This window comes from Diplotaxodon limnothrissa, linkage group LG7 (genome assembly GCF_057381915.1).
Source record: "Diplotaxodon limnothrissa isolate DT_005_m linkage group LG7, D_limnothrissa_male_GT1.1, whole genome shotgun sequence".
Lineage (NCBI taxonomy): Eukaryota > Metazoa > Chordata > Actinopteri > Cichliformes > Cichlidae > Diplotaxodon > Diplotaxodon limnothrissa.
The window spans coordinates 49,272,277-49,333,430 of NC_140602.1; the positions used below are offsets into that span (position 1 = coordinate 49,272,277).

Sequence of the window (61,154 nt, forward strand, 5' to 3'; positions counted from 1 at the left end):
TTTGGAACATTTTTAAGATCATAATTAAAGGTGAACAAATTCTCATAGCAAACCAGAAGGAGAAGGAGGATAAGCATTTCTCATTTGAATTTAAATAATTCCTAGGTCTACACACACACACAGATATATATATATGGTATATATGGTATATATATATATATGGTATATATGGTATATATATATATATATATATATATATATATATATATATATATATATATATATATATATATATACACATATATATATATATATATATATATATATGGTATATATATATATATATATATATATATATATGGTATATATATATGGTATATATATATGGTATATATATATGGTATATATATATATATATATATATATATATATATATATATATATATATATATATATATATATATATATATATATGGTATATATATATATATATAGTATATATATGTACATAATGCTTTAAGTGAAGTTGAAGTTGGGCTGTTGTTCTATATATATATAGATATATATATAGATATATATATATATAGATATATATATATATATACTGTGTATCCTCTGAAAAACTAGGCACACTTCATGTTTCAAAGCTTGAAGAACAACCCTTAGCACTATAACATGTAGTAATCTTCTCTTTTCAGCTGCACTGCTGTAGATTTGCTAATGAGCTTGTACTGCTGCATAACATAACCCAACTTCTAAACTAAATAAAATCCTTTGGTAAAAAGAGGAGATCATGCTTGATCTAATGACTGCAAGGTGCACAGGTCCTGTGATTAAAAAACAAGCCCAAATCATAACCCCTCCACCACCATGCTTGACAGTTGTTAGGAGGTATTTCTGCTGATATAATCAGTTTAGTTTTTCCAAAGTCTTGTGGTTTGCTCAGATGTAAGAAAAGCAAACGTTATACCTCCCGCCCAGTTCTTTTTAGTAAAGAGGCTTTCTCGTGACATGCTATTTTAGTTCAGTCTTTTTCTAGTTGTATCTTCATGAATTGTAACATGCTAAGTGAGGCCTGAAGAGTTACAGATGTTTAGTTTTTGTGCGATCTCTCTCCCTTTGCTGTGAATTTACTGGAAAACAGTGGCATTTTAAAACAAAGCTGATTGCTGACCAAATCGCCAGAACTACTGCTTTTACAGAGGTGGTCACACTTACTGATGGTCAGTTAATCAAGTGCATTTGACTAGCAGCAATCTGGCTGCTACTTCCGCTCTTAATTCCTGAGTAAACAGTAAGGGTGTACTTTTTATATATACATCATATATATGTGTGTGTGAGAGAGTGTTTGTCATCATAAAGTTTGACATATCACAGTTTTACTACTTGTGTTGATGCAATGTACTGTAAATGCTAAATTACCGGTATTTATTTGCTTACCTACCCCAGAGTTGATGTGCGATGGCAATATTTTAGAGGTAAAAGAGTGGCAATAAAATACTAAACTCATTTACATTTGTACATTAAAATAAAAAAGTGGGTTCACGGATCAACCGTCACTTTACAGTTGTAGACACACCCCCCCCCCCCCCCCCCCCCCTTAACATCCTCATCATGCAAATATGCAGCATAAGTCTAACATTAGCCAGGCAGTGGCTGATGCAGCCTATTAAATGTGGAAAGCAGAAGTTAATATTGATAACCACAAACTAATTTCTTGCAAATGACAGCTTCCATATCTTCACACAGGTCATGTGACAAATGAAAAAAAAAATAAAGATTTGAATTTTTATAATAGTATGCATGGAGCTGAATTCAAATTTTGATACATAAACATACATTCAGAATATGGTCGTACAGTACAGTTGCAATTGCAACTGCAGAGTCACAATGGGCTGTGTTCAGAGCTGATTTAAGTAGGCCGTTAAAGTTAAAAAGTTAAAGGTCAAAGGATAAGTGGGGGGAGCTGTTTTCAGGGGCAAATTTACATACACGTAGGCACATTCGAGCACAGCCATCTCATTTAAAGCAAACATTTGCCTTAGACTGGATTCTTTCTTTTTTTCACATTAAAAAAACAAAACATTTAATGTATTACATTAGCACTTATATTTATTATTTTAAAAAATGATCACCTTTTCATTGAGCCTGTACTTCCCACCTAAAGCAAGGTCATGGCATGGGTAACAATAGCTGTTTTTTTTCTTTAATGCAAAATCTCTGATGCATTCGTGATCCACAGCATCAGTTTAATGACAAAAGCCCTTTCACACCCTGTGCACTCATCTCCAATCAAAAAATAGTGCAGAAAATTACTGCCTACATTTTGAATCAAATGACACTGAATATAAGAAGGTCAGCTGGTCTTCATGTCAAGTATTCAAATGTAAGTACAATATACTGTTAACACTATAAACAGTGCGCTTAATTCTACTGGGTGATGATTACACCACCCTGAAAACACCAAAATGTAATTTAAAAATGTTGTTGTGAAAAAAGTACAGCAAATTGTCAGGCCGTGGTGATAGACGTGGTGATTGATGACTCTCATTAGAACGGATATTGTAGTGTTTTAGAACTAACGCCTAATTACAGCCATACTATTCAGTTCTGAATACAGCCATACGTCTCTACATGTGACACTTTGGACAACTAAAGGTACTGACGTCTTAATGATTCAGTATTAATTGCAACCTGTGAGCCATAAATGATAACTTTGATTGTACTTCTTGAGCAATTAGTAAATATATCTTCCAAAACACATTAGTACAGCAGCTTTGATTCATCTATTAATAGCAGGAAAATGGCACCATAACTTTGTTTCATAGGCTACATATGACCGAAACAGTCATTTTAAGATTCACCTAAAGTGACACAGAATTTATAAAAAAAGAAAGAAAGAAAGAAAATGAAATTCACTACAGATATCTAAGTTTAAACTTAGGTCTAGACTAAATAATAAGAGGTAGCTGTTAATCATTAACCTTAAACTTTATTTAAGAAAAATAGCCACTGAAATAAGCATTTTGTTGACTTGTCTGAGATCCAAACACGTTGATCTTTTCAGTCTGCAAAATGCTGCTGACTAGACTGACCTAGCAAACAGCCCCTCATATTTTTGTAGCTTGATGTGAGCGCACAACAGCTTTTCATCTGTTTAAAGTATGTCTTTTGACTGGTTTTGTCTCCTGTCTGACTATTATTGTGCTGCCATCACACAAGCACATATTCGTTGGAAGGAATGCAGTGAATTTCCTGTTAGCTCTTGTGGGGATATGGTTTGTTTTTCCTGTTGCTGCAAGCCAATTTATTTTTTTTCTTTTGCCCTCTTTAACTTCCTGTCTTAGAGCTTGACTTTACAGAGAAGTAGCAGAGGTGAACGTCAGAAGCCATTGATTAAACTTTGGTTACCATCGCTTAGCCCTCCCCACCGCCAATTACAAGCTCCCAGATCACATCCGTTTCAGAGGTGTTATGCCAAAGATATGTGTTGTGCTTTTTAAAGGAGAATCTAAAGAAGTAGGAATGTAACAAATGCTTTTGAGGCACCGATTTAAAAAAAAAAGAAGAAGAAGAAGAAGCACAAAACCCGTATAGGTAAATTTGAAGGAGGATGGTGGCCCTGCTGGGTGAAAATACCACATTCTCAAGCCATGCTGCTGGTAGGTGTGCTCTGGGTGCTTCCAATGCTAGCATTGGCACTGCTGTTCTCAGAGGGGGATGGGTTAGTAGAAACAGGTTGTCGCTTTGCTCCTGAGCAAGGACATCCTGTGGAAAGGAAAAACAAGCCAATAAGAACCTGCTAAAAATAAAAAAGAATTATTAAAAAATAAGAGTCCTTACCAGGAATATTGACTACAGTTGAATTCATCTCCAGTCCAGTTGGGTACCCTGAATTAAGGAGAATTGGACAATTTCAAATTCAGACATACGTCAATTCAGATCTATTCTGGAGTCCAAACATTCTGTCCTCACTCATCAATTTACCTGTTTTGATTTTGATAAACCACAGCGCTCCAACAAGTAATACCCCAATCAGGAACCCTCCAAAGGCAATACCCAGAACTCCAGACAGGCCGTTAATGCATGGTCGGGCTGAAAAGCAGACATGCAAAAACAATGTATGCAAGCTTAAATTTAAAAAAAAAAAGAAAGAAAAAGATTTACTACAACTGCTACAACTACAATTACGTTCAATCGAACACGATTTAAAAAAATTTTGGAAACCCAAAATCCTCCTTTTATATTGTAATGCAGCTTGAATATAATATATAATATAATAATAAAATATAATAATTTCTCCAAAGAACCACTGAAAAGTCCTATTTGTTGTGCTCCAGCAGGATTACACTGGACAATCAATCAAAAGCATGTGATATACAACAATTTATATGGTGGCATAAAATACATGTTCTTCTTACAAGCTATGGTGTGTCCTTTTAATAACATTGCATCTTCACATTGTAAAGGTTTGGTAGTACACAGACAGAATTGTTTCCTCTATACCAAATAAAATCAGTCATGCAATAGGTTCATTATATAATGCACACAAGTAGAATATGTAGATTAGATTATCTCTATTACAACACAAACACAGATTCTATCTATTCACTCTAACCAAAACCAAAATCACATAGCCACATAGCAAGTGTTTTCTTTTCAGGAAGACCAATGTACTTGGTATTTTTTATGTAACTGAACTTAACTCTGCACACAGAGATTTTTTGACCACTTTAACTGATTTTCCATCTGAAAATATGTTCTTAATTTGGGTTTGTCCTAAATCTGCACTGTGAATCACGATGACTACAATGTAATCTTCTTAGTTCAATAAAGAATTCACCCCAACTAACCCATGTGTGTCCTTAGAGAGCATCTCTATTATATGTTCTAGTGAGCTGCTGTTCGTACATTTATGTGTGATGCTTAAAAGTTACTATTCCATATCCTCTGTAATAGAAAAAAACTAGTTAAAGTTTATGAACTCCCTGAAATGAGAGGCTAGTTCTGTAAAGTACACAGTTATAATTTACATCTCTATGAAACCATCAAATTTCAAACCCATAATCTGACAGACATTCAATACACTGGACATTTTTCCATGACTTGCCAATAGTTCATGCCTCAACATAAAGTACTATATTAACAATAATAATCGTGCCATCTATATCCAAAACAGCCTCTGTGTTTCAAAATTAAGTGCTACTTAACCTTAATGCACGCCAGAGTCGCTCCACATTGGACTTAATGATAATTGCCATAATTCTTTCCATCCACTCCTGAAGCTGGCAGACTATCTATGCATCTACTAAAACACCTTCTGGAAATCAATAGAGCTTACATACAGTGCTGTTTATCACCTCCCAAAACTACAGCCAATGTTTTGGGTGAGTCAGAATTTTTTTTAAAGAAAATTGAATTTGTCCTGTTCCAATGTAGCCATACGAACTTTGATTAATAACCAACTTTGCAATTTCTAAAGTTTTCTGAGCATGCCATGAGCTGGCTTCCACTGCACAAGAGACTTTTTGGCTAACAAAATATATTAAATAACCTATAACCTTGAACCAGTAGTTATAAAAATAAAATACTTTCCCTCAAAGCAGCTCTGAATGAATATGTACCGGGGCACATCAGACGTCCAGCATACTTGGAAAATGAAAATCTTTCTGTACACTACCACAATGGATTTTTAAACTTAAAAAAAAATCAATTAAATTTAAATGTGATTGAAGAGAAGATTTTCTGCTTTAATTCAAAGGGGTTTAACAAAAGTATTGCATTGACTGTGTGAATCCATCCATTCTCTTATGCTTATCAGGGTTGCACAAGCCTATCCCTGCAACCAGAAGGCGAAAGGCACACAGAAAGACCCCAGCCAGATGGTGAAGTCCAGCTCGGGACATTCTTGTGGTGAGGCAAAAAGTGCTAACCTCGTATTAAAGCCATTCTGTACATTTTTGCTCACTCTCTGGTCTCACCTGGCCTGCTTGTCAGTTAATTGTCCAATGAATTAAAAATGAATGAATTACAATACAGACGGTTTACAATAAGGTGCAAAGTACTGGTTGCACTCAAGGTTAGACTTTGCCAGAAAACATCAAAAAGACCCTGCAGAGTTCTGGGGGGGGGGGATTCGTTGGACAGATGAAGCTAAGATTAACTTGTACAAAACTGATGGGAAGAGAAATTTATGGAGAAGGCGAGAGAGAGAGCTCATGATCTGAACCGCATCATCTGTCAAAAACTGTGGAGGCCGTGCTATTGCATCTACAGCCGTCAGTGAAACTGGGTCTGCTGATAGCAGTTCTAAATTCTGAATTGTGTCGTGCTGTACTCAGATTCACTCAAGCCCCGCAAAACTGATCAGATGGCACTTCACAGTGCAAATGGATGATGACCTAAAACACAAAGTGAAAGCAAGAGTTTCTCCGAGCAAAGAAACGGAATATTCTTCAACCCAGCAGAGCGTGGTCTTTAGTTATTAAATACCAAACTGAAGGCAGACCGACAAACACGGAGCAACTGAAGGTGGCTGCAGTAAAGCCTAATGGATCATCTCAAGGGTGGAAATATCTTGAGTGTTTGATTTAAAATCCACTGTGGTAGTTTATAGAGGCAAAATGACAAAAAATATCATTACCCACAAATCAACCAGACTGTACATATTGTAACAGCCTAGCAATTTTTTTCTCTAGTTTTAGTGGGCTGGCAAAGCTAGAAATTAACAGCCTTGAGAAAGACATCTTTTCAAAAAGGCTGCACAGCAGATCACTGACAGTTCTTCCCTTCTCTCAAACATCACAGTAAACTCTAACTCTCATTTGAAGATGGGAAAATAAACAGATGTTCTTAAATGTATTAAAATTTCCAATGACAAACAATGTTAAAAACTTATTGCTTAGATCTAAACTTTGATTTGTTCAGTATCCATCTGACTGGCCTGAATTAACTGTCAAATTGTTTACAGAATTTGCACCAAAATCAATATCTGGGAATGTAGTGAAGCTTTTCAAGGCTGCAAATAAACAACCTTGTCCCAAACCATGTGAGCTGTTAGAAGTCCCCACAAGAGCAGAGGCAGTATGTTATGTGTTATCTATCAAGAAAACCACTGCGTAAATACCGGCTTTCCCTCCTTCCCCTCTACTGCTGCCTGTAGAGATTTTCCCACAAGTATCCAGAGCAGTAGGAGGAAACTAATCATCACCTTTCCATGAGTTTCTCACCTGCCTTCTGCTGCCTTCTGCGTCTGGGTTGAACATGCTAAGCACTAATGCACAAAACATAAAACCTCATCAGAACATAACCAGAAAGCAGGAGCTTGCTTTGCAAAAACGTAATCCTACTTAACACAGTATGGTCATTTGACTAATATCTGTGTGAAGCTGAATCGTGTCTGCATAAAGTCGTCATAAGGCCAAGACACATTTAACTCTAAATTAATGCAGAAATTCTCAGTGGGTGTGTGTGTGTTTATGTGTGTCATTTCACATATAATGTGAACCAGAGCACTGACACAGTGACATCTTGTGGGCATTTGGGCTGACTGCATTCCAGGCAGTCAACCCAGTTTGTTGATTTCACAGCGAAGGACATTCCTAAATGAGTGAAAAACATCACAGCAACCTAAGTAGGTTTTCCCTGGAGACGTTTTTTTCTATTATCAATTGGTGTGCTAGTTTGTATAAGTGAGACTTTGACAGCAAAGCTGAATAAACAAGAGGAGGAAGCAGAAGCTTCAGCGCAGGTGGAGAGGAGGAGAGAGGCAGCATGCCTGCGCTCAGACTCCCTGTAGCCCTCTGTATGAAAACTACCAAACAGGAAAGATTGCTGAATGGAGTTCATAGTCCTGCCCAGTGAAGGCTTGCAGCAGACTGCAGTCTGCTAGTGCAGCTAGTATACAATAACCCTTGTATGTCTGACACTGGCTAATGAAGTGAACAGACGTACCAAACAAGTGTGTTACTTTCAAGTTAGATCTCTCAATTTACCCTGGTCTCCAAAAAAAATAGACATTTCTTTAAACCATATAAGTCAAAGAAATGCAGAGAGAATCAAGGAAGAGGACAACCAGGACACAGGGAAGCATGGATGAGTAGTTTAGGCAGCTTCCCCTGCAATACTGACATAAAAACCTTTATCTTTCTTCTCTAAAAGGACAGGAAGCATAAAGGCAGCTTAAGGCATGAACAAACAAATTACAAGTTTTACAAAGACACTTCATGTGTCCTTCCATTTAATCAGCTTCTGCTTCCTTGTGTCTTCTTGTTTAGAAATTGATTCATCTGAAATTTCCTAGAAATTAATCATAACGTGTGGTGACGGTACTTTCTTTCAAGAAAGACATCTTTTCTTGTTTGAGTCAACTGTGTTGATCTGACAATAGCACAAAGCTCAGTGCCTATGTTAGGACAGCAGCGCAGTCAAACCCCTTGGAAACACAAAGGACTTCACCCCCCTCCCCCGAGGGTCATTATTTTTGATTGTGGCCACAAGGTCAGTCTGCAGACCTTCCTAAAGGACGAGGGCCTGCCCCACAACCCCTTACGTGCCTCACTGCATATCCACTGTTATGACAACAGCCTGTGCAGCATTTGTTTTGCACTGAAAGCAATAATAGGAATGAAAATTATTGCAGCAAGCAACAACACTCTGACCAAGCACCAGACTAGCAATTAAGTCCTGAAGGCATAAAAGGTAATTTAAAAGTTTTGGTATTTCTGCTTAGAGTTTGGAGAGTTTATTCTTAGAGAGTTAAATATAAAACATTCATCTGTCAAAAATTAATTTTAAACTCAAGGGGACATTGGGACTTTTTTTTGCAACTTTATTTTTTATTAATTTAATGAAATAAAAAAAAATAATTCATCCACATGTTGGAGTTTAAACTGAACTCACTTGGGGTTTCTGGGCATGGTTGGGTAAATTCCAAATTCCTGCTGGCTTTTCCTCCATATGCACATTGCTAGGGAAGAAGCAGAAACACAGCTCACCCAAAAGTGTCCATAGGTTTGTCATACAGGCAGATTTTCTGAATTCAGAGCGACTGAGTTAAACACATTAAAACTGTAAAGTGTTGTGTTGATGTGAAACATTAAAAGTGGTTGATAAATCCTTACCTCAGTATAACAAAAGCTGACATCACATTCCATGTCCCATGTGGTGGATGAAAGCTCCTGAAGCTGCTCTATGGAGAAGGCGAATCGAGCTCTGTTAGGACAAGAATTTGAGGGGCAGTCCACTGGAAAGAAGGGCAAGTTTTTCTCTGCAAGGCACGAGCCTTTGGATCGCAAAATACATTTGGTCACCTTCCAAGTCAAGACTAGACTCCCTAAAGTGTTTCCAGAAATCTGCAGAGAACAGAAAAGAATTCAAAACAAAGATGATAAGTTCAATGTGCATTAGAGGATGAAGGACAATCTGATATGTTAAACAGTAAGCCTTTTTGTTGCATCGTAAAATATTTATATTTAGATAGAAAAAAATCCTATTTAATTCAGTTTGCGGACTGCAGTTAACTAAAAGCAGTAACTGTGTGATGGGTGTCATCCCTGTAATAATTAAAAAAAGACCACAAAGACAAAAACATTGCCTATCACTTATTTAAGCAGTGAATAAATGCAGTTAAAAAGGTAAAGAGAGTTTTACCTCTGCAAAAATTCTCTTGTCGGTCTGGATTTTGGTGTTAAAGTCTATGGGCGTCTGATAGTCTGCAGAGGTGTACAGCATTATCACCATGGGGATTTGAGTGGGGGAATTTGTCGCAACAGGATTGCCTGGTGCCGGAACGCTTGGTGCAACTGAGCGAGAAATTAAATTAAAATAGGTCAACAAATTTTTTTTGCATGAAACAACTGTATCACTGTTGATGTTCTTGGATTCTTTCTGAAAAACAAGAGTAGCTCTGTTACTGAGAACTTAAATGACCATTCAAATTACAGCATAGTAAAATATATATATATATATATATATATATATATATATATATATATATATATATATATATATATATATATATATACACACATACATATATATATACATATATATATGTATGTGTGTATATATATATATATATATACACACCAAATGCAAGAATGTTAATATTTAATTTGTTATTGCTGTCATTATCCTACTGATACAGTACAGTCTCTGGGTTTGGTAACATGTATTTTTTGGGGAGGTTATTGTATTTTGCAATACTCAGTCTATTCTATTTTTGCTAAAGCTTCCAACATAAAACAAGAAGAATGCTTTCATTTTATTGTCTTACCTGTTGGGCTCTCGTTTTTCTTTAGAACCAGTGAAATCCTCGATTCTTTTAATTTCAATTCAGTATAGCTGGCAAAAGTAGGGACTTTAAAATGGTACAAAGCCATCCTTTGCACATCTGATGCAGTATCACTAGTCAGTGTCAACGCAGGGGGTATTTTGTGCGAGGCTGAGGCATGATTCAGCGTTATTTCATTGTTAGACTGAAGAAAATGAGGACAGGTTAAGATAAATCAGTAACAATGTAGAGGTAGACATGATAACTTAAATACCTGAAGTCTTTTTGATCTTAATAAATAATATCTCACACATGGTGCATGCCATAAATACTTCTTGAAGTTTGAGACTTTAATATGTATGCTTACAGCAAATGAAGTGTGTTGTGGATTGATGAAGGTCCACATGGTGCCCTGAGGACCCCTCATGAACACGCGGGTCTGCTTCTTTGCACGCACGTGCAGGGATACATTGCTGCAATAAAAAATGAAATGTCACAAGAAAGATTTTGCCAGTAAATATAGCTAAAAAAAAGCATTTTATATTAAGGTTTACCGAATGCTGGAATTCTCTGCGATGTTTATAATATGAAGCTCAGTTTCAGGACTTGAGGCCTGCTGCTGTGGGAAGCAAAATGTGATTGGATTTGATTGAATCTTCATGAAATGCTTCTCCAGGAGATCTTCAATTTCAAGTGTACAGATTGGAGAGCCTGGCTTGGTTCCTGTAAAACCATAAAACAATTACTTTCTATCATTGGTCGTCCAATGGTTCAAGAAAGACACTGATGAGCTAATCTCTAACCAAGGACTAACCTGCTTTGGGAGGAACATTAACACCTATCATTTACTGCTGTTAAACATACTCCAGCAGCAGTTTTGAAGATACACACAGGTGGTTCAAAGGTGTAACTTGCTACAGTGCTCCAAAAGTTTTAGAACACTATGGCTGAATTGTGGGTTGAAATACGTTTCACGTTTCCCACAGCTCCTGACACCGCATCATCACACTAATGGGCAAGCGGTGTGTGCCAAGAATACTTAATGTGTGTTTGGAACCAAAACACATGGGGAAAAATGGCTCATTCTATAGGACAGGGTTGCTTTTCCCCACACTTTTATTAAATGCTACAAATTATTGCAATCTGTGACCAAGTCAAATTCAAGCTGGCTGCCATTGCTCCATTTGCACAGAGGATTGGAGCAGTCTTCTTCTAATTACTTAAAATCTTGTCTGTAGCTCTTCTAACTATAATTCAAAAGTAGCTTCATTATCATTGCTTAACACTTGTCTTCTGCAAAAGCAATAGCATGACATGAATTTGAAATCACATTTCAAATTTGACATTGACGAATCCCGAAGGACATGCACACATTTTCTACTCTTGCTACTCGGCGAGCCCGCGTCTCAGCAACATATTGTTGTGTGTCATTGCACAGACTTTTCAAACACCTACAACAAGGCCTACGCAAATGCACCTAACACCCCAATGCAGGCAAGGCCAAATGATACAACAAAATAGAAATGTAAAATGTTCCACTGCTTGAGTAATTATCATGCCCTTGTGAAGCATGACTCAGTTACAACATTAGCTAAAACTAAGCAGGCTGAAAACATCCTTTTGCTTACAATTTAAATACGGCATTTTCAATGAGAGAAAGCACTGCTTGAAAGGGAAGCTGAGCTCCCTCGTACTGTAACACATTACATGTTGGAAATCACAGAGAAGGACATTGAATCATGAAGACAGATTCAAACATAAATCCTTAAAAATACTCAAAATTATAATAGGAATGGAGCACAAGCAGCTGTCGCTATTTCAGCCCCACCACTGTTCACTTCTTTTTAAATCCATCTAAGAGCTCTGTGTTGGCTCAGACTGCCTTAAGGAGGCTTTGCTAGGAAATAATTGTGCTTGCACTGAGCATCCTGCTGCTACTGCTGATGGCAGTAACATCCCATAATATTCCTAATGTCCAGCTTTTAGTCATCCGTGAATGTTCACTTTGAATCTGTGTTGTTTTGTGCTTCCATCTTCAGCATCAATGGTCACTTCTCAATTGCTTCTCTTTCCAAATGTTCTGCCATATGTAATGACATCTTGTCAGCACTAAAAAAATATGTTGATTAGTCCTCAACACTTTAGCCAAGCTCAAGATTTTCTCAGACTACTTAAGATTTTAACATGTTGTGCTTGTTGCATACAGCTTTATAGAAAAAAAACAAAATAAAATGTTTTTAAAAAATCTGTCGCAGCTGTTTGTTTTGCTTTTAATTCCTCTGGCTTGTCCACCTACAAATGTGTATGAAAAGCATTGGAAATCAGTGCACAGATGACATTCAGTAATAGAAAACTTGCCTATGAAAATGTTCGACTCAAAACAGCTTTTTGGTGCACACATTACTTTTTGCAGTTATTTCATCAGAAAGTGTTTTTATGCATACTTCAGATAAAAGAAGGTTAGTGATGAATGCTCTCTATAGAGCACCAGAAACAGCACCGCATCCAGCCTTGATTACTATAATGCAGACTCTCTCCTGAGTTATGTAAGCTGGAGCTGCATGATGTGCTGACTGTAATTACTTTGTTCTCTTCAGCATCCAAACATGCTGTTTTAGACCAAACACAGATGCAGATAGCATATCCTAAATACAAAAAACCCACACAGTTTCAAAGTTCATTCAAAACACAATTTTAGAGACAGATAAGAAACCTTTTTGCTGTTCTTCTGTGATCTGATGTATCTATATATATATATATATATATATATATATATATATATATATATATATATATATATATATATATATATATATATATATATATATATATATATATATATGGGAGAGAGAGCGAGATCTTCATCTTTATTTCATAATGTGTGTATGGCACATTTCCATGCCTTACAAGTAAATGGATGGTTTAGAAGATGATTGTAATAAAAATTAACCCAAAATCACCTTTACACAAATGTCTCTCACCTTGTGTTCCTGTTGATGTGATATGATCCACATTACTAAGAGTAGTGAATGAAGTCACACCCCCAAACGTCTCTGTTGCCCATTTGATCAGCTCCTCCTCTTCGGAGGGTAAACCTTGTATCAAATGGAAATTTCTCTGAAAACTTGGTTCCTTGGCATTGTGTAGTGTAATTGTGGAGTTTTGGTTTGTCTGGAGAGAAAAGGCAAAAAACAAATTCATTACCTTCATTTAATGCAATTTTCAGAAAGCACAGAGCAAAATCAGGTCCTAAAAGGCATGTCCACTACCCGTTGCTATGATTACACAGAACTGTATGAGTCAGCTTTGCCTGTATTTTTATTTACCTCTTGTCTGCTTAGAATTAGTTAGATCAAACATATTTGGCCATCAATCTCATTATACTTTTTCTTACCCTCCACACCCAACTTTCCCCCTATTCTCCTAGCAGGGCCCTGTTAAAAAGAAATGTTTATTATGGTTAAGTGTCCACGAGGCCAGTTGCACAACCCTGTTGGAGCCAAGGTCTTTCCTTTGCTTCCTGTGTGGGGCCAGGAAATGGGACCTTTTTTAGCTTTGTGCGTCACCACGGTCGGCTGGAATCTGGCTCCATACAAGGTATAAATATATACATCCATCCCAACGACTAGACACTGCTGTTTCCTCGTCTGGGCCAATGGGAAATAATGGAGTTTATATTATGTTTTGCATGAATAAGAAAGTAGGGGAAGGCTTTAGGAATAGGGATTGCTAAGATTGTTAAGAGTAGGCTTTCATAACCTTGATATGTAAAAATGTGCTCAATAAATAACAATTAAAAAAAGAAACCATGGGCTCCAGGTTTATTTTGGGCTCAATCTTTAATGAATTTCTATCTAGGCTGAATTGTTCTTCTCTACTTGAGAGCTCCAAGAGCTGAAGAAGAAAAAAAGCACTGCACCTCTTCAGTGCATTCAGTGCCACACAATGAATGGAGAACAGCTAATTTTGAAGAAATAGGTTATAATCAGATTTTTTTGCATCCAAGTCTGTGATTGGCTGGCTTTGTGGCACAAATATAACGGTGCACAGAAAGAGTTGAACGCGCACGGGCAGAAATTTCGAGAGCGCAAGCAGCACATTGCAAGCAAGCGCTAATGCAAAAACTGAGCGACAGGGGCTGCTATTGTGTGTGTGTGTGGATAATAGCAAACACTGAAATACATTTTTGCACGCAGCAATGAATTTTGTTCACTCAAATTTAGCTTTTCTTTGCTCGAAATAAATTTCTCCTCAAAATGCAACACTTGCACCTGCAAACTTTTTTTTACGTGCGCTCAAATTGTTTTTACTTGCGCTCAGAATAACGCCATACACATGATTCACATTATACCGTGATATGGATTTTAGGCCATATCGCCCAGCCCTAATTGAAATAACATTTTCTTTTATTTGGCCAGTGATGTCATTGGATTGGTATAACCTATTTCTTCAAAATTAGCTGTTCTCCATTCATTGTGTGGCACTGAATGCACTGAAGAGGTGCAGTGCTTTTTTTCTTCTTTAGCTCTTGGAGCACTCAAGTAGAGAAGAACAACTCAGCCTAGATAGAAATTCATTAAAGATTGAGCCCAAAATAAACCTGGAGCCCATGGTTTCTTTTTTTAATTGTTATTTATTGAGCACATTTTTACATATCAAGGTTATAAAACTTTTTTTACATGCGCTCAGAATAGTGGCACAAAAATAACGCCATACATGTGCAGTAACGATATATACCACGATATATTATTTTCTTCTGTATAACGTATTTTACACAATATAAGGCACACTTAAAATCCTTTAATTTTCTCAAAAATCGACAGTGTCCCTTATCTATGAATTCTGGTTGTGCTTATTGACCTCGAACCAATTTTACGTAGCACACAGCGCGCAGTAATCTGTCAAAAAATGTTTTAGTACGACTTTGGTAAGCTATGAAGGCGCACTGCTTGATGGATTGTTGGAGCATTACGGCTAATGTAGTCAGGAGCCTCGCGGAGTAATCTGGGTCTAAAACGTCAGCTTCAGGTCCCAAAGTCAAACGAACACTATGGCATCACTGAGAGTTAAAAACTGTCTAAATTCTTTCATCTTTAATAAAATGATCAGCGTTGCTGCTTTACCAGGTGTAACAATTAAGTTTAACATCCAGGGATCCATGAAAACAGAATTTATTAAATTCAACAGAGTTAAAAGTTAGCAGGAAGTTAGCTCACTAGTTTCTACCTAAACATGGTATAGCATGTTCTGACTGAGAGATTTCTGACAAAATTTTAATGTACAGCTCTGCTATCGCTTCCAACATAAATGAAGACAGCAGTGACTTTTGTAGGGTTACTGAAGTTGAACTAGGTGGTATATAATGATGTCCTACGTGATCGCTAGTGACACAGCTATATTAGCATAACATTAGCACAGTGAAGCTGAACGACGAACTTTTTTCCACTCGATAAAAGTTAAGGTGAGGGTTTCTGGTGGTTAGGGACAAATGCAATTGCATGGAAGGGTGTTGTAAACGGACCAAACTTCAGTCAGGAGAACAACTGAGATAATCCATCCACAATACGAGGTTAGTCATTAATATACTGCAACAACATGGTAATAGAGCATCTGTGAGAGAATTCGGCATTAATGAATTAATGGTACAGATGTGGAGGAAGCGCAGTTTTTGGCTTTCCCCATATTCCAAAAGTGCTTAATCTCTTTGCTATGACTGTGGCACGGCATAATTTGCAGATGATGTTGTTTGCAGCCGCTGCAATGTTTTCGACCAAAACAGGCACAGCTTGATGACACCATCAATATGCGCTATCGCGGTAGAGCGGTGTAGTCAAAATCTCTACCTTTGGCCAAATTTATATCATTTCTACCGTATACCGTTTATACCGCCCACCCCTAATTTCAATTTCAGATTAACTTTTTGCCTTGCTCTGAATATTTCAGTTAGCTGTATCTGAAGTTTTACATTGAAGTTTTAAATGAACACTCTAAAATTAACAGCTCTTATGCGTTTTGGGCGGTCATCAGTGTTTCTTTAACTGTTCAGCACATTACTACAACTACCATGCCAATTGGTCCTTCAACTAGAGGTGAACACATTCAACAGATGTTTGGCATAACATAGCATCTGACCAAAATAAGCTTTTGCGTCACAAGGAAAGGGGGGGGGTGGTTGGTGAAAGCCGAGGAAGCCTGAGGGAGTCATCAGTCTTTCTACATAAATATTTGATTGACGTGCGATCAAAAATAGCGTGAAGGGAAACGACAGAAATAAAAGGAGGCAAGTTAGTCACGACAGACAGGGAAGGCCTCAAAGGCAGGATGGAAAGAAAAAAGGAAATAACAATGGCAATAATTTTAATGACCACAGCGGAATTTAACTCACATTAGTATCAGTAATATCAGTTTGTTATTGCGAATTCTTCCAGTGATGATCAAGGAACCTTCCTTTTGAAATAAATGAGCCTTTCTGTTTGCTGAGGATTACAGGAATTTCTTCTTCTACTACCCATCAGTTACTCCATGCAATAATTGTATAGTGTCATGTCAGAAGCTGGGCATTCCTCCATAAAATGTTATCAGTTTGTATAAGTATTTTAATTATGTTAAGTTTGTTACAAATTGTTTGAAATCTGGTGGAGAGAGAAAAAAAGAAGCTTTTTCAACTAACAAGCTGTCACGTAAGATCGTTAAAAAATGCTGCAAGACGTTACAGATAAAACGCTGCTGTCGCCACATGTTTTCGGGTCAGCTATGGGAGGTCAACAAGAGCTGTGACACTGAGCCAAGCTGTCAAGCTGGTGACGTACTTTCTCAGATGCTGACCAGATGCTGATTCTCTTACAATGCAATCTGCAGTAAAGCGCTATTATCCCCCAGTGATATGGCTCATCCCACAAAAACATCCTGCAGTCACAGGCAATGTTGTCTAGGCTCTCGACAGGACATGATACAGGATGTGCTATCACACTGCTGTCAGCATATCAGTAATTGGTGACATTCCTCCAAACATTTCATTGTTTTTCAAGCGTATCATGGCTTCTTAAATCCGACAAATACAAAACACTAACTTCACGAAAAGGACAGTGAGATTTAGCTTTTTTCTTTCTTCCTTTTTTTTGTTTGTTTTTAAAATCCAATGTTAATTGTTCTCAAGACAAAAACAGTGACACAATCCAGGCGAAAAAATGTTTTAAACTAGATTGGCAAAGTTTGTGGAAAGAAATAAAGACGATTAAATGTTCAGTGTAATTCTATCTCCCGAGGATGTTTCAAATCTAAATTCAGTTTACTCTAAGGTAGGAAAAACACCTCCATCCTTCCTTTGGGAGCACAAAGTGTTACAATCATTGTGTAGTTGTACAGTGCTGCACTGTGACTTTAAAAACCAAATACTTTCTATAGCCCTCAACAGCATCAGATGCCTAATGGTTTTAATATTGATTTAATCACAGTTATTACAATTTCTCATGAGGATAAGGGTCCTTATGTACAGATACTGCAACATTTTTCATTTAGCAATGAGGAGCTTCATCAATAACATATTTAGAAATAATAGCCTAGTTAGAGGCAATCTCATTTATTTGCCCATCTCAGTGCTATTTAAATCCTGGTTTATGTTTTTAATTACCACTGTAGCATTTTGCCCTGACATTATCACTTAAGCACACAATGGAATAAAAGTTTCAAGTTCTTCCTGGGTTCAGTCCACAAACATAATCTAAGAACAGTGTATAAAAGTCAGAATCTCCGGTTTCATTGGAACATTAATTTTATGGCCAGTGCCATCAGCATCAGCCTTCCTCGATACTCTCTAAAACTTCTCTTACGATTTTATAGTGTGGAGGGTAAAAGACACAAAATACAAAACTGCTTGCTCTTTTGTAACATTTCACTACAGAGGGGCCACTGGGGAATCAACACTGCAAAATCAACATAGTTTACTGTCTCTTCAAACAGACTCACAGAGCTGCACAGCTGTGTCAGCTTGACTGTGTGTGAAAACAGCTGGCGATAGACAAGCACATCTGGAGACATGTGAAAATCATGCATTACGGATAAAACTAACTACTTGTAGTGGCATCCCCACAACCTGATCTTTTTTTATGATTAGTTAGTGACTCTTTAACAACCTTATGTTACAGCTGAGGCAGTATGTGTAATCAGGGTTAAATAAAAGTGGGCCAAAGGTGGCATTTTATTTCCAGGTTCAGTCCCAAATGTGCATTCAAAAGAAAAGCAAAAAACTGCATGTGCGCACGGTAGTACAGAAAAACAAAGATGCATTACTTACATACAAGTGAACCTCGCTGTTGAGATAGCATAAACCATAAGCTGTTTCTGCAGATGTGAGGATAAGGTGCATTGGCTTTGCATCAGTCAAGTTAATTTGAAATATGACATTTTCCTGAAAGGAAAAAAAAACACAAATTATTACAAGAATAAAAATAGAAAATCACACAATGCAGCTGTTATATCTACTCATATAAGTTCAGACTGAAGTTTTAAACGCAGCGTCTATTTTTACAGTGGAAAGTCTGCTTTACATATGAAAGCTAACAACTTTCCAAATAGTTTGCAGGTTCAGAAAGTGTTGCAGGCAAATGATGTCTGAAGGTGGTATACATCTCCAGGTGGAAGATTGGGACTGATACGAAAGACAAAGCAATCAAGTGTTATAAATATTCAGTCCCAATGTTTAGCCATATGGGAACTACTGCACTGTCTATTAGAAGTTTTCTGGAAAGCCTTCCACGTTGTGTATGTGCCACGTAATACAGAAATAAAATCAAAACATTAAAATGTTTGAGAAGCACTTCAAGCAATGCTTCTGGCTCGCATTGTATAATTTTTGATTGTGTTATCATAAAGCAGAATGAAAAAAGAAAGGAAAACAGAATACATAGCAGCTATGCTACATCATTTTTGGGGGGATGAATTAATGTAGACAATGAAAAATATCCTGTAATGAAATGACAAGAATTAACCTTTAGCACAGGCAAAATTGAAACGTAGCATTTTCCTGAAATTCAAACATTATTACACTGGCTTAAGATGAAAAACATCACAAATGCGATTTAAGCATTTTCTAACCTGTGACATGAAGAATGAAAAGTTCTGAAACTTCAGAGAGCAAATAAAAAGACCAACATTATTATGGTCATTTTGCACTGAATCACAATTCAACACTGCTCAAACTTTGAAGGTCTTGGGTAGAGCTGCTCACCAATTTGCAACCTTCCCTATCTGTCATTAAATTAATAGGCCTCAAGTTGACAGAGGAGGGAGATATTTTACTTGCAGCACACAAAAATAGTTCCAACCCCAATTTAATACCGCACAACTTTGATTTAATTTCCATGCTGGAGGAAATCTCAGCAGGGGGGACGTGACTATTCCTTATTTTCGCAACCATGAGATGTCAACACGTGGATCGCTCCAGACACACGTGCAACCACTCATTTGAAGAGAGTCAAAAACAGGCAAGAAGAAAACAGTCTTCAAATGCCTGCTTTTGAGCTGACGCTGATATTTATGAGGTAATGTAGCTTGGTTCTATTATTACATTTCTATGCAATGCAAGGGAGGAGACATAAAAAACATGTAAAGCTATAAAATTAATTATTTACCAGATGTGCAATTAGATGCATTTGTGTAATTTATACTCTGTGTCTTGGTTGCATTAAAACTATCCCTAAAGGTGTAGTCAGAATTACTTATGTACAGTCTTATTATTAATTTATCTACTTCGTTTCATTCACAACCTGCTGCCTTAACAATGGCTAACCTTGGTGGTTGTTATGAGGCATATTACATATAAAACACCATTAACATAATTCAACACATAATGTAATATCCAATTAACTATATTTTAACCACAGTAACATAATGGTGATGTGATTTGCTAATCACCACCCCAGTCACACTATGAATCAGCCTTAATTACTATGCTTCGCATATGCGTTTGGCAAAGCTGGTGCTGCAGAGATTTATGGATGTAAGTGGTGGTGAGTAAACCTTTTGAATGTGGAATAATAAGTCTGGGTTTAAAGACTTTTTATTTTTTCGACAGACTTAATTCCAATGAATCCCAGGTCTTTTTACTTCCGCAAGAGACCCAAGATAATTAGGTTTAGAAAAGTGAAAGAGTCATGGATTTGTAATCAGCTCAATTTTATGACTCAGTGCATTAGAAATGAACAACAGCTTTAAAAAAGAAGAAGAAGAAGGGGGGAAAAACTTGGAAGTATTGCTCCAATGTGAGGCTTTTATGGGAGGTTAACATTCACAACTTTTTCTTGACACCAAATGCTTTATTCTGTTATATTGTGTGTATTTGAAGGCAGATTGTTTTCAGACAGAACCTGTTAGTGAGACAATGAGCTTGCTGGGGAAACAGTAAGACGCCCTCATATCAAATTCATTTACTTGATACCTGATGTTGCCAGAGTGTGATCCAAGAGAATTGTGATGAGCTCAGGTTGAAGCTATGGAAATTTTCAGGCGTATACAGAGCAGAGCAAATTAAGTCTAAGGAGACCATGGACAAATTGCCTATAAACCAAACACAGATGAATTTCAAAGACAGCCTTGCACGCTGAGTGCTATGGACAGAAGGATCACTGATATACACACACAGTGAGACACAAGCTTTAACCGGTGTCTAGTACATGCAGGCTTGTGCTTAATGACTTCTGCATCTTATAAATGGTTTCAGTCCCCAGTTTGAAAGGAAAAATGTCTAAAAGGGGTGACTGCAGTCCCAGGTGAAGATACAGTGGAATTTATCTGAATAGATCAGTGGTTAGTAGAGATGGACCGATCCGATATTACGTATCGGTATCGGTCCGATACTGACCTAAATTACTGGATCGGATATCGGAGAAAAATAAAAAATGTAATCCGATCCATTAAATATCACGAAAGCACCTCACAAAACTTGCAACATGCCGTAACTCACCTCAGAACGTTAGCACGTCGGAGCAGTATGCATCACGTGATAGAGCGGCTGTGGCATGCAGGACCTGTCAGTGGTCTGGATAGCATTTGGAGCTTCGCTAGCAACCCGGCATTTCATCTCCGACAAAGTTATCCCGAGAGAAGTAAAGCAAGTGTGTAAGTCCATCTCTGAATGTTTGTAAAGCATTCCTGCGTTAAGCTTAACAAGCGACTGCCTCTCCTGCTGCTACTTCAATGGTGAAACTGCTTAACGATCAGCTGATCGGCTTTTCTGTCAGTCCGTGTCTCTAGTTTGCTTTTGGCCCACTTTGCACCAGAAAGAGGAAACCAGCGGCTGAACAACAGCAGCACGTTTAAGCTTGATAAGCTGTTGTTAGAATGTATTTAATATTAGTTTCTACACCAGGATCTTTTTCTACGTAGCTGATGCTGGTAACTGTGCAGGGGCGGATCTAGCAAAGTTTAGCCAGGGGGGCCGATAGGGCATGAACAGGGAAAAGGGGGCACAAAGACATACTTTTCTTTCTTACTCTCATTTAAAATGTCTAGCTTTTAATAAATAATTATCTGACACCCAAACTTTTAATTTGATGTAAAATGAATAGAAGTCAATTACTGTATATAGTAACTATTAAGTCTAATATATATACCCTAGTAAGCTATAGTACTTTTTCCTTTGGGAAGGTACCATCTGTGCAGTCTGCAATTTTGTTGAAGAAAGATGTTGAATCTATTTAATATTTCTTGAAAAATAATTGATTTCTGTGCATTTTTTTTCACACTGCATCAAATTAAGGTTGATTACGTCGATTAAGCATCATGAGGTGGAGCGTGAGGGGTGGTTCCCTATTTTTTATTTATTTATTTTTGTTGTTGCTGGGAGTTGGAACCCTATTAGTTAGGTTGCTTAATATTTATGCTAAGTACTCTTTAAAATACCAGAATAGGGAGGATGGTGTAGGTTTAAGTTTATTAGATTGATCAGTATTGCTGAACTATGAAATTTTTTTTTTGCATACAGGTATAACAGAATAGCTTTAGTGTAGTTGTTGTTTTAAACTTGAGTATGAACTTATACAAAATGCAGCAAGATATTTAAAAAACAGTTTTGTTGATTAAAAAACACTATATCGGATTCATATCGGTATCGGCAGATATCCAAATTTATGATATCGGTATCGGTATCGGACATAAAAAAGTGGTATCGTGCCATCTCTAGTGGTTAGGACTACTTATAAAAGAAACATGTTCGCTACAGGCAGAGGGTTTGGCATGAAAATAATAACTTACCACAAGAACCTGGAACACAGTGTCTAAAGCTGTTAGATATCCAAGTACTCAAATGCTGCTCTGCCCATCATAATAGCATCACACTCACTTTGAATGTAAAGATAGACCCAGTTCTACAAGTTGGGGAATTTAAAATTCCTGTGATAGCCCACAGGAAACTCAGATATCAGTGAATAAGACAGGGGCTATAAGATCAAATCACAGGCCGAAAAAAAATCCTGCAAAGGGTGTTGAAAAATAATTGGCTAACATATTAGCATACCGTATAATGCTAGTTGTCTGCAACAGTGCAGAAGGTGGCCATAAAATATGAGCTACTGCTGTATATGATTTCCATGTGTCAGTCTCTATAAATGCATAACATGTGCAATACTGTGTGAATGTGGCAAGGTGAGCCACAGGAAATCACATTTTTGATTCCATCTTCTGTGCACGGTATATATTATTAAATTTAAAAAAAAAGAAAAAGAATACAGCTAGATTGCCCTGAAGACAGACTAACCTTGGAGAGGTCTGAGGTTCTTTTGTAACATTTAGTTTGTGCCTCACTTGTTGTGTTGCATGTGCGTAGAGCAAATGAATGAACGGCATTTCCTCCTGACTTCATTGTGCTTCATACAGAGATAACTCTCGGCGGTGTTTTCCTTAAATACCCCTTTCTAATGAGCTTTCTGTCTAACTTCCCTTCATCCTTTTGTGACTTTCTTTCTTTCCTTTTGAACTCTGACCCTGATCACTCACCTTTGCTGCTTTTGTTCCTGTGCTTTCAAGATACAATTGTTTTCCTTTTCAGGTTTTTTTTCTTTTCTTCAGAGCATTTTTTGAAGGGCCTTTGCTGATGCAGTTTCCAGTTATTCTTTTGACTCTCTCCCTTGGCTTGAATTGGCTCTCTTGGTCTCGTCTCGGCCTTGTGCCAAGAGCCTGACTATCCAAGCCTCTGTGTGACATCAATGAGTCCTGTACAAGCGGCTCCTCCCAGTGAATTCTCTCTGACTGTGTACCCCCTTGATGCTCCCTCTATAATTCTCTGTGGGGTCAAACTGTGACAGTCAACTGTTCCTGGCAGGTTGTAAATCAGTATGAAAATAAAGGAATGGGGAAGAAGGTGATAAGACAATTTGGAGGACAAAAAAAAGAGGATCCAAGAGCAAACCTCCCTTTTGACTGGACAGTCTGGCATAAGATGAATATGTTCCCCTTTCTTTTTGTTTACAAGAACAGTTTTTTTTATATAAACAGACAGCCAAAAGCAGATAAGGGGTATGTGTTAAGAGGTCACATGTCCACTTTTTTCTGGCTTTTTGATATGATAAAACGTCCACTCGTGGTCCCATCAAGAGACCAGGATATGCCAATTATGCACAGTGTTGAGTGGATCACACAGATCGCAGACCAAATTCCTTTTGTGAACTCTCACCAGTCTCAAACAGAGTTCACCTTTTTTTAAAATCAGAGTCCATTAAATGAGACTAAAGACCTGACGACATTTGCAGCAGTAACTGTGTCTTTGAGACAAAGACAATGATGTGCTTGCACAATGTTAGCAGCATTACTCGAAGCAAAGAAAGGCACAAAACCATATGTGAGGTAACCAAGCTTCATTCTTAAGGACGCTTGTGTTAATGATTCTTTGTATATCATAACATTTTCCAGTGGAAATCAAATTGAATCAGTTTAGCTTGCTGGTAAACGTTTCTGCTAAAGGATGACAGGATTCTCAATGGCTTTCCTGGGAGAGGTTAAAGGAAAGGACCTTGAGGCTTTTATTAATTCTGGAGCTGATGGATGGGCAGGCAGGGATTGTATTTCACCATCCTGTGACAATGTCTTAGCGAGGCTGCACACATCTGCTTTTCCATTCTCATACTCTCTGCCAGATGACGGCGAAAAACCAATACAGTGAAAAATAAAACGGGATGATCAATAAATAGCATTTGCTTAACAGAAGTTGTGCAAAAATACTACATAGTCTAAGTGAAAACAAACAGCAGAAGCAAGCAAACAAACAAAGGACACTGATAAAGAAATGACTAATGCGAGCTGACCGACAATGTTGGACAGTGAAAAATGGAGTCTGGCCGAACAATAACAACATATAGATTAGAACTTTTCTAGAATTACTTTTCACTGACATTCCCTGAAGCAAAAAGTTTGAAAATCAAAACATCCCAATACCCTATCAGCAATTACTGCATATGTTTGTTTAGCTGGAAAATGAATTCTTTAAACACAGACCAAAATTGAACAATGTGGCTGTGTTGCCCTTAAGGCGTTTCTCTGAATAAATAGGTTCATAAATTTGAAATAAATAATTCTAAAAAGATTTGCCATTAAAAAATTAATGTGTTGTTAAAATGAATAATTCATGCTTTACATACGTTTTAGTTAAAAGGAAAATATCGCTAAAATGTATTTCCCGTTCTGGCGGGGCACTTCCGGTTCCGGTCGAGCACTTCCGGTTTGGGTCAAGCGCTCGGTTTTGCTGAGAAACAGGCTCATGCTAAAGGCAGTATGGAGATGTAATCTAATGCCATCTACTCCGAATTATCAGGCCGGAACGCCGTAAGTTACTTTATATGACAGTTTGTACAGATAACTTTGGATATTAATGTGTATTTGCTAACATGAATGTTTTAGTGAGAGTAATGCACTTTATTGATGTAAACATGCTTCTGCCTGTTGAGATGGAGTTTATTTTCTGTCATTTCAGTTTTCACCACATGTTCATGGAGACAATTAAACAAGCTGCAACTAAACTCCAGGGTCTTCATTTGTGGTTTAACTCGGTGTCACCAACATCCTCGTTGAAAACACTACAGTGAAAAGGCGGCTACTGGTGATTCATCACGGTCAAAATGGCATCCAGTAACAAGTCTGCACGCAGTTTAAGGACCAGCCGCTCATCTGGATCAGCAGTAAGCGCTGCCCATGCTCGAGCTAAAGCAGAAGCTGCCAAGGTGAGAGCATGCTATGCAACAAAAGAAGCACAGTTGAAGGTTGAAAAAGCTCAAAGCGAACTGGAAAAGGCAAAAATAGATGCAGAATTAGAAGTGTTAACATTACAGAGGGAAGCTGATGCTGCTGTAGCTGAAGCAGAAGTGCTAGAGGAAGCTGAAGCTATACAAGAAGAACCTGAGAGTAGAAAATCTCCATCAGAAAGCGTAAAATTAGAACGTACAAATGAATATGTACGATCTCAAATGGAGACCAAGCTATCTCCCAGTCCACAAAAATTACCAACCACTTCTTGCCCCCAAGCAAGTTCACCCAACACATTTGTAACGTGGCATCCCTCTGAAGAAGGCAATTTAGAGCCACAACCCATCAACTTTGAAACAAGACTTACCAAAGATAATATTGCTGCTCTAAATAAGCCCAGCCAGCTGAAAGGTGAAACAAAACCTAAAGTGGAGAAACAAAATACCTCTCTCAACCCATGCGGCTCACCATTCGTACCTCAGCATAACTATAACACCACGGCCAGCATTTTAAATCCAGCAGAGCCCTTTGCCCAATACATGGCACGTCGAGATTTAATAATCTCAGGCCTTTACCAGTTCGACGATAGGCCAGAGAACTACAGAGCATGGTGCTCTTCATTTACCAGTGCAACAGCTGAAGTCCAACTCACCCCCATTCAAGAGCTAGATCTCATGACAAAGTGGTTAGGGAGAGAGTCAAGTGATCAGGTGAAACGCATACGTTCAGTATATGTCAACAACCCCACATTAGCTCTATGCAAAGCATGGGAAAGACTGAATGAATGTTATGCAGCATCAGAAATAATCGAAAGGTCACTTTTCCAACGGTTGGACAGTTTCCCCAAAATAACAGTCAAAGATCATGTCAAGCTTCGTGAACTAGGAGATTTACTGCAAGAGATTCAAGGCGCTAAGGAAGACGGCCATCTGCCCGGTCTACTCTATCTGGACACTTCTCGTGGAATCAGCCCAATCGTAGACAAACTCCCATATGGACTTCAGCAGAGGTGGATGTCACACGGCTCTCAATATAAAGAGAACAACCAAGGCTGTTTCCCACCTTTTGAGTACTTCTGTGAATTCATATGTAAAGAGGCAAAGAAACGCAATGATCCAAGTTTCCAACAGCAAAACTTAAAACCAGAAAAACCTTTTGCAAAAAACTTAAATTCCAGCAAGCCAATTACTGTACACAAAACCTATATTTCTCCCCCTAACAAGGACTTTAACCGGAACTGCCCACTACATAACAAGCCACACCCACTCAAAAGATGCAGAACATTTAGGAATAAAGCACTGGACGAAAGGAAGGCCTTCCTCAAAGAGAAAGGATTGTGCTTCAGATGCTGTTCTTCAGATACTCATCTTGCGAAGGAATGCAAATCTTCGGTAAAGTGTTCTGAATGTGACAGCACAAGTCACGATGCAGCCATGCATCCCGGTCCTCCACCACAGACCAACAAGGCTCCACCTCCGGCACAAGAGAATGGCGGGGAGAGAGAAAACAGTCAAGACATGGTTGATGTCACAACAAGCTGCACAGACGTGTGCGGTCCAGGTCAGTGGGGACGTTCATGTTCCAAGATATGTCTCACATGGGTGTACCCTAAAGGTGACAAAGACAGAGCTGTTAAGGCATATGTAATACTAGACGATCAGAGCAATCGTTCTTTAGCCAAGCCTGAGTTCTTCGAACTTTTTGACATTAAAAGTGAACCTTTCTCCTACAATCTTAGAACATGCTCTGGTGTTGTAGAAACATGGGGTAAAATAGCTGAAGGCTTCCATATCGAGTCACTGGATAGGTCAGTGGTGATCCCTCTACCATCGCTCATAGAGTGTCAGGACATCCCTAACAATAGGAATGAAATCCCAACTCCCAGCGCAGTGCTACACCAGCCGCACCTCCGTACCATAGCAAAGTACATCCCAGAGCTAGACCCTAAAGCCGAAATACTCCTGCTACTAGGGAGAGACATTTTACAGGCACACAAGGTCAGGCAGAGAATTAACGGCCCCCATAATGCCCCCTTCGCCCAGCGCCTAGACCTAGGGTGGGTTGTAGTTGGGGAGGTCTGTCTGGGTAATGTCCATAGGCCTACAGTCAGCACCCTGAAGACAGTCGTTCTGGAAAATGGCCGCCCTACAGTTTTCAAACCATGCAGTAGCCTCCTGCAACTCAAAGAAATGCCACACACAAACAGGCCAGGTAAAGCGCCCGAACAAACTCTGGGTCAAACAGTTTTTAACCGGACAGATAACGACAACAAACCAGCTCACTCAATACAGGACACTCTCTTTCTAAAAATGATGGACAATACTATGTACAGAGACGTGGACAACAGTTGGGTCGCCCCACTTCCATTTAAGGAACCCCGCCAGCAATTACCAAACAACAGACAGCAGGCAGCCACGAGGTTCTCCTCCTTAAAACGCACCCTTAATAGGGAACCTGAAATGCGGGAGCATTATGTGGCCTTCATGGAAAAAATCCTCTCCAATGGTCACGCTGAGGTGGCCCCCCCACTGGAAAAGGGAGAAGAGTGTTGGTATCTTCCAACATTTGGAGTCTACCACCCCCAAAAACCCAATCAGATCAGGGTTGTCTTCGATTCTAGCGCCCAGTACTTGGGTGTCTCTCTTAACAGTGTCCTCCTTACTGGCCCTGATTTAAACAACACACTTGTCGGAGTTCTTCTCCGCTTCCGGACAGAAAGTGTTGCAATCATGGCAGATATACAGCAAATGTTTCACTGTTTTATGGTACGCGAAGACCACCGCAACTTCCTCCGTTTTCTGTGGCATAGGGACAACAACCCAAACAACGAAGTTGTCGAGTACCGGATGAAAGTCCACGTGTTTGGCAACTCAACATCCCCCGCTGTTGCCATTTATGGACTACGCAAGGCCATCAGAGCAGGTTCGAAAGACTATGGTGCAGATACAGTAAAGTTCGTGGAGAGGCACTTTTACGTAGATGACGGCTTGATCTCTGTCCCCTCTCCTGCTGAGGCTATAGACTTGCTTCAAAGAACACAAGCCTCACTCGCTGAATCCAACCTACACCTGCATAAGTTCGTTTCCAACTCTCAGGCAGTTATGCAGGCCTTCTGCCCAGAAGATTGTGCTCCTGTCATTAAAAACTTAGATTTAAGTGGTGAAGAGACACAATCCCAGCGAAGCCTTGGACTCATTTGGGAAATAACAAGAGACACATTCACTTACTCAGTGGCTACCTCAAGCAAGCCATTCACTCGCCGTGGCGTATTGTCCTCTGTCAATAGCGTCTTCGATCCCCTGGGCCTATTGGCACCCATTACAATCCAAGGAAGGGCCCTACTCAGAGAGCTTACTTCAGAATGTTCAGATTGGGACGTACCCCTTCCAGAGGACAAACGAAGCAGATGGGAAACATGGAGAAATTCCCTTCAGGATCTAAGGCTACGTTCACACTGCAGGTCTTAATGCTCAATTCCGATTTTTTGATCAAATCCGATTTTTTTGTCTGCTCGTTCACACTACAAATAAAATGCGACAGCAAACGCGCTCTAGTGTGAACGCTCAAAGCGGCCCGCATGCGCAAAAGAAGCTGTCACACACAACGAGCTCTGTTTAGACCCAGAGCAACAGTATTGTTTGACTGATGGCCCTTAATATGCAGACTTCGGACTTCGTTTCCCAATTTTTGCTTTAAGTTATTTTGTTATTTACATAATAATGTAAATAACCTAATAATGATCCTTATTGCTGTTTTAGAGAGGAGCGGTGCTTCAAATGATAGCTGCAGATTTCTGTCAGAATCTGCAGATTACAGTACAAATAAAATGTTCACATTGTCTTCCCAACAGTTTCACTAACATCTACACTGGATGGCCAGGAAGCGTTCGCGATGTCTTCTCGGGCGCTTCTCTGGCGCTGATAATTGGCTTCAGTCTTGTGTCGGTGACGTAAAAGGCGGATTTAATGCGACTTGACCGTTCAAACAGCAGTCGCTTTCTAAAACATCGGATATGTATCGGATTCAGTACCACATACGAAAGTGACCCAGATCGGATTTGAAAATATCGGATTTGCGCCGTTCACACTGTCATAGCATGATCGGATATGGGTCGCATAGGGTCAAAAAAATCGGATTTGATGCGCTTTCGCCTGCAGTGTGAACGTAGCCTAAGAGAACTACATGTTCCCAGAACCTACACATCCACCTCACTAAGTCGAGCAAAGCGAAAGGAACTGTGTTTGTTCTCAGATGCATCTACTAAGGCCATAGGAGCTGTGGCCTACTTAAAGGCAGTTCAAACAGATGGGAAGGTCGAGGTTGGGTTCATAATGGGCAAAGCAAAACTAGCCCCCCTGTCAGAACCTACAATACCAAGACTTGAACTATGTGCAGCCGTCTTGGCAGCAGAAATGGCTGACCTCATCCAAGATGAGTTAGACTTAGACTTTGATGCAGTGCATTTCTATACGGACAGTAAAGTAGTGCTTGGCTACATCTGTAATGAGTCAAAAAGGTTTTACACATACGTTCACAACAGAGTACAGCGCATTCGCCAGTCATCAAAGCCAGAACAGTGGCATTATGTGCGCACAGAGGAAAATCCAGCAGACCATGCGTCTAGGTCACTGTCGGCATTCCAACTAAAAAAGTCCACCTGGTTCACCGGACCACCCTTCATCCACCGTCCTGCCGCAGAGACAACACAACTGAGTGGAAGGTTTGACCTGATTGAACCAGATAAAGACTCAGAAATTAGACCAGAAGTAAAAACTTACGTCACTCACCTCCAAGTACTCATCTGTAAGCGTTTTGAGCACTTTTCTACTTTTCAGTCTTTAGTCAGAGCCATAGCAAATCTTATCCACATTGCAAAGTCCTTCAATGGGACTAATCCAAACAAAAAATGCAAAGGCTGGCACAAATGTCATCTGCCTCAAACTCCAGAGGAGATTGCTCAAGCAAAAACTGTCATCTTCAAAGAGACACAGAAGGCATACTTTGAGAAGGAACTTTCTGCCCTTGATGCTGGCAAGCCAATCTCAAAACAGAGCCCCCTCAAGAAGCTCAGCCCAATGTTACAGGACAGTCTCATTTCTGTTGGAGGCCGACTCAAACACGCAGAAATTGAGAGTGTTGAAAAGAGCCCAGTAATTCTTCCAAAAAACAGTCACATCTCCCTTCTGCTCACTCGCCATTATCACGAGCTAACAAGGCACCAAGGTCGTCATCTGACGGAAGGAGCAATCAGAGCTGCTGGGCTGTGGGTTTTAGGCGGCAAAAAACTAGTCAATTCAGTAATCCACAAATGTTTAACCTGCCGCAAACTACGTGGAAAACAAGAACAACAACTCATGGCGGACCTACCACCTGAACGCCTAAAAACTTGTCCTCCTTTCACCTACGTCGGCCTTGATGTCTTTGGACCGTGGTCCATAACAACCAGGCGTACCAGGGGCGGAGTAGCTGAAAGTAAGCGGTGGGCCATCATGTTTACCTGCATGAGTTCGAGAGCTGTGCATATTGAGGTAATCGAATCTCTGGACACATCCAGCTGCATAAACGCCCTCCGCCGCTTCTTCGCCCTGAGAGGCCCCGCCAAACAGCTGCTATCTGACCGTGGCACCAATTTTATTAGCACTTCAAAGGAACTTGGAATGGATAAATCACTCCAACAGTGCCTAACTGTCCAAGGCTGCAGTTGGGAGTTTAATCCACCACACGCATCCCACATGGGAGGCTCTTGGGAGCGCATGATCGGAGTCGCCCGCAGAATCCTGGACTCCATGCTACTACAAAATAAGGTTCAACTGACTCACGACGTGTTATGCACACTCATGGCTGAGGTTACAGCCATAATAAATGCAAGGCCGCTCGTCCCAGTATCCTCTGATCCAGAGAACCCCTTCGTCCTATCCCCTTCAATGCTCCTTACGCAGAAATCTTGCCTCCTATCCCCACCTGGAGACTTTTCGGATAAAGACCTCTACAACAAACAATGGAGACGGGTCCAAGCCCTTTCCAACCAGTTCTGGACACGCTGGAGGCGAGAGTATCTACCCACATTGCAGCAAAGGCAGAAATGGACCGGGTCGCGCAGAAACCTCCAAGTTGGTGACCTGGTTCTGCTCAAGGACAAGCAGGTTGCACGAAACAGCTGGCCCATGGCCAGGGTCACTGCCACATTCCCAAGCAAGGACGATCGAGTAAGGAAAATTGAGGTAAAGATATGTACTGAAGGGTGCATAAAGACATTTATGCGACCAGTTACAGAAGTTATCCTCCTCATGCCAAAGGACTGAATGCATAATGTTCGTTTAGCATAGTGGCCTCGAGAGGCCAGGCGGGGAGTGTGTTGCCCTTAAGGCGTTTCTCTGAATAAATAGGTTCATAAATTTGAAATAAATAATTCTAAAAAGATTTGCCATTAAAAAATTAATGTGTTGTTAAAATGAATAATTCATGCTTTACATACGTTTTAGTTAAAAGGAAAATATCGCTAAAATGTATTTCCCGTTCTGGCGGGGCACTTCCGGTTCCGGTCGAGCACTTCCGGTTTGGGTCAAGCGCTCGGTTTTGCTGAGAAACAGGCTCATGCTAAAGGCAGTATGGAGATGTAATCTAATGCCATCTACTCCGAATTATCAGGCCGGAACGCCGTAAGTTACTTTATATGACAGTTTGTACAGATAACTTTGGATATTAATGTGTATTTGCTAACATGAATGTTTTAGTGAGAGTAATGCACTTTATTGATGTAAACATGCTTCTGCCTGTTGAGATGGAGTTTATTTTCTGTCATTTCAGTTTTCACCACATGTTCATGGAGACAATTAAACAAGCTGCAACTAAACTCCAGGGTCTTCATTTGTGGTTTAACTCGGTGTCACCAACATCTTCGTTGAAAACACTACAGTGGCTTTTAAAAGGGGTTGAAAAAAGCTGCGTTTCTGTCACATCTGGCATCTGTTAATGGTTAGCTAGTTATCAGGCTGATAAAGTTGGGAAAGGAGTGTGTTTATGTTTTGTAATCTGGGAAGATGTTTAAAAGCTTATTTATTCAGAGTCAGGGAAAGTCTGCGCACAATGATGACCAAATACGGTAAAATGTGCATTTTTTTAAAAACATACCAGATACACTATTATCTTTAGCCTTAAGTGTCTCTCATAAAATGCCAGGTTCCACACATTGATCCCCCATAGGACCTTTTTAGCCTACAGTTTTGTTTTCATGCCTGACACATCAGCAGTAAGATCCCAGATCACATGACAGATTTTCCAACCTACAAAAGCTGTTCCTTATCAAGACTTTACATAAGACAGGTAGCAGTGCATCTTTGCTAACTCAAGGTGTATAGGATAAAGGTCTAATCATCTCTTAGTTTACTCAGAAATGGATCACTGTATTTCAAACTGTGGAAATAAACGTTTGCCTGTTTGTTTTTCGACTACAAGCGGACTTTGTGGATTATGTTCAACTGCACTAAGACACGCGTACGGCCCGACTACCAGCTAGTGCTTCCGCGGTAATACAAGGTCTTTACATCTCTGCGTTACAACGACATTATGAGTTGTCACAGAAGGAAAGCCGCAGGTTTGACAACTAAACAATAACATCCATCCATTTTAAGGCAAGGCACTGTGAACACGTATGCACATTACCCAAGTTCTAAAGGAGCTCAGCCATCATTAATTCATACAATTACACCTGTTCTTTTTCTAATTTGAATACTAAAATATATCCTTTCCCATCCAGCTGAAAATGTGCCTTTAAAAGGAATAAAACTCTTTTGAAGCTGCACTTATTTACCTCACCACAGCATAATGTCTGATACAGTAAAGCACACAGACTGTTTTACATTTTTTTTAAAAAGGAATACTTTAACATATTTCCTTCATAATTAAGTCATTATGTATTTTCTTTTTATTCACAGGTCATTAATTTACATAAAGAAGAGGAGTGTTTAATGGTCTATGCAGTGCTTTTAACACTGTTATTCATTAATTTGAACACATTAAACTGAATAAAATCATATCTGTCAAACTATATCAAGTGTGTAAATTATATGCTCCATCCTATGCCAGTTTTATTTCTTGCGAAATTAATGACCTCACTCTGTGTGGGACGGTGTCAAACGATGTGTTCGAACACTGAGGTGTTTTTTTGGATGCTTCACTTGGTTAGAAGAACATGCTCAAATGTAGCATTGATATTTTTAGAAATGAATAAGGAACATTCATCGTTCGCGCTGGTCTCTGAAAGCCCCCGTCACAACATCGAAAAGCCCAAAAAGTTATAGACAAGAAGTAAAAACTGCATAATTACTGTGACATAATCAGTAAAGTGCTGAACTCTGAGAATTAATTTTTGTCAAGGTACTGAGAAATAACTGCACTGCCATCATTATAAGCTTTGTAAATCTTGCTGAAGCCTATTGATTAGAAACTAAAGGTCAACTGCTAACAATGAGGGCTTCGTCCCTAAAACAAGCTCTGCCGTTACACAATCTTCCATTTACTTCAAGGCCAAAAATTGCAACAAGCTGTCTGATATTTTGCCAGTTACACCAAGGTTTAGAGATGGCGCAAGAAAGGGAAAGGAGGGTGTTTGCTGGTGCTTTTGATGAGTGTAGTTCTGCATATTGTGGAGATTGGTTGAACTGGTGATTACTCACATACTGTATAAAAGGGGTTTTGATTTTGTGCAAGTTTTAGTTGAAGTATTTATTTTGAATTTTGGACTGTTGATTGCAAAAGTTCTTGTGGTGTTTTGTTTCTATCTACGATTGAATTTAGCTGTTAGCTCTAATACAGCTGAAATCATACGTCATAGAAAATATCATGCAAAAAAAAATGATATATTTAAAGTTAAATGTGCATAATCACAGTGCATGCTTCTTTTTACTGGGTATGGTCAGTTTTTAAAACTGACTCAGCTTTAATACTGTCCCACATTGCATAACATCTGATAACTCTATAAATAAGTAAATGAGCATCATTAAACTCAGTGTAATGATAGTTCAGTGGAATGAAACATTTCATTTTAGGAATGCTGTGAACTGTGAGGTGAACATAGGTGCAGAGCTTTCTCCTTTTCAGCATGACAGCACCTGACATACTGTTCCATCAGCTAAGAAGTATGATGAATGAGCAGACGATAACGTATCCCTGTCGCACAGGGGAATTTGGGATTAAATGACAACTAAACCGTGCTTGACAGATGGCAGCAGTTTAATTGTGAAACATTTGAACTTTCTACATTGTGATGTTTACCTAAAGTTTTATTTGAATTTTACCACTACTTTTCAGGTTATTACTTCTTTCCATAAAAATAATAAAGTTCAGACGAGCTCGGTGTACAACACTCTCAGTCAAACTGGATTTTTTTTAACTTGATGACAATTTTTACAGATTATTATATCTAACTTAGATAGACTCAAATAACTTTGACATGCTTACCGGGTTATTAAAGTTCAGTTTAAAGATGTGGACCTCTGCCTTGTCCTCTCCGACAAAACTGGTCCAACAGCCAATCTCATTCACGATCCACGGACTGCCTTTCTCACCTTTTGAAGTCACCGGGGTGCATGTCTGACTTGTGGCTGAAAGAAATGAAGTAAGAATAGTTAAATATGAACAGCAGCATGTTTTTAAGTTGCAGTAAATAATTTATTGCTTACAACCAGAGATGGGCAGCAACGCGTTACTTGTAACTATTGCAAAAACGGTAATTAGATTACCGTTACTTCCCGTAGGACCGCTGCGTTACTAAAACCGTGATTTTTTGCGAGAATGTCTCATGACAGTGACATAAGCAAGTGCGACGTTTGTGACAACAGCTGTGTGCAGATCAACAATGGATCATATATCGAGGGGAGAGAGTATGAGTGTGCAGCGTTTAAAGCGTGGAAGTACTGACCTTCCCATATGGAAAAGATATATATAAATCTTATAAAGTTTGTATCTGTCTTGTGTGAAACTTGTATGAAAAGCATATAAGAGTGAAAACAGATATAAGATCCCTTGAAAAATTATATAATGAAACTTGTATGTTTTGGATACTTACTAAAACAATGTATGAAAGTAATGAGAAAGTGGCCACTTTCATGAGTAAATCATGTAAGCCTTATATGATTTACTCATGAAAGTGGCCACTTTCATGAGTAAATCATGTAAGCCTTATATGATTTACTCATGAAAGTGGCCACTTTCATGAGTAATCACATATAAGTTTTTACTATTTCTTTTCCATATGGGTTACTTTAAGTTTGATTCCATAAAAAGTGACAAAAACATTAGCGTCCATTGTGCGTGGGAAGAAAACTTCTTGTTACAGCGGAAAAAAAACCCCTAAACTTCCAAGCAAGCACCGAGTGCGCTACGACATAACGGGAAATTCACAGAGAAACTCGCGGATTCTTCAACTGACCGCGGCACACCTGCACCAGGGTAAACCTCCGCCTACCCCACTCCTGCTTTACAGGTCAAAATAGAGCAAAAGGACCGCTAGTCTTTGATTTTATTTATTTTCTGCTGTGTTTTACTTGCATCTATTTGAAAGAGTGAGTGTAAACACAAAAAAAATTTTGCTTGATGCATGAAGTTAAAAGATTAAAACTAATAAAAACCAGTTTTAAAAAGAGATTTTTCCATTTGATTACATTTTGTATGATGGATTATGTAGAAAAAGTAGAATTGGGCTGAAAGATCTATCGCTTTATCACCTATTCAGGTTGTAAATCGTGTTTTTAAAAAGTAACTAAGTAATTAATTACTTTTGAAAATAAGTAATCAGTAAAGTAACGGGATTACTTTTTGGGGGAAGTAATCAGTAATTAGTTACTGATTACTTTTTTCAAGTAACTTGACCAACACTGCTCACAACCTTAATATGAAACTCCCTGTATTCTCTAGTCTCATATCTTATTGCAAGAATTTGAATCCATCTGTAACAATCCTGTCATATTTTGACATAACAGGAGAAAAACCAAAAGAAAACCTTCATGTGTGAAAGCCAAAACGCTATTATTTAAAAGAAAGATAAACCCAGCAATGTTACAGATTTCTTGTCAGAACAGGGCTAAATTTGTTATTAATCATTTTGAAAGCTTTCCCCTGGTCGCAGAGAATGGATGTTAAATGTGTGGGTAGGACTACATTGTTTAAAAACAGATCCGCTGGTTCACGTTTATCAGACGTGTCAGGACACGGGGCTGCAGTCATTCATCACCGTGCTCACTTTGCTCCCTGCTAGAAGACTGCTGTTTAACCTGAGGATCCAAGTCTTGGGAGGCTGAATTAATCCAGCCAAGGGTGTATGATCACTGGTGAGGGTGGGTATAAATGCCTGGTATTTGACCTGGACTGTGTATGCGTGTCTGTGTGCCAGAGATCTATTGTGCTAGACTAGAATGAATATGTGTGCACGCATGCTTATTCTAACCTGTATAAAGTTGCCAGGGACAAAATATTCTCCAACAAACTTCCTCTTTCCTCAAGAAAAAAGGTCAGAGGCTTTTTCCAGCTCAATTAGAGATCGCTTTCCTTGCCCATCGCTCACCGTTCGCTGACTATAGATGACAGAGTTTAAGTGGGTTATTCTAGAAGTTTTCTGGCACTAGTCACAGCCACATCATGGCTGACACAGTCACTAGTTTGGATTTACTCCTTACAGAGTCTTCCTTAGCCCACCTGCACATGGAATGAGCTTTCATTAAATCAGTCAGAACTGATCTACACTCAAAAATAAGATAAGCATATCCATTGTGTGATGAATATACGCAACATATGCCGAAACATCCACTATTCATGCCTCAATCACCCTCAAAGCAGCTGGCACCGAAGCACATAAGTAAGCGAGCGTGGTATCATGACAGAAGCGACGAATTTACTAAGCAAATGCTGCATAACACTGCGCTCCACTGGCTTTTATGATGCATTTGGTCTGTTTACCTAGCAGGCCACAATTCATCACAGAGGAGATCTGGAGTGAGGCAAGCGAGACAGAGACAGGAGAATAGGGTGGAAGGGGTTAATGGATACATTACGAGGATTGGAAAGCTAACCGGATGTGCCTTATTTAGAAGTGGCACTAATCAGCGGCCTTGTTTGAGGCAATGTCATCACTGCTGGTGGGCGAGAGTGGCCAGAGATAGTGATAAAAATGGGACAGAAATGGATGAATGCAACAAACAACGGCAAGATAGTGGGAGCAAGAGCATGTTACATAATCAGCTCTTTGTCTCCTTTAATGGGCTGGTTTTTTGTGTTTTTTCTTTTTTTTGGGGGGGGGGGGGGGGGGGGGGTATTCAATTGGTAAATTCACATGTTTTTTTTCTCCTCACATTACCTGTGACCTAAGATATCCCTGATGAAAATAGGCTGCTTTTAATTTAAACTCAGTTACATCATTGTTATCGCATCACTTTTGTGCACTGTGGAGGTGATGCATCTTTTTATGTTCCACGTGGTGTTTTTTTCCCTCTTAGATTGTGGAACAAGTCGTCTTATTATTCCATGAAGTTAGGAACATATTTGGCACAAATTGAGGGACTTGGAAGGCCTGTATCATTTGTAAATCGTCATCTTCGCTGTTCCTCAGTCTGCTCAGCATCAAACTAAAAGTTTTCCTGAAAATCCAGATGGGGAACCATCCATACTTTGCGTTCTCTTTTTTTCCCCTCTGCCTCTCACCCCAGAGGTCAAGGCTGGCTTCCTGTTATTCTGCTCTTCTGTGTTAATGTTTGTTGCTCAATAACCACAACCCTAAAGTTATTTCTCTCTTGTTCTGCTGTCATAGAGTCAACGGCCCATGACTGTTGCCCAAGAGCTCTGGGTATAAATCACACTGACCACACAAGAATGTGCGTGTATGTTTGCGTGCTTGTGCATGCTTGTGTCACCAGCCTCCTTTTTTTACGAGTCACCATCGGATATGAAGAACATTCATTTTGCCCTCTTGCCCCCGGAAATGCCAATGGCCTCGCTAAGCGGTCTGCTGGTAAATGAGGTATAGAAGAACTATTTCATTCGCTGTCCTCTTTATCTACTTATATCAGTCGCCTCCATTTTCCATTCCATGAGAAGACGTGTTTATGGATGCTGCTGATTTTCTATTTAGATGTTAGGTATCAGGGGTAGATATAAATAGAAAACATAATTGAAGACAGAAAATACCCCCGATTCATGAAATAAGATTTGATCTTAAAGCCTTCTTTAATCTTTATTCCTTTCCTTTTCAGTAGTTGTATATGTCATGTCTGTTATTTTATAGACCTAAACAGGCTACTTAGAAATCCATCTCTTATGAAAACAGACGTGAAGACAGTTTTATTCAACGGGAGACCGATGAAACCCAATCGTAGCAAACCGATCAAAAGCTTATAAAATAAAACCAAGTCTGTAGTCAAAATCAATAATTGTCAATTTGCTGTTTGTAAAAGAGACTTTGGACAAGGTTCATATTTGCGGATTAAGCCGATATCTGTGACTGATGAAAACCATACTGCATGACACACTTGTCTGAGGGGGGGGTCCATCTGGTCCCTTTGCGTGTCCAGGTTCTATCTGCTCTTGCTTTCTTAACCTTCAGGGCATTCTACCAGAGGATGGGAGACGGACTCAGAAAATGACAGACATCCGTTTTCCACATGTTCAATTGTGCATGGGACCATTAATCCAGCATCAACACTGTGCCCATTTTAGGAAATCTGAGGATCAGCTTGACATCAACTATGTTCTGCTTCATAGCTCTACTTTATTTATTTATTTGTTAGCAATTATGCATACAAATATTGAACTCAATGAGTAGAGTGCAGTCTATCAGATTTGAAGTACTGTGTGAAAGTCCTGACCCACCCCTCATTTACTTAACACCCATCTATGAATTGTTCAAACTTCAAAAAGGGACAATCTTGAGGGATGAACCAGCGTTGTGGTCACACATAACAGACAACTTATCAAAGAACCAACTTTAAATTGTATTTTTAGGCCCTTTGTTAGTATCAGCGTGTTGCAAAAACACTTCTTTAGTTACAAAAATTGACAGAGACAACACAACTTTACACAGGACCTGCATCTGGGCCCTTAGTTGATCCATTTACTGTTCACTGGAGCCTCATCAGAAATGGTGTCAGTGGAAGGCTGACTGTCAAGCAGCCATTCTTAAAGAAGTGAAATGGTCAGAAAAGGCTGATGAATGCCAAATTACACAAGAACTGGACTGAAAATCAGTGGCAACAGTTCTTATAGAGTGATGAATTGATATTTTAAAATTCTGGTTCAAATCATCATCCATATGTATGGAGGAGGTCAGGAAAGAGGTACAACAGTGAGTGTCTCTGAAACACAGTGAAGGTGCTGTCATTGTTTGGCGCTTCATTCTGCCAGTGGTGTTGGGCATCTTGTTAAAACTGACTGAATTACAAACACAGAAAAATGACGCTAGATTGACCATGCAATGCCAGCTGGAAACCACACGACTGACAATGTATGCATTTTTCATCATGGCCTGAAAAACACACTAGCAATGCAGCAAAATGATACCTGAATAGAACAGCACACAATGGAACAGTATCAGTCGTGCACTGATCTCCCCAGAGCCCTGACCTCAACATTATTTAAGCAGTGTGGGATCATCTTGACGGAGAACAGAATAAAAGGCAGCCAACATTCAAAGAAGACCTCTGAGTGTCCTTCAAGAAGCCTGCAGAAGTACCCCTGAAGACAGAAGAAATGGCAATAAAGCTTGACTTTATTCAGTTCAGATTTTCTTGAAAAATAAAAGCTGTCTTAGAAAATATAGATTTCCAAGCTTATTAGGATTGTACTAACTATGTTTTTGCCTTATATACTGTATTCCCATTTAAGTCTGCACAAGTTTCAATACATTGCTGCACCTATTTCCCATGTTCCTGTAAAAATATAAAGTAATGAAGTGTGGCTCAAGACCTTTGCACAGCGCTGTAGCTACTAGCTAATCCCTAAGCAGGTAACAATATCAAATGCACATGTTTTGACAAAACCCACCTTCTCATCTCACCACAAACACATACACACCATAAAACACATATACAAATAGTTCCCTATTCCATCCCCAGGCTACCCCTGCAGTGTAAAACACTGCATAGATATCAAGACGAGATAATACAGGGATAAAAATATCTGATTAATGTGAACAACACTGGTACTCAAGTGCTCATTCAATAAATGGCCATATTTTATTATGCTTAGCTCAGCAAGCTACATTTTATTTTGTCACGCTTGTTTTACACTTAGTTTCAGTTAGCAGTGAGGTCAGGTCGGGTTCTTTATGTAAAAATGTTATCATGCTAATGCTAGCATTTTACGAAAGTATCACCTGACTGAGTCAGAAAGTAAGCCTCGCAAAACAGAGCACAGATTTGTCTGGTCTAGACCTCAGGATGAGAAATGTGTGACATCTTATTTTTTTATGTATTAATTACATTATGCTAATTTTAATATTTTTAGACTGCAGCTTGACTGACCAGCAACACCCCACTAAACACATTATCCACGTGTGCACCAAAGTGTTCTTCCACATTGTTTCCAGATTTAAATTAAAACACTTTGGAAAAATGTAATTAATACGAGATGCCAACCTGAACCTCTCAAATGAAGTATCACTGTCCAGGAGGGAGCCACATAATTATGAAGAGTGCAGTGTAGCTGAACTGAGGCCAGAGGCTGTGCTTGGAGACTTGGAGGTGATTTATCATTATTAAGATCAAAGGTACCCTACACATTGCTGATATCCTAACTTGATCTGTGTTCAAACTCAAATCTGTTCCTTTTACATTTGTGTAAAATTTGTTGTAACACGTTCATGGGAAGCAAATCTTCTCTACAAAAATTTAAAACATATACTGTCTAGTCAACACACAATATGCTACCAGCGTCAAGTAAGTGTTTGTGAATCCACAAAAGAACAAGCTGAGTGTTCCCAAGGTTATCAAGTTATTACAAATGCTAGGAAATAGTATAATACGGGCACCTGTGCACTGGCGCTAGCATTTGATAGGCTGAATGGGGATATGTGGAATTCTGTGCTTTCGGTACTACCAGTACTATAACGTAACACCTCTCTATAATGTATTTGACCTTTTTTTTATAAGAATATGTTAGGTAATCATTACTTATGTGCACACAGTGCATTTCAGTATAACTCTCTTGCTCACATCACAAATCCTAGAAATTATTCACTATGGCTCCAGACTGTCTATAACTGCCAGGAGAAGCACATATATGCAAAAAGTAAAGTTCACTTTTCAGTCAGCTTCTCATTTTGAATATATTCTAGGGTGTCAGCATGTCATTGGTCAGCAAAAATAAAAAGGACTAAAGCTGACTCCGGTAATGGGAGCAATAACATTAAAGAAGACTAGAAGCCTGTGAACAGCAAATACAACATCTCTTTTATGGGAAAGCACCCTTGATGTAATGAACCCCAGAGAAATCGTGCTTGGTATATTCAAACAGTTTTGGTTTTGCAGAGACTGATGTTGCACATAGTCAGCACACACAAATAATTATTTAGTTGCATTATTCGCCACAAACATGCGCGATTTGGGTAGTTTTACGTGATGTTTTAAGGCGTTCTTAAAGATCTCAAAAGCCCAGGACTGTTTGTGCGTTTCGTTAACTTGAAGCAACCCCACCGTGCAGAATGCTGACAGCCACCAGCGAGTCCTTGAATTTAAAAAGTTCCATCACACCCTAACTAAATGCTGATTTTGATTCAAAGCACTGAGTACTTGCTGTTCAATAACTTGCTGCCTTTTCATTCACCTCAGGAAAGCAAGCAGGCAGGCTTGATTTCATGCCCGATCTTTCACGCACACCCTCATTGTGAGTCTCTGTGGAAAAATGGAGCTACTTGCCTGGAGTGTATGCAAAACGAAGGCTTGCAAAACTTGCAGTAGGATGGTTTAAAAGCGAGAAAGAAAGAGAAAGAGAGGAAGGAGAGAGGAAAGGGAGAAAAAAAACAGGAGGGGGAAACCCTGACAGCAAACAACATCAAGACCAGCTGTCTCCCATGGTCCCTTGGGGTCAAGTAAACTGTTTGTGTCCAGGGTCGGGCGACAGAGTCGTGACGGGGAATGTGGAGGGAGGGTCAGCAGTCCTACCCTAGTTAGTCAGAGAGGGAAAGGGGAGCTTCAAGGCTAGCTCAAGTTTCTCTCTTGATTCCACACACACACACACACACACACCTATTGTCCTGGCGCTTCCGCGACTGCAGATTGAGGCCTGACCATCCACAGGAAGGTAAACAAGCTCTTATCAGTGCTCTGCAGGGGCCTGCACTGTCCCCTGGCCTCTCACCCCTGCATACTACACAGTACACACTCCGTGCAACACACAAGCTTCCTGACCATCTCACCTCCCTCTTCTAAGTCTGATATTTTATCCAAAAAAGAAAAAAAAATGCTGATTAGTCTTGTTAGCTGGATAGCAAGTCCTCGAAGTCCTGCTTCCACTATTTGCTGGGGCAGGAATTACGGATGTGATAGCGGGTCTGGAGACAGCCTGTCTTCACACTAGCTCTGTTTACACCTCTGGGAGCCATTCGTCCATCGTCTCATCATTGTCGTAAACCAGTGGCGATGTTCACCACACACACACACGCAACCTTATACCCTGTCTGTTGCTAATATTTAGCCACTACTGCTGATTAGCTCAGTGACACACGTAAAAAGCATAATTTTTATGTCGATGCTCGCATTTTCTCTCGGTAATGTATTATACTGCAGATGGTTAACGGGTAAAGTGTTTCTTTTCTATCCACTTGTTTCGTTAGATTTCTCTCCTCTACACCAAAAGAGCACTGGCAAAACACAATTAATCATCTAAGTGTTAATTGGTGGATAGACAGACTAATTTAGCAAGTTTCATGCTAACTGCGTGCAACCAAAACAGGCTGAAGCGTTGAGAGATTCATTGCACAGTAGCTGCTCCTAATCATTCAAGATTGATGTAGCTTTGCACAACATATGCTTCGTGTAGAACCAATAGAGATTAGCCTGTTTTTCTTGACTGAGTTTTGCCAGTAAATATTAATACTTTCCAACATGAAGACTGCATATTAATGAAGGCTCTGATATTTTCTTAAGATATTCTAAGTGAGGGAGGGTCAAGGGTACGATTCATGATCTATGGATTGAGAGCCACCATAGTGCACTATACGGGACCGGAGAGGCTCTCAAACTGGAAGTGATATTCTGCAAACACAAAATGAATAGTGTCTTTTTATTTCCATGAAGAGATATTTAAATATATGTGGTCACACAAACGACTTCAGTGGGCCTCAAAGGGTTTTGAATCATCTCAAAAAGAGATCTATGAGACAGCTTCAAGTTTTGTGATTTCATTTCACTGTTTAACTAATGGAAGTGTCTGGACTCCGGCACTTGTTATTTGACAAGTGTAACTTTATTCCCTGCAGCAGGAAAAAGATTATTAAGTACCCCAAGTTTGACTGTTGGATTTGTTGTAGTAACACTGTATGAGCAGATTAAAATAATCTGTCAGATGTCTCAAAGCTTTCTCTTCGAGTCACATATTCTGCTTTCTGACATATCACAGAAATACAAGCAAATGAAATATCGAGCGTCCAAATCCAGCGAGGGCTCTCTCATCACATCAAACACACACACGCTAGGAAAAAACACACACACAGCCAGACATCACAGAGAAATTTCAGCTCTTTAAATACAGATTGACTGGTTTGGCACCTGAATCAACAGGAAAACTACCCACCCAGTGCTTGAATCAAGAGGCCCTGCCATTTTAAAGCACTCGACTGCACATTGTGCACCATTAGAAATCAGTATATCGTGTACTGAGAAAGCCCATATTTCCTGTTTAGGAAAGCACCGTGTACAAGTAAATTGTACGCTAACATCTAAAATACATGTGAGCTAAAGATTCCACAGTTTATGTTTGCTGAAAGTTAATTCAAACCAAAAGGTTTCCGAGCAACAGCTCTATACTCGCGCTGTAACGTGACACAAAATATTTGAAAGCTTTTCAACTGAGCATATTTTTGTCAAGCTGTTCTGTCAAGAAATTTTGAACTCTGACCTGCAAAAGCATTAATTAAAGATACCCGTCTAAGATTTTGCTAAGCAAGGACAGACCACATAACCCTACTGTGAGTTGGCACCTCTGACTTGAAGTCATAGGGTGAGTCAGATGACCCGCCAGTAGTTCATCCACTAAATCAGGGGTGCCCAATCCCGGTCCTCGAGAGCTACCGTCCTGCAGCTTTTAGATGCATCCTTGTTCCCACACACCTGAATCAAATGAATGGCTTGTTATCAGGCCTTTGCCAAACATGATGGCATGCTGAAGAGATCAAACCATTTGATTCAGCTGTGTTGGAGTAGGGATGCATCTAAAAGCTGCAGGATAGTAGCTCTCGAGGACCGGGATTGGGCACCCCTGCACTAAATCAAGTAATACTATGCAGGTGCATTTCCTGCATTTGTGCAGACCAAGGGTGACTGTGGCAGACAGACCACAAGATAAGAATACATAACACCATGCCTTATCTTCACAGACAGCAGGCATGTTGACATGGGTACAAGTGGTCGCCATGCTGACTGGGCATTTATCTCGCCCAGCACTAATGAGGCATTCAGTGCTCATACAGCTCCATAATGAAAAACATTGGACCAGAGGGCATGAGACCTTGCAGTCACATAATAATGATGTTCAGGACACGGCTAAGTGCCGGTATCTTAAATTTATATGATGATGCTGCACTCAGGTTTCAGTAGTGAAGGAAACTTGCAGAGCCATTAAGAAGAAGATGGTTTCATTTATATAATATAAGGGCGAGATACAGCACAGCTGCAGCATGAACCGTGTTTCACATTTTTGGTTTGTTTGTGTTTTGAAACAGTGTGCAGTTTTTTCTTGTCCAGTGATACATTTAGGCTCCAGGCCCCGCCCCTGCTGCAACCATAAATTGGATCAACAGAAAAAGGCGGATGGATTTTCATTAGGTTTTTGTATAATTTCTGTCAATAAAAATTGAAGACCTTATTGATTTCTTTTTTATCTAATTTCTCAATTTTTCATTTTTATATCACCTAAGGATCTTTGTGTAAGGTTACCATGGCTACAAGAGTCATTCTCATCTGTGGCGAGGTTAATGCAGGAGGCTGAGATTCCATGTCCATCTCCTCTGCAGTGTTCCAAAAATACTTTTCTCAGTAAACATTATCATTTACAAATTCTGTTTAAGCAGAGCCGCTCTTCTCTGTCCATCCTGCTCATCCTGCTGTAGCATTATTGCCGCAGCTACTTGTTCTCTTTAATGATGAGCTGCTGCTATTCAGAAGATCATTGATTCACTTCTTTACTTTAAAAAAAAGCTCTTTCTGGCTTTGCCTGGTAAAGAGAGCCAAATCTTTTGAAAGCACAGACAAAACCTCTCTGAAATTAACATTAACACTGCATCACCTGTGTTTCATAAACTGTGTCAGATTAAACCTGGGACAGGAAACATGTTTTGGGCATCATTTGATGAAAAAAAAAATCCATAATAACCTTGGGGGCAACATATTGTAATTCAGGTGGTCTGAGATGGAAGTAAAAAAGCTTTAGCCAATCACAGCTGTGTTCAGTCCATATTAGAGGTCTCATCTATAAAAGAGCGCTAAAGATCAATACTACAAGTACATCAGCACGAAAGCCAATAATGGCCGCACACAAAAAAAGTGAGATTTATAAAACACGTGAACACACACCTGGATCGCATGTTCCTTTTATAAATCCGATCCCACCTGGAAATGTGTCCGTGTTTGTATCCTGCCTTCTAAATACCCATATTCAACCATACACTGGGAAACACTGAGCAGAATTTAAACCGAGACCTCATATAGCTTTTATCTTTTATCGACAGAAACACTAATAAAAGAGATTTTTTTTTGGGGGGGGGTCAGTGGATATGTCTGCTAATGAAAAGTTGCACTATTTAATTCCAAAGACTCCAAACCGTAAAGTGTTCTTCGGTTCATCGTGAATACTTTAATTACGTTTTTATTTGTTAAATCGTTTTTTTTTTTAAGACGATGATCTTTGTGTATACAATCAGCGGTCGGCTTTTTTAAGAAAAAAAAAACTCTAAAACATATCTTTATAGTTTTAATCTCGACATACTGAGTTTATCCAGCTTCCTCACATGATCAAAGCCTTTTCGCTTTGATCATGAAAAAAATTACTTGTCAATATTTTTCATCCTGCTTTTTCTTTGATGAAATTAACACTAGTTTTCTCAAAGACAAAGTAAGAATGGGGAGATAACACAAAAAACTGTGGACTCCCTTGTTGAGATCGCACAGATACCATCGCGTGTACGCCACACTGCACGCCAAAGCCGTCCAGTCAAGTGCCGGGACATGGTGTTAGTGAGGCTTCCCCACAATGCTTTCTGTATTCAAACAGAGGAAAAGCGAGGCAGTCAGAAATGGATTGTTATTTGGGAGGGGCATAACACTGAAGGAGATTGAAATCAGTCTCAGGCAGCGACAAGCGGTCGCGTCTCCCTGCCACCCAGTCTGACTGCAGGCAGAGCTGGCTCACTGCAGTAAAACAGGGGAAGTTGACTGTTTTGACTCTCAAAGCCATTTTTAACATGACGTGTTTTTTTCTTTTTTCTTTTTTTCTACTTCAGCATGCTTTCTGAGAAGTCTCAGTCATCTCTTTCAATTTCTTATAATCTTTTTAAGTCCCTGACATCCCCTTTCTGTAAACGAACACATTCCTCTTTTGGTTTCAGAAGTTTTCTTCCCTCGTCTTTCTCTTTGATGTCATTATTTTGTGTAATTAATAGTTTTGCATTTTCACTTATCACTACTTGAAATTCCCCTCCTCTATATCTCTTAATGTTTATCCGTTTTGCATTTTTCTTATCTTTCTTTTTTTTAATCCACTATTTACTTCTCCCCCCAAAATCTTTCTTCTGAACCACTTATCTTCTCTTTGACAGTCACATAAATTTGATCCCCACTCCCTCACTGTCTCCATGAATCAGCCTTTATGAATTCTGTTATCTCTGTTTGTGTTTCTGTCTGTCCGCCTGTCTCTCTCTTTCCCTCTTTAAGATTAATTTTCAGACAGCTTGTCGTCCTTCTCCAGTGGTTCGCTAATCACTTTTGTACTTTTCCTTTAGCCCGTGGCGGGAGGCTCGGGGGTAAGCAAAAGTGCAGCAGGAGGTCTGGCAGTTAACATCACGATGTCTGTCTCCCACTGGGAAAGCTGTTGCAGCAGGGGGCATATTCAACACGATTTTCCTGCCAGGAAATGCCGGACTCACAGTGGATAAAAATCACTAAATACAAAGACTTCAGTCAGACGCAAAGATAACTGTTTATGCGTCCAACTGCCACGGTCGGCTTAAGTGGTAACGCTTATTGTAATAATAATAATAATCTGAAAATTGTCTTCAAAGGAGGTGGCATGCAGCTACCTCCCATATAATAAGCGGCTAGCCAGACGCAATCTGCAGCGACGCTTGGATAGCAAAACTACATACATGCTAAAATGTCTAGATCTAAAAGGCCAGCAGGGGCACTCCGCTGATTGTATACACAAAGATCCGTTCATTTGTAACAGCCTGAAAGCTAGTTGCATAATGTCCTCTGTATCCTGGAGGGGCTTTTTTCAAGTCAGGCAAATTAACCCCGATGACATCATGAGGGTTATCGCAGTTTGTGCTTAGAAAGTTAAGATTAATGAGAGAGTTATAAGAGAAAGTGGGGGCGTTTACGAAAGTAGACTTCTTAACAAGACAGGGAGGCACCAGTTGTGGTGCCAGGGAAACAAAGGCGTCTTCGGTCTTCAGTGTTTCAACTCTCCGTCACACTATTTTTGAACAGTGAGCCAGTGCAAATTTAACGTGACACAACATAAGCACTGGCTTACATCAGTAAAAGTCATCCTACTTACACATCCACACGGAGAAGGTGGCGCGTTACCTTCACATAATGCCTCAAAACAATGCAATTGCAAGAAAACCTGACACAGTAGCTGCACTTCACACTCGAAAGAGTCAAAAACTACACAAAAAAAGAGTCAAAAGGAAAACCTAAAGAGAGTTAGACAACTGAGGGGAAACTGCATGTTTATTAGACGTATCACAGTGTCTATATGAGCTTGACACAAGCAAATGCCACAGTTAAAACGGATTCAGACACATCGCGGCTTCAGAGGCGCTCAGAGATAAACCTGTAGCTTGGACCATGTAAGACCTTCAAAACAAACAGCAACATTTTGAACACAATTGACCTCACAGGGAGACAGTGTAGTGAAACTAAGACCAGCGTGATGTTGTCTGTTTCACTGGAGCCTGACAGAAGCTCGCCCAGAGAATATGGATGAGCTGCAAACAAGAAAGAGAGAGGCCTGACTGATCCCAACACAGAGAGAATTTTAATAATCATGCAGTAACATGAAAGAACGGATGATCGTTTCACTGGAAGACATAGGCAGAGGGTGACTTTACAGATAATCCAGAGCTAAAGAAAACACGGCCTCCGAACCAAATTTATCCGTGTTTGTCAAATTGCAGGGTAAGTACAAAAGTCATGTCTGGGTTTTTAAGAAAGGAAGCCAGCAAGTCAGCGTAAGAGCTAAGGAACTGGAGTCTGGTGGGCTTAACAAGATGACTGCAGTTTTACTGATTTACCCAGGGACTGCTGCGAGGCATCCACCTTATTATCATCTATAGAGTCTCTAAATTTGGCCGGATTAGTTAGATAGTGTCATTTTAATGAAAGACACTGTCTGTACTATTGTAATAGGAAGAATATTTCAGTCCTTTGGTCTCAGACAACCCAACAGTGAATTGATAAGCGTGCAGGAACATTAAGGAAAAAGCCCTAGCCTCCAAGTTTTTTTTACTGCTAATGCTTTAACGCTAATAATCTGTCCAAAGGTAAATGAACACATGACAGAAGACCAAGGGAAGCTCCAAGGAGCAATTAAGTTTCCAATTTCAGGAAATTAGGTGCACACGTTAAGTATATGACTCTTAGAATTAAGGGTACAAACATAATCCTCTGGGTTTTACTGGGTCATTTTGCAAGATTGTGCATCTGTAGTAGCTCAGAGTGCGTAATATACCAATAAGATCTATACATGAAGTATAAGGCTTGCTTTAACTTTGAGCTTAACAACTGTTTGAAATTCAAACCCTGCTTTAAACGTCACACGAGGATTTCATGAGTCTGATTTCAAGGAGCTGACAGGGGGTCAAACATATGGAAAGCTTAAATAAAGCTAAAGCAAGACTGACCTGAAGCAAAACACAATATGCCATTTCTTGCAGTTGGGTAAGGGCTTCATGGGATTTGTGGCAGGCTGCGGGCTATTTTTGATTTACTTTTTTCTGTTTACCTCTTCTTCTCAGTTGCCTTCACATCGTGTCTTCTCCAACAGTGACTTGAAGTTTACTTGGATTCGATTAAACACGCAGACATCGAATCACAGTGGATGTTTCCAAATGTGTACGGAATATATACTCATATATCTATTTATGTATCTATCACCTGTCTGGAAATATGATTTTACGGCGCTGGGTACAGCATGTCACACCTGAGGATTGTGCTTGATTTACTTAAGAACGCATTATTAATCCCAGAAGACTATATAAGAGAAAATGGTTAAATAATATGACAGTACTGGGCTACATAATAAAGAAATAAACTTAAAGCAGAAACGATGTACAGAGAATCAGAGTGCTTTGTCGCCTGAAAATAGTGGCACAGCTCCCTCTGGGTCTTCTTCTAAAGCTGCTGCAGCAGATGCAAAGAAAAGGAGGGAAAAAAAGGAAAATTTGCAGAGCCTCATTCAAGAAAGAAAAAAATAATAGCAAATACAGAACTATGTGTCACAGAGGCAATTAGGACTGAGCAAAACAGCTCCTCACAGACTACACCAGCAGACAGCGAGACTGATCCCCTGCGGTGGATGCTACATAAGGTCAGCTCTCCATAGGTCTGCCAGTTGGCCAAAAAATACCTCTGTATTTCTGCCACCAGCACCCCTGCTGAGAGGGTGTTTATCACTTGTGGCAATATTGTGATTTGTCATACAGCAGGTCAGCACTGAAGCCAAATTCAGTGAATAGGCTTGTTTTTCTGGCGCATAACTTTAACAGTGATGTATGCTTGCCTCGGCTACTTTGCTTTATTTAAAGAGCAAGCTGAAAATGTCACTTTATTTTTTCTACTGTATGTTTATGGGGCTGGAGTGTGGAAAAGGTTATTTGGCACTTAAGTGTTTTGTTAGGTTTTCGTTTTTGTTTTTTTGTTTTTTGCATATGTAAGTATATGGCACTGAAAAATGCAAGCACCATTTAACTGACAGTTAATTTTAAAGCTTTATTAAATAACACCAGGGCGTGTTATGCGTTCTTTTATGACATTTCGAGTGAGGAAATGTGTGTTTTACATTTACAGTCAGCTATTAAATTGAGGCTCGTAGCTTTTAACACTTGACAATTCAGAACAACCAGACTGGGATAAAAGGTTTCCCTAAAGCTAATAATAAAAGACTGATAATTTCTTGTTTTTAAAAGTGAAACATTTTCATATTCAGATTAGCATATCTCTTATTTGGAGGGGGGGGAAGATGACTGTAACAAAAAAATGTGCACTTTAATCCATTTTTACCTGCTAATGTTTTAACATGAAATATATAACATTTTTTTTACCTTATTAAAAAAACACCTAAACTGTGGCCACCTCAAATGCCATGCTGCTGTGGGGAAGTGTGACGCAAACACCCTGAAGCATCACTGGAGGTAAGAGAGCGAAGCTGGATTAAGGCCTATGGAGATAGGGGGGGTTTCTGATCCTTTTGCTACCTCGCAGGGTAGCAATTACAGGTTTGAATTCGATATGAGCAGCCACATGCAGCCAAGGCAGGGAATGGCAGAGCGGACAACAGAGGAAGATCACATAAAATCTATGTAGCATCCGCATGCCGTCTTGTTACCTGAATCTGGACAATCTTTAAAGAAAATATTTTTTAGCACTAAAAAAAAAAAATGAAAAACTAGACAAACAAATGCTTTGGCTGACTTGGAACAACACTTGCTCCCTTGTTACCAGTATAATTCTTCATTTGATTTGTAAAATTCAACCATAATTCAAGAGTTTTGTTCTTTTTTGCATGTAATTTTTTCATCTTCAGACTGATTTCCATCTAAAAAAAAATACATTATTGTCAGAGCACGAGACAGGAGACGATCTTGAACTTTAGGCCAGAAACAGTCCCTGGAGGTTTTTTCTAAAGCTAGTGTCTGCTGACTAGGATGATAATGTTTTCCTTTTTCCCAATTTAATAAAATCAAGCTGCAGAAAGAAAGAAAAAAAGAAAGAACGGAAACTAACTTCAGATCTGAACTGCTAAAATGCTCAATAACAGCAGGCAGACTTACCAAAGGCTGTAGTAGCGATGATGCACAGAAAAAGGGCAAACCGTGTCACGCAATCCTCCATCTCTGCTGCTGAAGTTTAAGGTGTTGGGAGAAAGCTGAATCTCAGTCTCTGGGGTGTGAAGACACTCGGGCGGAGGTTGAAGCGTGCTTGTCTGGTGGCAGAGCAGCAAAAGACTGTGACAGAGGAAGAGCAGAACAATTCCAGTCTTAAAAAGGTGGAAAGGTCAGAAAGTAAGAAGCTGGGGAAATGGTGAGGAGAGGAGGAGACGTGATGGCTGATAAGGCTCTGACTAACTGCCAATTTCCAGCATGTCCCTCTGAGAGTCAGCGTGCGATGTCAAACCAAGTCTCCACATGTGTGTAATGGACAGCTTATGCCACGAGTTTGGTCTCTGCTCTTGAGCAACCACGATTATGGTGATTATTATTTATTATTAACATGATTATTGTAATGCTATTATTGGTGGAGACAGCTGCTTACATTTCTTCCTCATCGCATCATGTTTCTGCCCGTCTTCCTGGCACACAATGAGGGTCTGAACCTAGAGGTTATCTGGTGGTCACTATGCTTCTGGCCGACGGTTTCAGGAAGCACCACGGCACCGTTTTCTTTAAATAATACCACAATGCCAGCATCAGATAAGAAGGAGACTGCTCCTGTTATATGATTCATATAGAGTAAAAGGAAGAGCCTGTGTAAACTGTTTATGGAGTTCCAAATGGAAAACAAAATGTCTCGTTAATTCGTTATTTCCCGCAACATCTTGCCGTAAGAGAGAAAACGACTTACCCATGGACTAACGTGCTTTTTGAAATCCACAGATGTGCATATTAGTAAAGTAATAAGCGCGGATTTTATCAGGCACTGCGTTAATACAGAAAGTAGTTTGACTTTAACACACGCACGCCTCCCATTTCTGCCTCCCATAATTCCGTGTTTTCGCAATTCTAACATTTGGCATCTTCACAGCGTTATTTGACCAAAACATGCGCATTAAATTGTTTTTAAACGGACATGAAGCCGGATTTCTTTAGAATCTAGACACAGACATTTCCCAACAAACTTTCAGGAAATGAATCACAGATCACAGAGAGTTACAAAGATGAAGTAGAGAAAGTTATAAACAGCAAAACTTACTTTTTATGTAGGTGTCTATCTCGAACAAAGTAGGTTTATAATCCACGGGTGGGGATGTGGTGCTTTGAGCAATGTAACGATGCCTGGACTTTCCAAACTTTTTTGTGCTGTCTGGGCGGTGCGAATTTACTTCAGCAGCCCTCCCAGTCTAATAAGCACTCCCACCGTCATACTATTGTCATTCCGTGGAGTTTTTGAGTAATAAGACTTTACTATTGAAACCAACTGTGACAACGCACGGGGCGAAATTATTGTATTTAAAACGTATCTAGTGCTGGGCATGCTTAGATAAGAAAGGAAAACATGCCTTATACATGTGTTGATGAATGATGATCATATTGTTGAAAGAAAAGAAAAACTCCTATGACACATAGTAGCTGTACTTTCCAAAATGGGCTTGGACTTTCAGGAGAAGGATGAATAACATAGGCCAAGTTTTATAGCAAAGGATATGAACCTTCTGGAATCAGCTCCACAAGCCTTAGCTGTTTTATCTGGCACAAACAACGATCATCTACACTCACCTGCCAGTTAAAGCAAACATCTAGTCTAACAAACACATGGCAACAACCCAGCCCAGTTAAGTGTGCCCAGTGTGGTCAAGTTAACCCGCTGGAGTTCCAAGTGAGTGTCAGACTGGGGAAGAAAGAGGATTTAAGAGACTGTGAATATGGCAATACCTGTCTGAGAACTTTAGATGTACAACCATCTCAGCTTTACAGAGAAATGTCTGATGAAGAGAAAATATCTAGTTGCCTGGACAAAAATCCCTTGTTTTTGCCAGAGGTCAGAGGAGAGAAGCTAGCCTTCGTCGAGCTGATAGGAAGGCAATAACACCTTAAATAAGCACTCACTACAACTAAAGTGTGTAGAAGATTGTCTCTTAGTCAACACAGTACGTTAAACCTTGAAGCGGATGGGCAACAGCAAGAGAAGAACATGATTCCAAGGCTCATATGGGCCCAACAAAACAGAACTGTGTAGAAGAAAGTCATTGCCTGGTCCGATGAAAAACAAAATCTAATACAGCATTTTTGGATTACTGTGGGAGATTCACATTATGGATGTGCAGCCATTAAATCTGCAGCAACTCTGTGATGTTGTCATGTAAATATAGAGCAAAATCTCAGAGTAATCATTCCAACACTTTGCAGAATCATTAGCACGGAGAATTAAGACAGTTCTTAATGTAAAAGTGGGCCCAGCCCAATATTAGCAAACTGTACCTAATGGAGTGTCTGGTGAGTGTATATTAGAAGCATCCACTCATTCTGGTCACCAGTGCGTTGTTAGACCTTTTCTTAATATATTAGGTTTGTTGTGATGAAAAGCAAGATTGATCAGGCTCAGCGGTGTCATGAAAACCAGTGCAACAAAAGCATTTACCGTAATTACAAAACTGCTGCTGCGAGCAAATTTACTGAGCTGTGACTTAAGCAGAATACTAGTGCCTGCAGTCAGTGGTGAAACAGATTAAAGCAGTATTCCCAGAGATACGGCTAGATGTCTTTCTGTTCCACACTTGTCCAAATCAGAATCAGAATACTTTATTAATCCCGAAGGAAATGTGATGTGTTTGGAGAAGACCAAATGGCACATATGCCACACAACAGAGCACAGGTGTTACCAAATATATATCAACAAGAAGGTGTTTCAACAATTACTGTCACATTTGGTTTCTCATCTTTCAGTGAGACAAGAAGGTCCAGATGTCCGCTCATCTTATGCACATATATACAAAGTCCAAGCTGCCCAGAGCTGACGGCACACTAAATTGTTGCTCATTTTGAGTTATGCACGTTCATTTCTATTTCCAGTCACACGCCTATTCATGTACAGTGTTGTCCCCAGACCGACACAGAATTGTGTAATATGGAAGTAAGTTTTTGTATGCCTCGGGGAAGCATAATCGGTGTCATTACAGTGCTATTATGGAAATTACACACCTATTATCAGGTAAAGGTCAGTGCTGTGTTTAATGGTCTATACTTAGGAAACCGATGCATAATTTAAAGATATTAGCAGGTCCATTTTAGTTAAAATTATTTACCAGGTGTCACTAAAGGTGCTTTTCCTATGTACACCATTTTCTACTAATATCCCCACAATGCAGTAAATGCCAATAATTACCATATCGCACAAAGGTCATGCATTTTATGACTCCCGTTTGTGGTGGTGATGGTGTAAAGTAGCACATGGACACTATAGATTATTTAAAGTGTATTAAGATGGGATTGTTTTGGACTAGGATCCAAGAAGTCAGACACTAAGTTTGACAGCTATATAGTAAGCAAGGTCAGTGTCACCTGCAAGCAGTTACAACAAGACAGTTGTCAAGTTTCAGTATACAGAATACATTTTCACCAATGAGGGGGAAAATGCAATCTGTTGTCAGTTGAGTGCCTTTTATATCTAACAGTTAGGAGCAAATTCACAAGTGAAGTGCTACAGGGGAGGATGGCACAAGGAGACAGAAGTAAAAGACCAAAACATTTTAAAAAGGAGAGAAACCATATTCACAATTTAACAGAAAAATGGTATTTATGTATTAATTTGAAGTTCATCACTGGGCCACACCAGCTTCCCTCTGCTCCCTTCAGCAAAGCAGAGACTTAAGTGATACTTATAATCTCATTTAAATCATGATTTATTCACTAAATTTGTTCCCACACCACATTTTGTCACATTTTACATTAACTAATATGCAATTTTTTCTCATGGCTGGCTTTTCAATGCCAGCAAAGTGGATATGAGACATCATTAAAGTTATTCTTACATTCATAACCTGCAAATACGAAGATTGAGCAATGCAGAATTGAGACTAAAAAATACGGCTCAAAAACTCAAGGAAACATTTAAAAAATGTTCATTTTTTTTAATTGTACATACATAAATTAATTACTTATTTAACATTTCAAAAATATTTTGTTATTTGCAATTATGTGTAGGAACACCTTGTAATTTTTTTTTAATAAAAACAAAATAGTGTGACATTTTTACGAGCTGCTTACTTTAAAAACCAAAACTGGGGGGAAAAAAAGTTTGATTTTTCTTTGAACTGTGTTTATATTTGGCTACATCAGCCTCACAAAGAAAGAGTGAGAGTTCTGAAGAGTAGACACAACATCCTTTTTGCACTGAACAGACTCGGAGGAGTCATCATCGTATCAAATCAACAATGCAACAAAAGCGTTCACAGTAATCACAAAAGTCCAGTAGCAAACACTTGCACAAGTGTTTTGTGGCTTTCTTTCATTTTCTCTCTCCCTAATGATTTACATGTGCAATATAGGAATGTAAAAGAAATACTTAACTGCCTAAGTCACTCTGAACTTACCTCCGTGTACACAGTTTAGTGGACACGTTTAATGAAGGCAGCACATGTCTCTAAGTCTGGTTAGTATTTTGTGTATGGACTCTGTAAAATGACCACATTCCTTCAGGCGGAATGAACAAAGAAGTGCACATGGGATGTGACACGAAACAGAGACGACTGCGTGCTACTTGTGTCCATTGATGCTCAAACAACTGCAGTGCTCTCGTACTGAGGCGTATATCACACTTTGCATTTGCTTCAGGTATTTAAGTCCCTCTGAAGCTAAAGGACAGTAGCCCTCTGCTTCAATGGCATTCCTTTTTTATTGGAGCCAGCCCCCAACTCTCCACCCCCACCCATGCGTCCTTTTTCAATAACAGGAAACAATCGGCCGTCGTCTTTCATCACAAGTTGACGTTGGTTCCCGCACGGTGCCACTGGGTCTCTGTGGTGGTGCCAGCCAGCCCGTGCTATGCAGTCCACAGAAAAGTAGAAGGAGAATGAGGACTATGAGCCAGCTTACTTATTTCCTTATCGTACTCCGAGGGGGGATCTGACACATGGCCTTCCACTGGTAATTTCACAGACTGATACCAGATGAACAGAAGTCTGTCCGTTTTACAAAGCAATTGAACCTACACCCACAATCCCCTATGCTGTTTAATTGGCAAGACCTTCATTATAGAAAAGTCCCATTTGCAAAATCATATCTCACTTTTAAAAGTAATCCAAGGCTTTTGTTAGAGTGCGTTTATCTTTGAGTTAAATGAGAGGCCCTGGTAACAGTCTGTGACAGTCTGAAAGCAGGCAGGTCATTTTCTAAGCAAGTTGACCTCCCCTCCTCCTCCTCCTCCTCCAACCCCCCCCCCCCCCCCCCCCAAAAAAAAAACAAAAAAAAAACAACCTCTGTATACATAAGTTACTGGTAGCTGGAATGGCTCCCATGAGATCATGAGATACCCGATGTCTGGAATAAACAAAGCCCAACAAGCCTTTCCTTAGAATTTCTAGCTGACGTTAGATTCTGCTGTGCAAATAAGTGAACGCAGTTATACATCATGTGCACCTTTTTTTCAGATCGTCCTTTCTGCCTTGGCTGAAATCTCACACATGGACTGTTTCATTTGAAACTTGCCTTTTAACCAGGTTTTAAAGCAAATAAATTTGTGCATGCAAGGCCATTCACTTACTGTTTAAAAAACCTCCACAGGGGGGCAATGAAGAAAAAAAATCAAATCCTACATAGGCTATGAAGAAATAAGTGCTCAGATCTTCCCTGCTTGTTGTTCGTTGTGCAGGTGTTGGACTTGGAACATTGCATAAAATCTATTAGTGAAAAAAGAGTGTAAAGATGTGCAAATCATTTTTGACTTAGTAGTGAATTAGACTTCCAAGCAATGGAAGGTGAGGGAGGAAAAATGTTGTTGAGTTCAAAAAGGAGTGAAGAACTAAGTAAAACTACAAAGAAGGTATTTGGTGTATCCTCTGGACGGAAGAAAGAAGGCAATGACACATGGTGGTGGAAAGAGGGAGTACAGGCAAGTATTTGAAGGAAGAGGCTGGCAAAGAAAAAGGGGAAGAAGTAGTAAAGGAGTACTTAAAGTCTAGTTGTATATTAAAGAGAGAGGTGGCAAAGCCTTATAGGACTTGCATCAATTGGCTAGGCAGAGAGTGTGTGCTGGAAAGGATGTGCAGCAAGTTAGGGCAATTAAGGACAGAGACGCAAATGTACTAATGTGTGAAGAGAGCGTGATGAGAAGGTGGATGGAGTCATTTAAGGAGCTAAAGAATGAAAAGAAAAGGGAGAGAAGAGGACAGAAGGAGGACAGTGAAACTTTAGATGAAAATGGTAAATGTTAAATGGCCTGTATTTGTATAGCGCTTTACTTAGTCCCTAAGGACCCCAAAGCGCTTTACACTACATTCAGTCATCCACCCATTCACACACACATTCACACACTGGTGATGGAAAGCTACATTGTAGCCACAGCTGCCCTGGGGCGCACTGACAGAGGCGAGATGACCCCTAAAAGGAAGCCAAAACAAGACTAAATCAATTAAACATCTACTGATCAAACTTGCAAATGTATCATCTGTAATATGTTACTTTGAATTTTATATTAACAACACTCCCTATGCCGCTTTGATAAAGCTGCGATATGGAAAACACTGGAAAACCTGTCTTTCACTCATAATTACAGAAAGAGTTTACCACTCAGTGACAGGCTATGTGAGCAAATACTTGAACAATTTAAAAATGATGCTTTTCAACATATAAATGCAAAGAATTTGGGGGTTATTTTCTATTCATACTGCATAGTAGGTGATGTATCTTCATACTGTAAATAACACATATCATTAAATAATCCAGAGAATCTAAAGCAGCCTTTAACTGCAAGGGGCAACACCAGAAAAAGAAAATGCACATCACAACACTAAAAACCACTGACAGTGAACATTCATCATCAGTTCAGCAAATGCAGCTCATGCAATAAAAAAAAAATATACAAAAATGCCACAACTTTCATTGAGCCCGAGCTCATTAAAGATAGTCTCAGTCAAAGTGAAGAACTGTCTCTTGGTCCAACCAATCCAAGTAATGTACACCAAGCCTGTGGTTTGAGGAGGCAAGAGAATTTCCAGCTTGTTAAGAGCTGAACCTACACCCACATTAAATATATGTGTGTGTGTGTGTGTGTGTGTGTGTGTGTGTGTGTGTGTGTGTGTGTGTGTGTGTGTGTGTGTGTGTGTGTGTGTGTGTGTGTGTGTGTGTGTGTGTGTGTTTGTTTTAAAATAAATATGAAGTCATGTCAGCTTGGATGTCACCCGGATTAACAAGGTCCAGATGTTGAGGAATCAGGATGCCCTGATGAGAAGTGGGCTACTGGAACAAGAAGGCATCAGTGGGCAAGAGATGAAATTTTTATATATGAATGTTTTTGAAGAATCATGTGCAGAGAATGCCAAACTATAATCTGCACACTCATCAGAATTCTTCCATAGCAAAAGAGTCTAGGTGCAAATGTGGCCTGTCTGCAATGCAGGCCTGCTACCTTTTTAAAATATTTGCCACAATAGCAAATGAAAAATGTAATGAATGGTCTCTTCTTTTATACATTAATTTTTTACACAACATCACACGGTGTTGTGTAAAAAAAAAAAGTCTGGAGCCAATCTTTATTTTGTTATATTCTTGCTTTCAAAGAGCTAGATATATAATTCTTGAAGTGTAACAACAAGATGATTCCCCAAATCCTATTAACTTAAGATTTGGCATATCTGCTGTGCAGTAGTCCTTAAAAAATCTTAAGGACACTGATGATCGACATCCAAAAGTCATGCCCTTAAAGGCCTGGGCCTTTAGCTGATCCATCTACTGTTTACCAAAGCCTCAAATCATCATCCATAAATTAAAGGTCAGGAGAGAGATACGGTGAGTGTCAACAACCCTCTGCAGAATGCGGTGGAGGCTTTATCGTGGGTTTCTGGTTGCATTCCAGCCAGTAGTTTAGTTGATCTTGTTAAAATTGATGGAAATATGAACGCATAAAAGTGCCATCAGAGTTTGAGCCCCTGTGTAATACAATCTGATTGTCAAAAATTTCAATTTTCATCATACCAATGATAGCAAACACTCAGAAACAGCTCAGACTTTAACATTATTGAAGCAGTGTGGGATCAACAAAAGTAAGCCAACATCCAAAGAAGAGCTTTGAATGCCCTTCAAGAAGCCCAGACTACTTAAATAAACCAAAAGCACCAAATAACAGAGCAAGAAATAAAGGGGGACTCAAAACATTTGCTCTGTATTGTATATATTTTTTAGTAAATCAGAATAGGTTAGCTTGGTTGCAGATCCCAAACTTGCAGGGCTGTAGGTAAGTAGACACGCGCACACACTTAGGGTTGCTATCACCCCCGTCTCCCTCTCACCTCTCTCCCCCATTCAGAGACATGCGCCTCTGTCTTTCTTTCTCTGCTGTACGTGATAAATTCCACTGCGACCTCTGGTCATTCCCTTTGTTTTCTACCTTTATTAAGTAAGACCAGCATTCCTAGCATTCAGGCCGCATCCTCAATGGCTTCATGAAAGCGCATAGAGACGCCGTCTCCTGATTGACTTTCCAATGGACACATCCTGTGCACCTTTCAGAGGTTGTTTTCCTCTTCCTTGTCCCTGCAGCACACGGTCATGATCAGAGCTCTCCTTTGAGAGTAGTCCGGATACCTGCCGCAGTGTTTGCTTGGCCAGCTGGAAATGTGTGTTTGTGTGTGCGAGAGAGAGGAAGATGAGAGGCAAGTGAAGACCAGGTGGTCACCAAGGTCTTAAGGGAAAACTTTATAACAGGAGAGGACTGGCTCACAGCTTTCTGCATCCTGTTGTGTCTACAAGCTTCAGCAACACCACCATTTCCCCTTTTGAACTCGTAAGCCTGGTCAAAGTCCCCTTTTTAGGTGCGCTTGTTGTTGTCCAGGATTCCTCACAATATGACTTTTATATTGTTTTATACACTGTAAAGAAGACAGTATGTTTTTTAAGTATTACTACAGACTGCAGGGCAATGGTAACACAATCACCAGTAATAACTCAAATTGTTTTTTATTATAGGCTATTTTAATCTTTCATTTTTACATATACCACATTATAGAAATACATGTAACATGTGTATATCTTAATGAAAAAATAGAAAAGAAATTGAACATTTTTGTGCTTTAAATGTAACGGTAAATAGATTAACAGAAATGACCGTGTGAAGTTAAAAGCGGTCAGCAACTGTAATTTAAAAGCTCC

At 39.5% G+C, this 61,154-nt stretch overlaps 1 protein-coding gene across 2 annotated transcripts; it reads right to left on the minus strand.

Annotated features, from left to right (window-relative positions):
• Window positions 1-1,528: 1,528 nt before the first annotated feature.
• Window positions 1,529-53,132, minus strand: eng (endoglin). 2 transcript variants are annotated; one of them, XM_085359812.1, is made up of 14 exons: window positions 53,047-53,132; window positions 51,909-52,060; window positions 34,901-35,043; window positions 18,507-18,620; window positions 13,195-13,384; window positions 10,768-10,936; window positions 10,581-10,686; window positions 10,217-10,418; window positions 9,592-9,743; window positions 9,063-9,293; window positions 8,842-8,908; window positions 3,928-4,035; window positions 3,784-3,831; window positions 1,529-3,708 (listed from the first exon to the last, which is right to left on the minus strand). In XM_085359812.1, exons 2-14 carry the CDS (start codon window positions 51,967-51,969, stop codon window positions 3,587-3,589), a joined length of 1,713 nt encoding a protein of 570 aa, XP_085215938.1. In that variant the 5' UTR covers window positions 51,970-52,060; window positions 53,047-53,132; the 3' UTR covers window positions 1,529-3,586. The 2 variants fall into 2 exon arrangements, with proteins under 2 accessions (XP_085215938.1, XP_085215937.1); XM_085359811.1 differs by having other exon boundaries at window positions 51,909-52,082.
• Between the last annotated feature and the right edge of the window lie 8,022 nt (window positions 53,133-61,154).

What these genes read in the sequence shown, in the direction of transcription:
- eng (XM_085359812.1), bottom strand. Translation starts at nt 51,969, where the DNA reads ATGGAGGATTGCGTGACACGGTTTGCCCTTTTTCTGTGCATCATCGCT. An exon ending in CATCGCTACTACAGCCTTTG is followed by an intron (nt 35,044 to 51,908) that starts GTAAGTCTGCCT and finishes CATTTCTTTCAG; the next exon opens with CCACAAGTCAGACATGCACC. An exon ending in TCAGCTTTTGTTATACTGAG is followed by an intron (nt 8,909 to 9,062) that starts GTAAGGATTTAT and finishes CTTCTTCCCTAG; the next exon opens with CAATGTGCATATGGAGGAAA.